The following is a 72,089-nucleotide window of genomic DNA, read 5'->3' as shown; positions in this document are numbered from 1 at the left end:
CCAAGGCGGCCTATGATGCAGAGGTGAAGGAGGCCGAAGAGGAGGCTGAAAAGCTGAAGGCATGTGGAGATGACAAGCTTTCCTCTGGGCCGGCCACCGAAGTTGACGCTGCTGCTGCCGATGGTGGGCAAAGCATCAGCGTAGGGAGACGGGCGGTCGTCACCGGACTCACCGGCGTCTCGGATAGCTTTAGCTGTTCGGGGCCAACTCGAGCCTTTCCTCCCTGCCATCTTTTGGCGCCTCAAATGTCATGTCTGTAACCTTTTGCTTTTCTTTTCCTTGTTTTTGTAAAACTTTGGTAGGTTGCGTTTTGGCTCATCCCTATGGGGACGGCCGTCGTCTGTATCCTTCTCGTTTGTAAACATCATTTTTAGTAAGAGTTTGCTTGTTTTTCCTCTGGCTTGGCCGAGGTCTTTTCTTGTCTTCTTGCGTTATTAATTGAGCGCTTTTTCATTTTTACCTTCGGCTTAGCCGAGGCAGCTAGAATGCGTATCTCAACTGCGTTTAACGTCTTTTTCTTGAACATGTTAGCGTGTTGGTCGCTTCCTCTTTCACTCTCGGTCCGGCCGAGGCGTCGTATTTGCGCTTCCCAACCGCCGTTGTGAACATGTTAGCGTATCGACCGTTGTGTCCCCTGCCAGGCCTTCGGCTGGCCGAGGCGACTAGGGGTTACGACGCGACAGCGTATGTTAGCGTATCGATCGTTGTGTCCCCTGCCAGGCCTTCGGTTGGCCGAGGCGACTAGGGGTTACGACGCGACAGCGTATGTTAGCGTATCGATCGTTGTGTCCCCTGCCAGGCCTTCGGTTGGCCGAGGCGACTAGGGGTTACGACGCGACAGCGTATGTTAGCGTATCGATCGTTGTGTCCCCTGCCAGGCCTTCGGTTGGCCGAGGCGACTAGGGGTTACGACGCGACAGCGTAAGTTGGCGTATCGACCGTTGTGTCCCCTGCCAGGCCTTCGGCGGGCCGAGGCGACTAGGGGTTACGACGCGACGGCATTCTTGGGGTGACTGCCGGGCTTGGGCCGTGGCGTCTACCTCGATATGACCGCGGAGGGGATAAACACTTTGATGGAAAAATTGGGTGATTCTTCATTAGATGTAAACATGCGTTGGGGTGCCAACAATTGTTTTGGACACCTCCGCCGCTACACAAAGTATTTTCTGAGATTGTCAGTGTTCCAATGGCTCATCAGAGGCACACCCTCCATGTCGGTCAGCCGGTATGTACCCGGCCTCATTTCTTCAACCACTTTGTAGGGACCCTTCCAGTTGGCCGTTAGTTTACCATGAATGTTTCCCTTGTTGGTGGCGGCCGACTTTCTTAGGACTAGATCCCCTACTTTCAAGTCCCTTTTGTGGACTCTTCGGTTGTAAGCTCTTCTCATTCGGTTTTGGTATACCGCCAAGTTGAGGCGTGTTGCATCTCGGCTTTCTTCAACCAGGTCTAGGGAGGTTCTTAAGCCTTCCTCATTTTCAACCGGGTTAAAGGTGGCCGTTCTGAATGTCGGCACCGTTGCTTCAATTGGCGGGATCGCTTCGGACCCGTAGACTAAGTGGAACGGATCGTACCCATTGCTTCTTTCTCCGTGGTTCGTAGGGACCACAGACGCCGGTAGTTCATCGGCCCATCTTCCCTTTAGGTCTTCAATGTCTTCTTCAAACCGTTGAGGATTGTTTTATTGGCTGCCTCCGCCTGTCCATTGCTCTGTGGGTGACAGACGGAGGAGTATGCAAATTTGATACCGAGTTCCTCCAGCCAGCTCATTATTGTGTCACTCCAAAACTCTCGGTCGTGGTCGAATACCATGACTTGGGGTAACCCAAAACGAGTTATGACATTTTCCAGCATTACCTTTCTTACGGCTGCCGTCGTCTTTGCATCAATCGCTACGCCTTCAACCCATTTGGTGAAGTAGTCAACGGCGACAATCAAGAACTTTCTTCCACCGGATGCCGTTGGAAATGGCCCTAGTAGATCCATCCCCAGCACGAAAGGAAGGGGATTAAGTACCGGCTGCGCAGGTCTCGGGACGGCGCATGTATCACCGGAGCATGCATTTGACAGTTGTTGCATTTTTTGGTCTTGGCTCGGGAATCCGCAAGCATGGTGGGCCAGTAGTAGCCGGCTCGGAGAGCTTTGTGGGCTAGTGTTCTTGCCCCATGTGATGGCCGCAGATGCCTTCGTGGATCTCTGTCGATATAGCTCGCGTCGGGCTGGACCGACGCACTTTAAGAGTGGCCTCGTCACGGACCTCTTGTACAATTCCCCTTCAAACACCAAGTACCTTGCTGCGATCCTCTTTATTTTCTCGCGAGAGATCTGCGGTCCTCCGTGTAGTTCATTTGTCAATTTGTATTTCATTATCGGAGTCATCCACGTTGTCTCGGTCTCTATGTTACCCACCATGCCGACGGCCTCGGTAATGCTCTTGGCATTCCCGATGTCCACCAAAGACGGTTGGTGACATTCTTGATGGTTGAGTGGCGAGTTTTGAGAGAGCGTCGGCTCGGTTGTTCTCGACACTGGGAATGCATTGTATCCGAAAAGATTTCAACTTTGAGGTGTCGCTTTTACCCTTTCCGGGTATCTTACCATTCCGTCGTCTCGAGTCTCGTACTCTCCTCTGATTTGATTAGCCACAAAAGTGAATCTGTTTTCAAAATGATGTGCTCCGCCCCTCGCGCCCTAGCTAGCTCGACTCAGGTTATCACCGCCTCGTATTCGGATTCGTTGTTTGAGGCCGAGAAGGTAAATTTCAAGGCGTACTCGAACTCGTCCCGTTTGGGCCGATGATAAGTATGCCGGCTCCGAGCGTTCGTCGTGGAGGACCCGTCGGTGTATACCTCCCGGACTCAGGGGTTTTGCTCTTCTTGGTATGTGCACTCGGGCAGAAAATCGCAAGTGCCTGTCCCTTTATCGAGGGCCTCGGCTTACATCGAATGCCGGCGGATAGCTCTCTTCGCCCATTTGATGAGCTCGCCGGATTGCTCAAATTTTTCCAATGCTTTCTCCAACGGCTGGTCGGTTAGGACCGCCACGGACGGATGTGCGTCAAGTAGGGTTTCGATTTCCTTGCGGCGACGACAAAGAAAGGCCGCTTTTTCAATCGCGGGTAATTTCTCTCGGCGGGCAACAATGTATGGTGACAAAGTAGATTGGGTGTTGTTGCTTGTCCTCTTCTCGACGATCGCAGACCGACCGTGGCCGAGGTAACTGCTATGTCTGGATATAGTGTTTCCCCAAAGATCGGCCGGACGGGGGTTGGGAGAGTCGAAGATGAGCTTTCGGTTGTTTGAAAGTTGTGCTCTGCTCCTCCCCCCAGCCGAAGTCTTTATTCCCCTTCAACACCTTGAAGAATGGGGTGCTCTTGTCGGCTGACCGAGAGATGAAACGGGCTAGAGCCGCCATCCTCCCGATCAAAGCATCATGACCTCCTTTCGATTCCTCGGCTCCGGCAGTCAGGATCGCGTGGACTTTGTCCGGATTGGCGTCAATTCCCCGGCACCGACAAGTACGCCGAGGAACTTACCTGCCCGGACACCGAAGTTGCATTTCATTGGGTTGAGCTTCATCTTGTACTTCCTTAGTGAACAAAATGTCTCGTGTAAATCGGCCAAGTGCTCGCTGTCGGACTTGCTTTTTACAATAGCATCGTCGACGTAAGCCTCAATGTTTCGCCCTTTTTGATTTTGGAACACTTTGTCCACCAGTCTTGTGTAAGTTGCACCGGCGTTCTTTAAACCAAACGGCATCATTTTGTACATGTATGTGCCGTTAGCAGTGATGAATGCGCATTAAGGCATGTCTTCCTCGGCCATGAACACCTGATGATACCCTGAGAAGGCGTCTAGCAGGCTCAGCATAGTGTAACCTGCCGTCGCGTCGATTAAACTATCTATTCAAGGCAGGGGATAGCAATCTTTGGGGCATGCTTTATTAAGATTGGTAAAATCCACGCACATCCTCCACGCCCCCGATGATTTCCTCACCATTACAACATTAGCTAACCACTCAGGATAGGTACAAGGCATGATAAAGCCCGCCGCCAGTAATTTATCTACCTCGGCTTTAATGGCCTCATCCTTCTCGGCTGAGGAGTTCCTCATCCTTTGCTTGACAGAGCGAGCGGTGGGGAGTACGTTCAGCTTGTGAACAATTACCTCCCGGCTCACGCCTGGCATCTCGGCCGCTGAGTAGGCGAAGACGTCCTTGTTCTTTCTCAACAGATCTAGGAGTGCGGCTCTGAATTTTGGCTCCAGGTTAACACCGATAGTTACGGTGCGGCCTGGGTCAATCTCTACCTCTTCGGTCTCCGCTCCCTCGACCATGCCGACGATGGTATCCATGCGCTCGCCCTCCTGTTGCAAGGATGGGCTCTTCCCCTTTTCTGACTTCTTCGCCACTTTGAAGGATTGCATATTGCACCCTCTGGCGGACACTTGGACATTGACCACTTCGTCCTTTTCGTTCTTTGAGATGAGCTTATGCGCTTCCCCCCGGTCCGAGACATACATCAATGTCAGAGCCCGGATGGACATTACTGCATCGGCCTCGCTCAGGGTGACTCGGCCTATGAGAACGTTGTAGGCGGACGAGCCGTCGATGACCACGAACTCAGACATAACGTTCTTGGCCGCACTTCCCTCGCCGAACCTCGGCAGCACTGATTGACCCGGGGTACAGCCGGCTCAGAAAAAGTCTGTACAACGGGTTGGTGCGGGGGCTCAAGTTTTCAACCTTCGGACCGAGGTTGAGAAAGCATTCATTTGTACATAATGTTTGTGTAGGCGCCGTGTCAATCGGGCACCTCTTCACCAGGTGGTTGGCTATGTCCAAGTGGACTACGAGTGGGTGTTTGTGAGGGGCGATGACTCCTCGTAGTCCTTCTTCCCAATAGTTATATCGGGGATGTTGGAAGCGGGAGTCGCTGTGTTGGGCACAAAGTTGATGGCCTGATACAGCTCGTTCAGGTGCCGTTTGTGCCCATGAGCAGACCCACCGTTCTCGTTGCCCCGGATGACAACATGGATTACTCCTATTCGTTCAAGACGGATTTCTTATCTGAACGAACCGCGGCATCGTCTTTTGGCCTTTGGCAACATACTTGCCGAGGCTCCCCTTCCGGATCAGTTCTTCAATGGCATTCTTCAGATGCCGACAGTTGTCAGTAAAGTGACCGGTGTGGCCGTGGTACTCACAAGATCTTGGCTCGTGTCATCGTCACTCCTCGGCTACGGGAGGCCTCTCCCACTTCGACCCTCGTTCTTGCTCGGGCGAAAACCTCGGCGGAGACACGGCCGGGGTGTGATCATTGTACCGCTTCGGCGGTTCGTTCCGAACTCCCCGGCGTCCGCCGAGTTCTCATTTCTGGTGGACTGTCGGCCGTGACCTATTATCGTCACGGCGTCTTTCATCCGGTTGTCCTCCCGACGGCTTTTTCTTTACGAGTGCTCGGCCTCTGGGCCTACCAAGGTTCGTGGTAGTCCTCCACCTTAATGGCTTGATCGGCCATTTTCTGGCGAGTCTAGTCTCGGCCGCCGCACTTGATGAGCTCATTCTTTAGATCTCCTCTCGGGAGGCTGTCATCGCCGCAAGGTCGCCGGTTCATTGCTCGACTCACGAATCTCTGAACCTTGGCGTCGAACCTCTTCACGTAACCCGGAGAGATTCGCCTCCTTCCTATTCGATAGTCGGGAGGTCCGAGGTCTCCACGGCCCTCCTCTTGTTGCGGGGAATATTGGGCTAGGAACGTGTCCTTTAGGTCGGCGTAATAAAGACACCGACCCGTCGGGTAGCCCCTTGTACCAACTCTGCGCCATCCCATGCAGTGTCGTTGGGAAGACTCGGCACCAAACCTCATCGGGTTGCTCCCATACTGACATGTGAGATTCGTAAGCCTCGACGTGGTCGGTTGGGTCGCCTTCTCCTTTGTATGCTATAGGTGGCAACTTCAGCTTAGTCGGCACCGGGGTATCTAGGACGTAGGCGCTGAGGGGCTGTCTGACCACGTGTCGAACGACACGCGGCGATCGGCTCCTCACATCCCTAGTCCGGCTCCTCTCCCCGTGGCGGGAAGGGCTTCTTCTCCGACTCTGGTGAGTCGGGCTTCTTCTCCGACTCTGGTGAGTCGGACTTCTTCACTCCTGCGGGGGTGCCTCGTCGCGCGGCGACGCCGTCCTCCCGCGAGTGCGGGAAGGACTAAGGTCTACCACTAGCGCTCTGGGCTCCCCGGCGTCTTGTCGGGCCAGCTTCTTCCGTGCTCCATTCAAGTCTCTTGAGTCACCTTCAGGCCCCGGTCTCCGGACGGGTTCCGCCGCTCTTGTCGGTGTGACGGTGAGCCGACGTATTACCAATGAGGTCCAGGAGTAGCTTCAGTTTTGCCACATCAACCACATGTCCCATGATGGTGACCTGGTTGGCGGGCAGCGGCATATCTTGTTCCTTCGGCGTCTCGTTCGTCGTATCAGTGATACGGCCGGTGGGAGACTGCCCGATTTCTGAGTTGCGGAATGTGTCGTCTTGGTAGAATTTGTTTTCCACCAACACCTTCTCTGGTTGTTTTGACATCTTCTTAGCTCTTTGGGTGGGTTTTTGTTTTGGTTTTTGTTTTTGTTTGGGAATGAATGTGACTAGCTTCTAGTATCTCTTCCCCACAGACGGCGCCAATTGTTCCGGGTGTAATTCCAGAGCAGTTATATGTTACCACCCGTGCTTGTAGAATGACGTTTTTAGTTGAATCCTCCTTGCGGTCTCCTGAAACGATGAACAAACTGAGGGCTCGGCTTTGGACCGAGCGAACTCACTCCGACGCTCAAGTCAGTAACTTAGAGAGGTAAGTTGTTGTTACTTGGCAAAGTACGTATTGTAGAGAGATAAGGAAGATATTACCAGATGAATAGTGATTCTTAGGTTAAATTGTGGATCTCCTCCTCAATGAGAGTTGAGGAGTATTTATAGACTTTCACCTTTTGTCACGTAGTGGCCAAGTGGCCAAGTGGCTAGCAGGTGGAAAGACCGATCTACCCCTCGGCCGAGGGACCCGGCGGCCGGCGGGCCTGTTGACTCGCCGCCGAGGGGTCTTGGATATAAGTTCGCGGATGTGTGCCTCGGCTGGCTCATTGTTCCCGTCGAGGCACAAGAGACAGCCGGCGGTGGCGTCGGTTATTTTGTCCAAGCCGTTGACTTCTTTGTGGATATCTTTGACCTTGCTCAATATCTTTCGTCGTCGTCGTGGTGCGAAATATGCCCCATCGTTTTATTTTTAATTTAATTAACTCGTATGAATTTGGATGGTTAGGCAGTTCATTCCTATATTAGTACAATACACTATCAATCGCAGAAACAAACTCGCTCGGTTGCGAGAGATTGACACTCAGTTGGCCGATCTAATAGACCGAGCGGAGGTGATAAGGCAGCGGGCAATAAGTAGAGGGATGAAGGACGTGCAGGAAAATATGGAAGCTCTTATACATGAAGTGAAAGCTAATCGTGAACAAGGGGTGATTGAAATCCGGAAAATTGAGTTGGAGCTTGATCAACTTGAACTTCTTGGTTTTTAGTTAGGTTAAATATGGTTTATAAGGTTGGTTTATATTTTCCAATGGATCTATGATTATCAACTACCCATTTTCCTTTTCAAATTCCTGTTATTTTTTTTAATTACTATCTTACGTTCTTCGTTAAAAAAATACCCGTAATTCTACCAATGTGTGATGACTAATTTTAATCCAAAAAAAATCCGGCACATGAGGAGAACACGACCAAGCGAGTAACAAACGCCACAACGAGATCTTATGCTGCTACAAATTATTATGCAATTTAACTTGGTAGGACTGACCATTATTCACTTGGGCCATTAATATTCATTTTTCAATGTTTCTATGTTAAAAACCAGACCATTAGGAATGTGGCCCCAATAGAGGAAAAGCCCAATCAAAATATAGGTCTTATATAACAATTTGGGGTCATTCTATTTATCAACTAACTTACTTGGGCCTTCGGTAACTAGACTCATTATTACTTCCTCAATTGGGCCATTTTCATCGATTACTTTTCGTCGACCCATTTACTTCCTCAATTGGGCCATTTTCATCCATTCTTTCTCGTCGACCCATTTACTTCCTCAATTGGGCCATTTTCATCCATTCATTTACTTGGGTCGTCAGTAAGTAGATGTCATTTGCAATTTGCAAAGTTAACACATTACAAATTAAATTTTTTTCTTTTTGCAATTGATTCGTTTTAAGTTTTTAACACCTAAATAATCAAGCATAACAAACCGAGACCGAAATTATTTTTGATCGACAACGAATATTGGACAACTATCGTCAAAATACAAATTTAGATCAACAATCAATAAGAAATTAAAGCTTCTTCTCTTATTTATGTAGTATTATCACAATACAAATTGATAATAATAATACAAATACAACCCATGAATAATACAATAACCGACGAGCTAACTTTTCTGATTTAGTAGCACGTAACTTCTGAGATTTCAATTTAATATTTTCCGATGTCAATTGCCGTAATCTATCCTCCAGAGAGTTGTTTAGATCAATCAACCTGTTCATGTTCCGATCAACCTCCACGCATTCATCCCATACGAAGTAACCACAATCTTCAGTCTAAAGATGCATTAAAAATTAATTAGAGCAATAAACATAGATATTATACTAATTATATTATTTTGAGCTATAAACATAAATATACCTTCCATAAGGGACAACGATAGAAAAAACTTCCTTTGTTAGGTCCATTTTTCTTCACGAGTTGACGGATTGGAACCAAGTTATGATAACAATGTGAATCGCAAGAACAAGATTGATTAAAACTCATATTTGAAAGATGATGGTGTCGATACAATTGAAATATAGTATGAGATTTTAATAATTAAATATGATTATTAGATTTGGAAACAAAATATACTTATTTTTTTAAGGAATTATTAGATTTGGGAAAAAAAAATATACTGATTTTTTTTTATGGATTATTAGATTTGGGAAAAAAATATCCGATTTTTTTAAGTGAGAGAAACGATTTTTTTTAGTTAGAGAAAGGAGGTTAAAATAAATAAGAACATAAAATAAATATAAGAAACAAAAAATAATTAGTATAGAGATTAGTATAAAAAAATTAGATTAATATTGCTAATGATCTTTGGAAAGTGTAGCAATTAATAGGTTGTCTCTTTTTGAATTTGAAATTCAAAATTTTCAAATTTATCCCTCTAAAAACTTATTTGAAAAAGATTTCATATGGTCCCTACCAAACTCCACTTGGCGTGCTCTCACTGGCCTGTGTACCAAGGCCCTTGTACACCCCGTGTACTTGTAGCCTTTTCGGACTTTTTAGGCCGAAAACTAGTGCATACCACTTAGGCACCATGAATTAATGCTAGCTCTACCATTTTTTCGATTTAAAAATTGATAAAAATAATGGCATAAGTTATTATTTTTATTCCATACTCGGATTCTAATAATCCTATCTGTTTGTCGAATCTACGATTTATCACAAATTCTCATTTTAGATAGCCTTTTCTGTCTGAATGCTTTAGACACGCCTTAAACGTGACCACTTTTATTATTAAACTTCAAATGATATAGACCGCCTGAAGTAAGAGACCATTGAAGATATATATACTTTCTCAATTCCAATGAATTATATATGTTTGCTTTTATACACGCATATAAATGCTTGTTTTCTTTTGTTCATATTTTTAAGGCAAATTTAACAAAAATAACCCAACGTTTGTTAAGTATTCCGAAAATAACTCAACCTTTTGATTTTAACAAAAATAATCTAACGTTTACTTTTATGTTACAGAAATGTCCCGACATCTAACTTATATTTCATAAAATGATAAATCAATCAATCCATTAACTGGACCATATTTTCCAAAAGTAATTATATAAAGTAATGAAAAAATAATTTAAGAATAACTTTAAAACATGGAAAAAAAATTGAAAAGAATTTATAGCACTGTTCAAAATCCTCAAAGGCGTAAATTATATGGTTTAAAAAATTAAAAGTATATCTCTTATAAGTATTTCCACTAATTTAAACTCTTATCTTATTTCTTTTCAAAAAATTAAATAATTGTTTTATTATTTAATTTTTCTTTACAAATTAAGGAAAATATAACAAAATAGAATTTTTCCAATTTTTTGGTTATGAAATTTTTTTATATATGATATCACAAAATAGATTAATGATTTATGAAACTATTTTACCAAATATCATTTATCAATATTTGCTAGAAATTTGTTTAGGTGAGATTTCGGGATATTTTTGTAACAAAAATACAAATGGATTATTATTGCTTAAGTTAAAAGGTTGGGTTAGTTTGGGAAGACTTATTAAAGGTTGGATTATTTTTGTTATATTCGCCTATTTTTAATTACATATTACTAAAAAATATAAAAATTTGATATTCATAATATATTCGACAAGACAATTTAAACAAGATCTCACATGACTATCTTTTATGTTATATATTAATTATTAAGACCTCGTTTGGTGTTGCCCCTTGTAAATCATGGGTGTTGGAAAATCCCATGAATTACAAAATTGAGACTTGTTTGGTTGCCTTTTTTTGCCACATTTCATTTTCCAAGGAGTTTCCAACTCCTCCATAATGTAGGAGTTGGATTACCTAGGTCCCCCTAGGTAATTGCAAACTCCGGTGTAATTGAATTCCTACATCGGCAACCAAACGAATTTTGTTAATTCACATGAATTTCATGTGTGAGTTTAATTCCCATGAATTCGATATTCCGGTGGAGTTGAATTCCAACGGGCAACCAAACGAGATCTAAAAGTTGTATTGAAAATTCTTTTCGGCCTAAAAACTATACAAAACAAACAAACGCTTTATGGTTATTTACACGTTTTGACTACGTAGATAGTTTCCAATTTCCATGTGTTGTTGACCTAAATTAAGACGAAAAATATCATATTGCCTTAGTTTCCCATTTTCCTTGGAATAATACTGGATTAACATACAATTCTTGTAGCAGCGTTACGTAGAAATAGTCTCGCAATTTCCACCCATCTACATCAGTCCATATTTTCAATTACAGCAATTCTTCTTTGTGACGGTCACAATTTGCGACGGGCAAATGTGGACCACTTTTTGATAAAATGTAACCACTCAAGTACTGTTCATAAAATGTCACCTATAAAAAATGGTCACATTTTCTCATATAATGGTGACAATTGACCCGTCACAAATGTGAACAGTGTTTGTGACGGAATAATACCCGTCACAAGGGAGAATTTGCGTTTCAATTATTAGTCATTCCCAAAGCCCTTAAGCAAGAGCCAGGGTCCACTTTCCAATTTTAATATTCCCATTTTCCAAAAAACACTCCATGCTGACACGCATTACGTACGTCGACTAACACGCTTCATCCGTTGTACTTTAAACGGAAAATAACCCTCGTTTTTCCAAGAAACATCCATGAAATTTGTACGCGCCTAAGTAATATTTTCTCATGCGGCGTATCGAAATCGCTCACAATTTACTCCCTACTATATATTATATACATGCATTGTATCTCCGATCCATAATCTTCATCAAAAACTCACAAAACATCTTATTACTTGCACTTGCAATCGTCATTAATTTTTCGAGACTGGTGTTACTAACGGGTGAAATTATAACAAATCGTACCATCGACCAACAAAAACTCACAAAACATCTTATTATTTGCTATTTTAGTCGAGTCTAAACGTATTTTGTATACGGGTGGGTGTCATCAAGCATGTTACATACAAACTTAGCTTGCATTGAGTTTTTACTAAGTGTTTCTGAAAACATGAGTACACCAAACAAAAGATGGCAAAAAGCTTTTACAAGCATCTATTGTTCTAGGGCTCTTCTTTCCCTTGCACCAAAAAATAAAACCCTTCTCAAAACTGTTTCTTATTCAATTCTTAACCTTGATCCACAAAAACCCTTCTCGAATGTCGATCAAACCACCGTCATCAAGATAATTAAGCAGAAAGACTTACAACAACTTCGCGACTATGGAGGACTAGACTCCATAGCTTCGTCTCTGGAGACGAATCTTGAGGATGGTATTCATGGGGATGAGGACGATATAGAAAACCGACATGAAGTCTTTGGTAAGAATACGTATAAGAAACCGCCTTCTCAAGGTATACTCCATTTTATATGGGAAGCTTTTAAGGATTTCACTATTCTTATCTTACTGCTATGTGCTGCATTGTCTCTTGGTTTCGGAATTAAGCAAAAGGGTCCGAAAGAAGGATGGTATGACGGAGGAAGTATATTTTTAGCTGTTTTTCTAGTCATTGTTGTTTCGTCTTTAAGTAATTATAGACAAAGTAGACAATTTGAGAAACTCTCAAAACAAGGCAATGACATTAATGTGGATGTTATAAGGAATGGAAGAAGGCAACAAGTTTCGATATACGGGATCGTTGTTGGCGACATTGTTTGTTTGAAGATTGGTGATCAGGTTCCAGCTGATGGGTTGTTCATTGATGGACATTCTTTGGAAATTGATGAATCTAGCATGACTGGTGAAAGTGATCATGTGGGTATTAATAAGGTTCAAAACCCGTTTTTGATATCGGGTACAAAGGTCGCTGATGGGTATGGACGGATGGTTGTTACCTCTGTAGGGATGAACACTACTTGGGGTGAGATGATGAGCACTGTGAGTGGCACCACCGATGAACAAACTCCGCTTCAATTGCGCCTCAATAAGCTTACTTCAGCTATAGGTAATGTTTGTTTAACATTTTCTTTTGGGAAATTCTACGTGGTAAACTCGTGTTTTTTTATTTTCTACATGGTAACCGCGTTTTTAACAAAAACGTATTTGACTGGCCATAATTCATGATCAAAACATCTGAAAGCGGCGATTTTTTTTGCGATTTTTTTTAAATAGACCGGCTTTACAAGATCTTTGATTTAGCAAAAAAAAGAGATTTCAGTTTCTGAACTCGTACCTCTTTGTAGCGAGTTTCGAATGCAGCATTTTTTTCTTCAAACTAACCGCGTTTTGTAATGTTAGTCTTGCATCTAGGCCTGTCAAATGGGTTATTCGGATTGGGTTATGTTCGGGTTATTATGTATTGGTAATTTTGGCGTGTTATTTTCATTACGTAGAAAGAATGCAAAAAAAAAAAAAAAATATATACAATGAAAATTCGTTAATTTGTAACTTGAATTTCGAAAAAATAAAATATCGATAAGTTGAATTATACAATGAAAATTCGTTGAGCGTTAGGATAAGAAAATATATAAGTCATTACGTAGAAAGAATGAAAAAGAAAAACTATTTTCGAAAAAAAAAATCCATAAGTTGAATTATACAATGAAAATTTCAAGTCATTACATAGCGTCCATTTGATTGTTGGTTGTGAATTTGTAACTTGAATTTTTGTATGCATTTTTTTTTTCAATTTTCAAATAAGTATAGTCTTAGGATCTTCGCTACCCCAAACAAAAAATTCTGGCTTGGCCCCTGGTTATAACATGGGTTAAGAAGTCTAGCTAGTTTTCGATCATATTTTATCAGGTCTTCTGGTTTCGGTTCAGGTCAGTTTTTGATAAACCTAATTCATTTGCAGGTAAAGTCGGGTTAGTAGTGGCATTCCTGGTGCTAGTGGTGTTACTAGTACGATATTTCACCGGAAACACATATGATGAAAATGGCAGAAGAGAATTCAATGGAAGCAAAACAAGTGTTAATGACATACTCAATGTGATTATCAGGATATTTGCAGCTGCGGTAACAATAGTTGTGGTAGCAATCCCGGAGGGTTTACCATTAGCCGTGACTCTCACGCTTGCTTACTCCATGAAGAGAATGATGGCTGACCAGGCCATGGTTCGGAAATTGTCAGCCTGTGAGACGATGGGGTCTGCAACCACCATTTGTACTGATAAAACAGGAACCCTTACATTGAACCAGATGAAGGTGACTAAGTTCTGGTTAGGCCTGAATCCTGTGGGAGCGACCCCGGTCTCGGAAATTGGGCATGATCTGCTCACCTTGTTTCAGGAAGGAGTTGGGCTTAACACTACAGGTAGTGTGTACAGGCCTTCTGACAGCTTGGATTATGAGTTTTCCGGTAGTCCAACAGAAAAGGCGCTTCTTTCCTGGGCCGTGCTGGAAATGAACATGGATGTGCAGGAACTGACCAAGAGGTGTACCATACTTCAAGTGGAAACCTTCAATTCCGAGAAGAAAAGAAGCGGGGTTTTGATTAAGAGCAAGGAAGACGATCAAGCGAATGTTCATTGGAAGGGTGCGGCTGAAATGATTCTAGAATCATGCTCACATTACTACGATATATCAGGAAACCAAAAAGCGATCACCTCTGATGAAAAGATGGTTTTTGAGCAGATAATTCAAAGCATGGCGGCCAGCAGTCTTCGTTGCATTGCATTCGCTCACAAACAAGTCGTTTTAGAGGAGGAAATTTTGGGAACTATCGGTGACACGGCTTGACCTTACTAGGAATGGTGGGTATCAAGGACCCTGTAGGCCTGGGGTAATGAAAGCCGTCCAAGAATGCCAAAATCTTTGGTGTAAACATCAAGATGATCACGGGTGACAACGTGTTCACAGCACGAGCAATAGCGTTTGAATGTGGAATCCTGAAGGAGGGTCAGGATACCAAATATGCTGTCATTGAAGGCCCCGAGTTCCGAAACTACACCCATGAAGAACGAATGGAGAGAGTAGAAAAGATATGTGTCATGGCAAGATCATCCCCTTTTGACAAGCTCCTCATGGTTCAATGCCTCAAACAGAAAGGCCATGTGGTGGCGGTCACAGGAGATGGCACGAATGATGCACCAGCTCTCAAGGAGGCTGATATAGGGCTTTCTATGGGAATCCAAGGGACTGAAGTCGCAAAAGAAAGCTCAGACATTGTCATCTTAGACGACAACTTTGCTTCAGTAGCAACGGTTTTAGGATGGGGTAGATGCGTCTATAACAACATCCAGAAATTCATTCGATTCGGTGTTGATCAATGTAGCCGCTTTAACCATCAACTTCGTAGCAGCCGTATCAGCTGGTGATGTCCCACTGACAGCTGTCCAGCTGTTGTGGGTGAATCTCATCATGGACACCCTTGGCGCCTTGGCTCTAGCTACGGAAAAACCCACCAAGGAACTAATGCAGAAAAATCCAGTTGGAAGGTTCGAGCCACTTATCACCAACATCATGTGGAGAAACCTTATGGCTCAAGCCGCGTACCAAATAGCCATCCTCCTGACCTTACAGTTCAAGGGTGAAGCGATATTTGATGTATCGGCTAAAGTGAAGGACACCTTGCTGTTCAACACCTTTGTGTTATGCCAGGTGTTCAACGAGTTCAATGCCCGGAAACTAGAGAAGAAGAACATCTTTGAGGGAATCACCAAGAATAAGCTGTTTATAGCTATCATTAGCGCGACTATAATACTCCAGGTGATTATGGTTGAATTTCTGAAGAAATTTGCAAACACTGAGAGGTTGAACTGGGGACAATGGGGTGCTTGTGTCGGGATTGCGGCCGTGTCCTGGCCGATTGGTTGGGTTGTCAAGTGTATACCAGTCCCGGAGAAATCATTTTTCGGGTACATCAAGTGGGAGTATATATGCTTCTGGAATAAAAATTAGGATGACTGAGGATTTAGTAAGCATTCTTTCATTATTGTTCTAACCCAAATTCTTTATTGTTGACAGTTCTTTACTTCTTTTATTTGTAAATATGATTTTATTATACTAATAATACAAGTTGATTTCATTCATTCATTCAAATCCAATTCATTTTCATAGAAGAATAGTTAGATAAGCTGATACACAAATTTATCTTAAGACGGATAAAGTCGCCCTAAGTTAGACTTATTGTGGTACAAGTAGGTCTTGTGATCCACATTATTATACGTACCTCCGCCACGAGGGTAGAAGTTAAAGGCGTCACCGGATGGGTACTAAACCCGAATAACGCAATAAATTCTCGGCTACCCCCTGGTTATTGCAACAATTTCATGCATACTAAATTTCAACCAAAATGCATGAGGGGCAAAACCGCAAAAGTTCAAATCATATGCAAGTAACATATGCAAACTCTAATAGGAATAATTATAATAGTTGGGCCTCAATTATCACCTTAAGGTTTTGGTTAAGATGGTTCATCTATCATCGTATGAGAGCCAGTGTGACCGTAGGTCACGGGTTCAAATCCTGGCAACCTCAAAACCCCCCTCAAAAACTCGAAGTGGAACCCCAGCACACGGTACGGAGGAGCCGGTGCACAACTAACCACTCTTCAAGCCCAATGGACATTTGAGTGAGGGAGCGTAATAGGAATAATTATAATAATTGGGCCTCAATCATCATCTTAAGGTTTTGGTTAAGATGGTTCATCTATCTCAAAAGTCAAAACAAGGAAAGCTCGAACCTTTTGTATTCTATGCGAGTGACATACTAGGAATGTCGTTATCAGAAATCAATATGCTCCAACTTTGATCGCTGCCGCATTTTCGTGGACCTCACTCCTAAGCCCTGGCTTTTAGGTGCTAGTGTGCTACAGAGTAAGTAGTAACGGAGACTGCAGCAAGTTGGTTATTTGGATTGGAAACGAATTGACTCGGTTCAGCTTATGTTATTTTGGATATACGATAGGTTGGGTCATTTCGAGTTAGTTTTTACTTGTATGAATTCGACTCTGCTATACATTTTGTTCCTAGCGTCGGGCTCCTGGTCGTCAATTAAGTACTCCTATTAGTCCTATAGTCCTACGACTTTTACCATTAGTCGTATCTGGATTAATTTGAAGGTTTCCAGTTTTTTGAAGAGGGTTAGAAGAAGGATCTGGATAAGGGGGGAATGAATTTGGGATTAAATTGGGAGAGTTCCTAAAAGTTGTATGGGCTGTGGTGTTGTGGTTCATCCACGTTTAATTTTTTTTGTTTTTTGTTTTTGTTTTTTTTTTTGGTTTTGGAGTTTTCTAGACGGAATCTCATTAGATTAAAATTAAGACGGAATTTTCTACACGAAATATAGCCGTTGTACAAAAATATACTCGTAGTAAATAAAAATCTATAATTTGTTGATAAATAATAATAATAATAATAATAATAAAAAGTAAGAGAAAAGTTTTGATGGGGTAGTGAATGTGGTAAATGATTGAAAATGTTGGAAAGTATAAATGATTGGGTTGGTGACCTAGGTTGCGACCTTCTGTTTGGGAGGGTGAAAGTGGATCAAGATTAATAAGGTGTGATTAAGAGGAAAATTTTTGGTGACTCGATTAGGTCGACCTTCTGCTTGGGGATGGTCTTAGGTACAACAAAATTGTGAAAACATACCCTACAAAAACGCTAAATAATGACTCGAATGTCGACTTTTTGGGCCGAAAACTAGGGCATAGCACTTAGGCACCATGAATTAATGCTAGCTCTACCATTTTTTCGATTTAAAAATTGATGAAAATAATGGCATATATTATTATTTTTATTCCATACTCGGATTCTAATAATCCTATCCGTTTGTCGAATTTACGATTTATCACAAATTCTCATTTTAGATAGCCTTTTTTGTCTGAAAGCTTTAGACAGGCCTTAAATGTGACCACTTTTATGATCAGACTTCAAATGATATAGACCGTTTGAAGTAAGACCACTAAAGATATATATACTTTTTTCATTCCAATGAATTCTATACGTTTGCTTTTATACACGTATATAAATGCTTGTTTTCTATTGTTCATATTTTTAATTAAATATTACTAAAAATTATAAAAATTTGATATATTCATAATATACTCGACAAGACAATTTAAACAAGATCTCACATGACTATCTTTTATATTATATATTAGAAGTTGTATCGAAAATTCTTTTCAAATGAATAGTGCCTAAAAACTATACAAAACATTCTACCAAAAAAAAAAAAACTATACAAAACAAACAAACGCTTTTGGTTATTTACACGTTTTGACGTAGATAGTTTCAAACTTTCAATGTGTTGTTGAGCTATATTAAGACGAAAAATATCATATTGCCGTAGTTTCCCATTGGAATAAATACTAGATATACCAAAGCGTCTTGCTTGTGACGTAGTATATTCGTCATAAGCTGAAGACGGATATTCCTCCTCTCACAATAAAGTAAGTGGGAGGGCAAGTGGCTAGGAAATGGAGCATCCATTAATAATGCCACTTGCTTTTTGTGAGAGGGGCACTATCCGTCTTTAGTTTATGACGGATAGTGCCTGTCTTCAATGAGAATTTGTGTAGATATACATACAATTCTTGTAGCAGCATTACGCAGAAATAAGATCGCAATTTCCACCCATCTACATCAGTCAATGTCTTCAATTAGTCAATCCCAAAGCCCTTAAGCAAGAGCCAAGCCGGTCCACTTTCCAATTTTAATATTCCCATTTTCCAAAAAAACAACCCCGTAACACGCATTATCTGTATTCTGTTGTACTTGAAACGTAAAATAATCCTCGTTTCCAAGAAACATCCATGAAATTTGTACGCGCCTACGTAATATTTTTTCATGCGGCGTATCGAAATCACTCACAATTTACTCCGTACTATATAAGTATATATACACATGCTGACATGCATTGTATCTCCATAATCTTCATCAAAAACTCACAAAACATCTTATTACTTACACTTGCAATACATAATTGTTAATTATCACAATAATCGTCGTTAATTTTTCGAGACTGGTTACTAACGGGTGAAATTATAACAAATCGTACCATCGACCAACAAAACTTTTCAAACGTTATTTCAAAAAACATTTCTTATACACGAGTACGTGTTGATTTGCTATTTTAGTCGAGTCTGAACATTATTTCTTGTTTACGGGTGTTGATCGATTTGCTATATCAAGCATGTTACATACAAACTTGGCTTGCATTGAGTTTTTACTAAGTGTTTCTGAAAACCTTAGTAAACCTAACAAAAGATGGCAAAAAGCTTTTACAAGCATCTATTGTTCTAGGGCTCTTCTTTCCCTTGCACCAAAAAATAAAACCCTTCTCAAAACTGTTTCTTATTCAATTCTTAACCTTGATCCACAAAAACCCTTCTCGAATGTCGATCAAACCACCGTCATCAAGATAATTAAGCAGAAAGACTTACAACAACTTCGCGACTATGGAGGAGTAGACTCCATAGCTTCGTCTCTGGAGACGAATCTTGAGAATGGTATTCATGGGGATGAGGACGATATAGAAAACCGACGTGAAGTCTTTGGTAAGAATACGTATAAGAAACCGCCTTCTCAAGGTATACTCCATTTCATATGGGAGGCATTTAAGGATTTCACTATTCTTATACTTTTACTTTGTGCTGCACTTTCTCTTGGTTTCGGGATTAAGCAAAAGGGACCGAAAGAAGGATGGTATGACGGAGGAAGTATATTTTTAGCCGTTTTTCTAGTCATTGTTGTTTCGTCTTTAAGTAATTATAGACAAAGCAGACAATTTGAGAAACTCTCAAAACAAGGTAATGACATAAATGTGGATGTTATAAGGAATGGAAGAAGGCAACAAGTTTCGATATATGGGATCGTTGTTGGTGACATTGTTTGTTTGAAGATTGGTGATCAAGTTCCAGCTGATGGGTTGTTCATTGATGGACATTCTTTGGAAATTGATGAATCTAGCATGACTGGTGAAAGTGATCATGTGGGTATTAATAAGGTTCAAAACCCGTTTTTGATATCGGGTACAAAGGTCGCCGATGGGTATGGACGGATGGTTGTTACCTCTGTAGGGATGAACACTACTTGGGGTGAGATGATGAGCACTGTGAGTAGCACCACCGATGAACAAACTCCGCTTCAATTGCGCCTCAATAAGCTTACTTCAGCTATAGGTAATGTTTGTTTAACATTTTCTTTTTGTGTCAAATGGGTTATTCGGATTGGGTTATGTTCGGGTTATTATGTATTGGTAATTTTGATGTGTCATTTTCATTACGTAGAAAGAATGCAAAAAAAAAAAAAAAAAAAAATTATACAATGAAAATTCGTTAATTTGTAACTTGAATTTCGAAAAAATAAAATATCGATAATAAGTTGAATTATACAATGAAAATTCGTTGATTTAGGTAAAAAAATTAAAGAAATTTCGTTACGATAAGAAAATATGTAAGTCATGGACTCTTTGGACTCGTAAATTCCTAACGTAGAAAGAATGCAAAAAAAAAAAAAAAACTATTTTCGAAAAAATAAAATATCGATAAGTTGAATTATACAACGTAAATTTCAAGTCATTACATAGCGTCCATTTGATTGTTGGTTGTGAATTTGTAACTTGAATTTTTGTATGCATTTTTTTTTTTTCAATTTTCAAATAAGTATAGTCTTAGGATCTTCGCTACCCCAAACAAAAAATTCTGGCTTCGCCCCTGGTCATAAGATGGGTTAAGAAGTCTAGCTAGTTTTCGATCATATTTTATCAGGTCTTCTGGTTTCGGTTCAGGTCAGTTTTTGATAAACTTAATTCTTTTGCAGGTAAAGTCGGGTTAGCAGTGGCATTCCTGGTGCTAGTGGTGTTACTAGTACGATATTTCACCGGAAACACATATGACGAAAATGGCAGAAGAGAATTCAATGGAAGCAAAACAAGTGTTAATGACATACTCAATGTGATTATCAGGATATTTGCTGCCGCGGTAACAATAGTTGTGGTCGCAATCCCGGAGGGTTTACCATTAGCCGTGACTCTCACGCTAGCTTACTCTATGAAGAGAATGATGGCTGACCAAGCCATGGTTCGGAAACTGTCAGCCTGTGAGACGATGGGGTCTGCAACTACCATTTGTACTGATAAAACAGGAACCCTTACATTGAACCAGATGAAGGTGACTAAGTTCTGGTTAGGCCTGAATCCTGTGGGACCGACCCCAGTCTCGGAAATTGGGCATGATCTGCTCACCTTGTTTCAGGAAGGAGTTGGGCTTAACACTACAGGTAGTGTGTACAAGCCTTCTGACAGCTTGGATTATGAGTTTTCCGGTAGTCCAACAGAAAAGGCGCTTCTTTCCTGGGCCGTGCTGGAAATGAACATGGATGTGCAGGAATTGACCAAGAGATGTACCATACTTCAAGTGGAAACCTTCAATTCCGAGAAGAAAAGAAGCGGGGTTTTGATTAAGAGCAAGGAAGACGATCAAGCGAATGTTCATTGGAAGGGTGCGGCTGAAATGATACTAGAATCATGCTCACATTACTACGATATATCAGGAAACCAAAAAGCGATCACTTCTGATCAAAAGATGGTTTTTGAGCAGATAATTCAAAGCATGGCGGCCAGCAGTCTTCGTTGCATTGCGTTCGCTCATAAACAAGTCGTCTTAGAGGAGGAAATTTCGGGAACTATCAGTGACACTGGCTTGACCTTACTAGGAATGGTGGGTATCAAGGATCCCTGTAGGCCCGGGGTAATGAAAGCCGTCCAAGAATGCCAAAATGCTGGTGTAAACATCAAGATGATCACGGGTGACAACGTGTTCACAGCACGAGCAATAGCGTTTGAATGTGGAATCCTGAAGGAGGGTCAGGATACCAAATATGCTGTCATTGAAGGTCCTGAGTTCCGAAACTACACCCATGAAGAACGAATGGAGAGAGTGGAAAAGATATGTGTCATGGCTAGATCATCCCCTTTTGACAAGCTCCTCATGGTTCAATGCCTCAAACAGAAAGGCCATGTGGTGGCGGTCACAGGAGATGGCACGAATGATGCACCAGCTCTCAAGGAGGCCGATATAGGGCTTTCAATGGGAATCCAAGGGACTGAAGTCGCAAAAGAAAGTTCAGACATTGTCATCTTAGACGATAACTTTGCTTCAGTAGCAACGGTTTTAGGATGGGGTAGATGCGTCTATAACAACATCCAGAAATTCATTCGATTCGGTGATCGTCGTCAATGTAGCCGCTTTAACCATCAACCGTAGCTAGCCGATCACGTATCATTTGGCGATGTCCCACGACGGTTATCCGGTGTTGTGGGTGAATCTCATCATGGACACTCTAGGCGCCCTGGCTCTAGCCACGGAAAAACCCACCAAGGAACTAATGCAGAAAAACCCAGTTGGAAGGTTCGAGCCACTAATCACCAACATCATGTGGAGAAACCTTATGGCTCAAGCCGCGTACCAAATAGCCATCCTCCTAACTTTACAGTTCAAGGGTGAAGCGATATTTGGTGTATCGGCTAAAGTGAAGGACACCTTGCTGTTCAACACCTTTGTGTTATGCCAGGTGTTCAACGAGTTTAATGCCCGGAAACTAGAGAAGAAGAACATCTTTGAGGGAATTACGAAGAATAAGCTGTTTATAGCTATCATTAGCGCGACTATAATACTCCAGGTGATTATGGTTGAATTTCTGAAGAAATTTGCAAACACTGAGAGGTTGAACTGGGGACAATGGGGTGCTTGTGTCGGGATTGCAGCCGTGTCCTGGCCGATTGGTTGGGTTGTCAAGAGTATACTAGTCCCGGAGAAATCGTTTTTCGGGTACATCAAGTGGGAGTATATATGCTTCTGGAAGAAAAATTAGGATGACTGAGGATTTAGTAGCATGCTTAAGATTCTTTGATTGTTGTTCTAACCCAAATTATTTATTGTTGACAGTTCATTATTTCTTTTATTTGTAAATATGGTTTTATTATATTAATAAGGGTGGTGCTCATTCATGTACGGGTTTTACTATTTTATGGACGTAAATGACTATATTACCCCTTTTATTTTTAATGATTTCATTTTTTACCCTTTTTTTAGTCTATCTCTTCTTCCCTTTTCTCACTCTAACTACCACCATCCAACCACCATCCGTCAGCCACCATCTACCACCCTCACCGCCGTCTCCCTTGCGCCACCGGTCGATTTTGACGACCTCCTCAGACCGACACAAATCCGCCTTCTAACAATGATCTTAATTCGGTATATTTCTTGTCAGAAAACATATGGTGTAATAGTGTTCAACGATGATCTTAATCCTTACGAATTAGGGTTTGTAATTGTAAGATTTACCTCCTCAGTCTCCTATGATTTTTCAATTGCACGGTTCTGACAATTGAGCAACGTGTGTGGTGTCCCCACCAAATTATAGGCAACAGCAAAACAAACTACACTCGAAGGCCGAAGAATAAAATTGTAGTGCTCGAAGTAAATCTTACAATTACAAACCCTAATTTAATTAGTATAAATCTATTTCTTAATTTGATACTCCGTATAATACAATCAATAAAATTAAGAGTTGGAATTATTACTTGATCGATACGAGAATTAGCATTCATAATTGTGAAATTTGACGGATTCGATAATTTTGTAGATTTGATTAACCTTGTAAGGAAGAGAATTAGAGAGATTTGAAGAGAATTAGATTAAGGGCATACTATGGAAAAGTAATGAAAAAAAGTACATGAACATGTAAAACTCGTACATGAATGAGCAACTACGATTAATAATACAAGTTGATTTCATTCATTCAAATCCAATCCATTTTCATCCCCCTACTACTAAAAGAATAAAAATTCTCTTAGTTTTCCCTCCAAAAAGCATATACCTAAATTAGGAAATAAGGAAATAAGTATCATAAAATTATCTCCCCCTACTACTAAGAGAATAAAAATGCTCTTAGTTTTTCCTCCAAAAAGCATCTACCTAAATTAGGAAATAAGTATCATAAAATTATCTTTTCAATAAACATGTTTTAATAATTATAACTCTAATCTTTTTATTAAATTTATAATTATTATTTTTTCATTAAAATTAAATAAAGTTAGTATTAAATTATAAATTAAAAGTTGTTAAATTTTTCAATAATACAATAATTATTATTTTAGAGAATCACTTGACCACCCCTTTTTATTTAAAAAAAATAACAAATCTCAAACTTTTTCCGCTTAAGTTTACCGCCTACGTAGCTAACTACTACTTACAATACTTAGTATATTTCTCTAATTATCTACTCCCCTAATTCATTTTAATAATATTCTGATTTTGTACATAAAAGTAGCCATAAATATATGTTGTATAATTGAAAATAGAAAATTGCCAATAGTTTAATTGTTAATTTTTCTTACATTGTCATCTAGAAAAACCGTGCTATAGCACGTGAGCTACACTAGTAGAAGAACAGTTAGATAAGCTGATACACAAATTTATCTTAAGACGGATACAGTCGCCCTAAGAGAGACTTACACTTACTGTGCTACAAGTAGGTCTTGTGATCCACATTATTATACGTACCTCCGCCACGAGGGTAGAAGTTAAAGGCGTCACCGGGTGGGTACTAAACCCGAATAATGCAATAAATTCTCGGCTACCCCTTGGTATTGCAACAATTTCATGCATACTAAATTTCAACCAAAATGCACGAGGGGCAAAAGTTGCAAATCATATGCAAGTAACATATGCAAACTGAAAAGTCAAAACAAAGAAGGCTCCAACCTTTTGTATTCTATGCGAGTGACATACAAGGAACGTCGTTCTCAGAAATCAATATGCTCCCAGCTCCAACTTTGATGGCTGCCGCATTTTCGTGGACCTCACTCCTAAGCCCTGGCTTTTAGGTGCTAGTGTGCTACAGAGTAAGTAGTAACGGAGACTGCAAGCTGGTTATTTGGATTGGAAACGAATTGACTCGGTTCGGCTTATGTTATTTTGGATATACGATACATATCAGCCTATCAGGTCAGGTTGGATCATTTCGAGTTTAAGTTAGTTTTAGGACTAATTAGTGGTATACAAATAAACTAGACAAATGGGTCATTCAAGTTAGATTTTACTTGTATGAATTCGACTCTGCTATGCATTTTGTTTCTAGCGTCGGGCTCCTGGTCGTCAATTAAGTACTCCTATAGTCCTACGACTTACCATTAGTCGTATCAGGCGATTCAAAAAAGAAAGAAAACAAAAATTCACTTTTAGTCATTCCAATTAAGGGTCGAGTGATTTTAGGTCAGATCAGTTCGGATCGGTTTAACTTTGAATCCAACGAAGTTCGAGGGTCGAATTTGGGTCAAGTTGAGTCAAATGTTTGGGGGGTTGTCAATTTCAAGTCTCAATTGAGCTTTATCGGCTAATTCTATTTTTAATCGAGTCGAGACATTTTAAGTCATGCTTATATCAGCTTTGTAAAATTCAAGGTGGATACAATTATACAAACGAGATAAAATCGATTCAATTATCACATAATTCTATCGGATTCTAATCTAATATCGGACCAAACTTTTCGGGTTGGGTTAATTTTGCCGGTGAAGCAACCCAGGTATTATTAAGGTAAAGTATGTGCTTTATTTGAAGGAAGTAATATATACCCCATTCTCCTTTTCCAGATTCCCTTTCGCCAACCTCCCTTTTTGCGCGAACTCAACACAAAACACAACAACAACAACAATAACTTGAGTGTTCATCAATGGCGGAAAAGCTTGAACCTGTCAAAGTTCTATACTGTGGGGTTTGTGGATTACCTGCAGAATACTGTGAATTTGGACCTGATTTTGAGAAATGCAAACCTTGGTTGATCCAAAATGCTCCTCATGTCTACCCTCATCTAATCCAAGGTCGAATCTTTCTTCCTCTCTTTTTAATACCCTCTTCTTTTTTTTTGCATAAATTTTCCATCTTTGTTATTTTGGGTTGATTTATTCTATTCTTATGTGTAGTTTTCATCTTGGGTCATTCCGAAACAGACTCTTTTGTGTTGCTAGAACTAGGTTAAGGCCGTATACATCCGACCCCTTATCTCGCGGATTGTTGTATGTGTTGTAATTGTAATTTTCTTATATGGATAGTTTGCCCCCCTTTTTATTTGGGCGGTTAGTGATTTGGGTGATTATTGATTTTGTCAGATGCTAGTGGTAAAGAAGCTGATAAGGTTGCAGACCAGCTACAGTCCACTTCAATTTCTGCTGGTAACAACCACTTGTTAATTGTTATGCATTTTACATTGATATATAAGCATGTGTTTTCCGGACGATGTTATTATGATCTTTCTTGATTCATGGAGAAACATGTAGTTTAATGTTGTTCTGATAAAATATGACCTTTATTTGTGTTTGATTTTACCCAATTTGAAAGTTTTCAAATCATTTAGCCGATTTGTTGATGCCGTGATTGCAATTATGTTGATATACTGATGGGATGCTGATAGAGTATATGTGAAAGGTATTTCCTTTCAGTGTTCAGGCAATTGTATACATAAATATTGCTTCTTTCATCTATATATCACACACTTTGAAAAGAGCATATCGTGAATTATATGTTATGAATTCATAGCCAATTAGGCAACTTTGGTTTTACCCTTTTCCCTTCATGCAAGTGTTGCTAAAGAATTTAAATCAATCCCTGAACAAGATGCTAGAAGGACATAAATTCTAGGTGACCGAAGAGCTTGGGTATGAGAGTGATTTTGTTTTAGCATGTCACTTATTCATTTCCATCCTAACAATTGATCTCTTGTGGCTTTTAATTTAAAAGCTTGTTATGAGTCTCATGGACTTTGGAAGAGTTGTCTTGTGTGATAAAGAAAATTTAACAGGTTCCTCATTGGTATATATATATATAACTCCAGTCTCAGATTCTCGCAAATATGGACTTATCTCCAAAATACGAAATCTTTTCAAGGGCGAGGCAGAATCTACAAGCTGAGTTCTTTTTGTTTGATGGTACAGTTGTCTCTGTCTTCAACCTGATGTACCTTGCTCAGGATTGACCTTACCTCTCAAAGGTAGAGGCTTCCGGCAGTTAGTTGTACTGTGGATATGCGTAAGATCACTGTGAAATGTGAACCCTTGTTTGATAGGTTGCTTAGTGCCATGTGAGAAATAATTTACATTTTGCAATAATTGCCTTACGATGAGGACTCAGTTTTTGACATGACATTGATTGCCTACTATCTCATGGATAATGATGTTGAGACAAGCTATAGAGTTAGACAAGTTCATATCTACACTTCTACAGATGTCCAAACTTTGATCTTAGCCCAATGGTCTGATATTTCCATTAAGTTTGCTGATTGATGGTTTTCTGAGCAAATTTCTTGAGTTGTATAAATGACATTTGCACAAGTATGCCGGATGTTTTTTGCTGGTAGTCTCCTGCTTGTTCATGTCTGTTCTTTCTGGCATATAGTTGGGACTATGGTGTTAAGCTCTTAGGATATTTGACTCTTCAAGGTCTTGAAAAGATAAATATTTGTCAAATACGAGCTACAAGTAGTTTTGTGGCGGTTGACTTCAGTGTACAAATAGTATTACTTAGAAGGAACCGGCTCACTCAGGCTTATCAATTCTAATTCTATCATGTGGTGTAGTTGCAAATAAAGGAGATTATCGTCAATAGCAATATGAGGAAGTTTTAAAGTTGGGTAGATGTAGAAATTATGTTTTTGGAAAGAAGGATCATATATTTTCCTGAATTGAGGAGAGTCGGAATACTCAAGATTATATAATAATGATTTGGCAGGATTGTGGGAGCCTTAACCTCAGCAGATTGTTTTTCTTAGTTTGATATGTGGCATTCAGGCATTATGGTTGCCTGATGATGAAAATGAACTGGCTGATTTAAGTGAAAATTGGTAGATTTGGTACTTTCAAATGTGTTTTTTCCCCTTTGAGTAGGGGTAGGAAGGGTGATTAATCTCTCTTGCTAAGTTGAGGCAATCTTTCCAAGGGCCAGTCAGAGTCTACAATCTGAGTTTTGTTTGATGGTACAATTGTCAATGTCTTCAACATGATGTACACTTGATTAGGATTGACCTTACTCCTCAAAGATGGAAGCTTCTGGCAGTTAGTTGTACTGTGGATACTGGATATGCGTCTCTATGAATCGTGAACCCTCACTTGATAGGTTGTGTGGTGACATGTGAGATAATTTACATTTTGGTATTTGTTGCCTTCCAGTGAGGACTGAGTTTCCGAAAAGAGTAGTTTTTATCGAATGCAATTTCCGAATAGTTTTGTGACTGTGGACTCCAGCTTATCATGGTCAATTATTTTCCTGGTTAGTTCTTGTTTTCTTCCACAAGATAGCTACCTCGCAGTTTAATGTGCAATGGGCTTTACTTCTTTGGGCTACGTTACATTGGGATTTTCTGAGACCTTGTTGCTTGAGGCTAAAACTTTGGGAGAGTTTTGGTTGTCTTAAGGGACTTACCGACTTACTTCTTTAAGGGAAGGGGGAGGCTGGTTGTATATTGTCCACTGATGTGCTTATTTAGGCTCACCGAATTCTCTCTCTTTTTGAGGCATATATTAATTCTTGGTTTTGGTCAAGATCACAGTTTCGGTTGTGGTGGCCAATATCGGCTTAAAATGCAGTAAAATGCTATCAATTGTAATCTCGAAAACCTTGGAATTCCGTTGCAAGTCAGTATCATGTCCGATTTTTAAACCATGCTTTTAGATATATCGTCTGAGAGTTGGGGAACAGTTTAGTCATCTCTTAAGAGTGGTGTATGGCTCAACAATTTGGGATTTGCAAATGAATACCAAAAACTGAAAGAGGCTGTGGGACTGAAAAGAAAGATTTGGGATTTAACCTTACTGCTATGGAATTGGTTGTGGCCTGTGAAGGTTTCTTATACACCATAAAAAAAAGGATGCTCCTAATTGATTTTATTTTTCTTAGATCTTTGCTTCCCATTAAGAATGCAATCTTTTTTCAGGAGGATTTTTTGTGAAGCGATTGGTCAATCAACTAGCTTTTCCCTGCTTCTATATTTTTGCGTTCCACATAATGCTTTCAAGTTTTCAACAATGTGTCTGGCGTGAATGGTATTGATGTATCTTGAAATATGATTGATGAGTTTTATTCATGTGCAAAGTTTCTATATCCAAATTTGCGAAGTTCCTTTTGTCATGAAGGGTACTGAGACAGTCTTTAGTTTATTTTCTATTTTTGTGAGGATGTAGTGTCATTTATTTTTACTTTGGAGTGTGCGAATCCGAAATCAGAACTAGAGTGGAGATACATAGGTGATTAAATATTCTCCTCCTTATTCTTTCTTCATTGGCTGATAAAAGCTGGAGATTTGAAATAGAATGGATTAGTAGCGTTTGAATGTGCATTTGACGCATCATCCTTGGTTCCTTGCTTTTAAAATGATTGAACAGTTTTCTGCCTTTTCCCCTCTTCCTTGGCATATATCCCTCTTCCCTGCACTATGCTGCACAATCATCCATTACCCACTAGAATAGGCATCTATCATCATGTTCCAGCCATTTTTGGAAACTTGTACATGCAGGAATGGTTAGGAATAATAGTAAGGACAAAAAGGTGTACAAAGAGGGCAAGCGGGGAGAGGAGATATTGTCCGCAAGTGTCAACAATAGCTTTCCGTCGCATAGTGGTGCTACAGTGGAAGAGGTCCAGGGGCAATAGATGCTCTTAGGTTATACTCTTTATGTCAAATTCTGCATTACAAAATGACTTTCCTTTAGGGTGTGTTTGGATAGCAAAAGTGGAAGGAAAGGGAGGGGAGGGGGAAGGAGGGAAGAGAAATGGAGGTAAGGGAAGGGGAGGGCAAATGGGGAGTGGGTGTTTGGATACAATTTCCTTCCAAATCTTACCTATTGTGGAGAGATTTTGATTTGCCTTGGAGGAGGGAAAATGGATCCCTCCAAATCTCTCCCCCTCCATTTACCTCCACCCTTATTTGCTATCCAAACAAGGGATTTTAAATTCCCTACTCTCCCTCCCTTTCTTTTCCCTCCAAATCACTCAATCCAAACACACCCTTAGAAGTCCCATGTTTTGATTATCCCCGTCATGAACTGAAAAGGAAAAGAAATGAATTGGTTATTAGTTTAGTGGACACTGATCTTAAGATTCATAATAAGAACTACGTGGAATTTATGTATGCTTATCAACCTCCTTTGCGAGTTATCTTTTCTTTGTTTTTTTAGTTATCTTGATCCGTTCTAGTCTCTTGCTCTCTTTTAAGTTGTTCTTTTTTTTAGCAGCAATACTTGATAACCTTAGCCAGTTTCTTATTCGGTTGGGTTTTGCAGATGGCGCTTCAACATCTAAGCCAGAAGAAGTAAAGCGACTTCCTGGAGGGAAGGTTAAAAAAAAGGTAAGACGTGTGAAGTTAATTCAATTTCTTTTTCTGATGCGCGCTTGGTCTTACATAAGCTGTAACTCTACATTCTTGAGCTTCAACATTTTTTAAGATTAAATACTGAAAAAACAATAGGTCGATGTAGTTTTTAAGCTTCGAACTGCATTAGTTTGGTATCAATTTAAGAATCTCTACATACTTTATCGCCTAAATGAAGAGGTTCCTTACTGCCTTCATGTTAATATTATGGACTTGCGGGTATGTTGGACAGAACAAAGGCAGCCAGAATTTGTGTATTCAGTTTCATGTATTTTGACCGGCTACGTACACTTCCATCTCAAATAGCTTTGAAGTGCCTGTTCTTTTTGGGCAAATTCAGAGAAATGTCAAGTTGTTTAAGGATTAGAAATGTCAAATAGCTTTGAAGTGACATATTCTTGATGTTTGGACTTTAATGAGATTGATGTATAGACATAAGATTCACATCTCAATCACTTGGATGTATTGGCATATTCTCTGAGCTGCTTCCGTTGTTATTTGGAAGGTATAGATCTTGGTCTGTGATCTCAGTCATTGAGCCATATGCCCGTAAATCTGGTCGATGGCGCCTTAAAATGGGGTCAAAGTAACCTTCAAAACTCTCGTAAATAGATTGAGTGGCGTTTCAATTTAATACCATGGTTTCTTGTGCTAATGGGATTCTTATAAATTTTATTTGGGAAGGGTGCAATTATACGGAAGAAAATAACCATCATGTTGTTTTTGTTCCTTAAGTTTTATTTCCAACTCTCTACTTCCTTTGAGGCCCTTTCCGTGAAATGGAAAAAGAAAACAGCCTTTGTTTTCGCTTAGGTCACTTTAATGCTTTAATAAGGAGTAAGAAACGAGTGCTATTTAGGTACTAGATGATGAGCGTTAAGATTATTTTGCCGTAGTTGTTTCTGATTCCAAAACTTTCCCCTGGTTAAAACACTGTCAATTTTTGGATGTTAAGCTCCTTGTTCCAACGAGAGGAAGATGTGGAATCTGTCTTTGCTATGCCTTTAACTCGATGGCTGAAGCTATTTTAGATTTACAATGATCATGTCTTTCATATAAGCTTGCTCCAAGATTCATGTTTTCACGCCATTGTCAATTTGGCATTTAAGTGAGCTCATCCATGGTATTAAATCTTGTTTTGAGATGTGACCTCAAAATAGGTTTTTAAGGCCTTGTCGCAATTCACTACGCAGCCCTTGTGTAATACCATGTCTTTATCGCTATAGTGTCCATCCTTAATCTGTATAATAAGTTAATAACTACTCTTCTTGTGGCATGGTTTTGAGTTTTTTGTCAACCTTATTTTTCTGATGGTGCTCTGAGAAGCGTTTGAATTTTTTTTTTTCTGTTCATAGGATAAGAAAGAAGTCATAATTGAGAAGGTTGTACGCAACAAAAGGAAATGCATAACCACTGTGAAAGGATTGGAGAATTTCGGTGAGCTGTTCTGCTCTTGTTCCTTGTTTCTTGCTCTTGCATGGCTATTCAACATTTCAACCTGCTTGACGGTTTAACCTGCATTTATCATGCAGTAGGGTATCTTCTTGCTAATAGTTGTTTATTTTTTTCTTTTTTCAGGTGTTAAACTAGCTGATGCTTCAAAGAAGCTTGGGAAAAAGTTTGCAACCGGGGCCTCTGTTGTCAAGGTAGAAGATATGATTTTAGTTGCACATTAACAGTTGGTCAATGTTTCATTTTCAGTAAAAACTTTTTTATTTTGGTTGAGGATTGGAATAGAACAAAACCGAGTAACTCATTAAATTGGTTGCGCTTTTAAAGTTGTGTAACAACTGTCATTTTATGCAATTCTCTATGCAATTTCGTTAAGAGTCATACAGAAACATGTAAGCGATTGTTAACGCACAAGTAAAGTTGCATAGAAACATGTAAGCGATTTCAACGCATAAAGTAAAGTTGCATACATCAGACCCCCTTACCTCTTCATGTGAGTAGTGTTGTATAAAGATTTCAGCAAGTTCCCAATGTTCATAAAAAGCCTGTGTTGATTGGTTTCAGGGACCGACTGAGAAGGAGCAGATTGATGTTCAAGGGGATATAGCATATGACGTTGTGGAGTTTCTTACAGATACCTGGCCTGATGTAAATATTCTTTTCATGATTCTGCTTTTCTATATTACTTTCTCCATCTCATTTATGTCATCCCTAATCCCCATTTGACGATACTAGTGAACTAGTCACAACCAATATCAACTTTGACTTAAGACATTTCCTCGAATATCGCTGCTACTGTTGAAAAATACTAGTAATATGAAAAAGCATGTTTTGATAAACAAATGTAAATGGGTAACATGAACAGAATGGAAGGTGGTTCGTCTTTCCATTCGTACTTTCATTTAACAGTGTCTCTTGCTGGCCTTGTTCATCCATTGGCTTCATCGGATTTATATACAATGACAAAACATATATTGCATCAGGTCCCAGAAAGCGCGATATTCTTCATTGAGGATGGAAGGAAGGTCCCGGCTGCTTGATTCCAAAGTCGGGATATAAGAAACTGAGAAGTTCAGAGGGCTATTACTGCAAATGGGCATTTAAAGACCCATCTGTGCAAATATGATTGCACAAAAGGTTTTATTTCTTCTGTTCTGATATAACAGTTTCTGCCATCCCTGGTTGGTTGAAGTTTAAGCCTTTTCTGGGTTCAACTATATTTAGCAGGATATTGTCATACTCGAAGATGAATTCTTGTAGATGGAATATTTAAATATTTCGATGATACATATTTTGCTATGAAAATGAGATCTTTGTTTTGCATTTTCCGGGAGAAGTATACTTGATGGTTTGTCAAAAGCTTGGCAAAAAAAATTCCTGCTGTGATTCATGCGAAGGTGTTCAGTTATTTTCAGATGCGGAGAGAAGTGCTAAAGATCGCAGATATTTGATCGATATGGCTGATACATATTACTACGAGTATGATATTTCCAGCCTTCCATTGCCGGCAGAATGATTCTTAAACTCATATGTCCTCGAGAAGCTCCCAAGTAATAAGGATGTATTGATTCAATCCTTGCCTTGCAATAAGGTTCATCGTCTCGACCATATACCCTCGTATAAGGGTAATTGGAGCCTTAATTCGTCAACATGAACTCAACATGATCCAATACAACAAAGTCTTAGGCTCAACATAGTTGGAGGTCGGGTAATATGAATCACAATCCGAATCCGTCTAGACATGATCTAGTAAAATGACAGCAAAATAACATAAAAGGAAAAGGATTTTTTGTCAAAAACTACCTAAGATTTGTCTCGCTTGCAAATATACTACCTATCATTTTATTTTTTGCAAGACAGTACCTTTAATTTTTTAAGTTTTGTTGAAAACTACCAAAACCTATTTTCCGACCAAATTTTGGACAAACTCTGGCATTGAAAATTGGAAACAACATTGAAAACACCAATCCTATGAATATCTTAGCTTTCTTCTTCTACGACCTCAACATCTTCAACGCAAATTTTCGTCTCATCATATTTCACTTCAAGCTCCTTCAAATGCATATTGTCCTTAACTTCTTATTTAAGTTGATTAAATTTTCTCATTATACGACACTTCAAGACGTTTTAAGTGCAACATGGATTCCACATTTGCATACCTTTCTTCTAGTTCAGGTTTTCGTGGATCTTATTGAGGTACTTGACATTGGGAAAAACTAGAAATAGAGATAAAGGAGATAAGAAGAAAGATGGGGTGGGGGGGGGGGGGGGGGTAGGAGAATAAGATGGTTGTGAACGAGAAGAGCGAGAGAGAAAGGGAAGGGGTTAAATCAAGGACAAGAAAGAGGAGGGAAGATAGGCTGTTGAATTTTTTCAAGGGAAAACAGAATGGAAGGGTAAAAAAAAAAAAGACAGTTCCCACGTGAAAAAAAGAGTAAACAAAGCCAATACCAGAGTTCGACCAAAATTTGGCCGGAAAAAATGCTTCGATTGTTGGGAATGTTGTCGACGCAAGGGAGAAAATATTCATCTTCCGTTTCGAAAACGAACGCGACAAAGCTAGGGTTTGGGAGGGGCAACCGTGGCATTTCGACAAATTCCTTTGGTGCTTCAATGAACCTAATCATGCTGGTAAGATTACAGATGTTCCTTTATTCAATTTCCCTATCTGGGCTAGGGTTTACGACCTTCCGATTGCTGGGCGCACAAGTCTTGTCAATGCTAAACGTTTAGGAGACACCCTGGGCTCGTTCATTAGCGTAGAATTTGGCCCTAATGCGGAGCTTGATAGAGCTATCAGGCTTCGTGTTTTGCTCGATGTTCGAAAATCCCTAAAATCGAAAGTTCTTGTTCGAATGAAAAATGGTAATGCTATTAATTTCGATGTTAAATACGGGAGGCTTCCCACTTTCTGTTACGGCAGTGGTTTGATTGGCCATGGGGAGAAGGACTGTGATGACGGTCCGTATGAGGAAGACGAACTGAAACTAGGCGGTTGGCTTAGGGCATCACCATGGAAGGTCGTTAAAACTGTGAAGGAGAATGTTAGTAAAGTGGTTAGGGACATGCGTCCTAGTTTTGAAGCTTCGAGAACCCATGATGAGGAGGAAGCCGTGGCTGCCATGATTGAGAAACTGCGGCTGGTTGCGATTGGGCTGAAGAAGAAGAAGGATCGTGAAGTGACAGCGGTCGGTGGAGGTGGTAGGGAGGAGAACGAGGTAGGTTGGTCTTGCTGTAAGGAAAGCGGTGGGGGGAAAGGAGGGGATAAGTGCTGTGGTGGTGGGGGGAGATGCTTCGATGCTAAGGAGTAGTGGGGGGGAGGAAGAGCTGGGAGGTTGGATCGAGGGCAATGGCGGTGTGGGCAGTGAGAATGGAGTAAGTATGGGAGTGAGGAGGGAAGATGATAGGGAGCTGATTGTGGGGACGGTGAATGGCAGAGAGGCAGGAGACCATGATTCATTGATGGGTGGTAATGTTCAGGTGAAGTTGAGCAAAGAGAAAAAAGGGGTAGTAAGGGTAGGAGCTGGAAAAGATGGGAGAGGAACGAGGGGGGAGGAGCTGCTGGCTCGTCTGTCGATGATGGGGGATTGAATGCTTCTGGGAAACGGGGTAGGGAGGAGGGTGCTGGAGTTACTATGATAAACGACCGAGGCTTGATACAGACGGGGGCGTCTTAATACCTCAGGCGGTGGTTGACGTGGATCAACCCCGCCGGGCCCAATGAATTATTTGAGCATTAACTGTCGGGGCTTGGGCAATCCCGACAGTGTGAGTGCTCTCCGTGAGCTGGTATGGAGAGAAGCCCCGACCATTCTTTTTTTGTCCGAAACGAAATTGAGTGGTCGTGAGATGAGGAGGGTGAAGGAACGGTTGGATGGCTATTTTGGGGTCGAAGTGGATAGTATGGGTCGTGCAGGCGGGTTAGCTTTTCTCTGGAAAAAGGAGATTGACTGTACATTTTTGTCTGCTTCTGTCCATCATATGGACTTTGTCGTGAAGGGTACGGAAGGGGAATGGAGAGTGACCAGGTTTTATGGTTGGCCAGCTGTTAATGATCGTCACTTGTCTTGGGAGTTGTTGTGGGTCTTAAATAACCAATCTTCGCTCCCTTGGCTTTGCTTGGGTGACTATAATGAAGTGTTGTTTGCTACTGAGATGAAGGGTGGAAGCCGACCACAATGGCAAATGAATAATTTTCAAGCGGCAGTGGATGACTGTGGACTTCGAGATCTTCCTTGGGTGGGTTATAATTTCTCTTATGATAAGGGGCAAGCCGGTGAAGCGAATAGACAGAGCATGAGTGATAGAGCAATGGGTAATGGGAGTTAGTTCGAGTTATTCCCGTATGCAAAATTACATTATCTGAATCGGGAATGGTCGGACCACGCTCCGATTAAGGTCAATTTGAATGGGAAAACTCCTGTGGAGGAACGGGCTCGCGCATTTAGATTCGAGCAAATTTGGGTGGGTAGTGAGGGATGTGAGGAAGCTGTAGAAATGGGGGTGATAAAGGGGTGTGGAAATTTGGCAAAAATCATTCATGAGTGTACATCAGAACTCAAGGCTTGGAAAAAAACAAATATCTCACAAATTGGCCGTGATATTTCCAAAAAACGAGCTCAATTGACCCGTTTGAATGAAGGCGACTGAGAGGAGGGCAACGTGGCTAGAAGGAGAAAATTAGTTGCAGAAATTTCTGACCTTCGAAGGCAAGAGGAGCAATATTGGCGCCAACGATCCCGGGCTTTGTGGCTGAAAGATGGGGACCGAAATACGAAATTCTTTCATAATAGGGCAGGGGAGCGGAAGCGTAAAAATTATATTGCGTGTCTGACTGATGACGCGGGTACTGTTCAAGTGGGAGATGAAGAGGTAGCGAATGTGGCTATAGGTTATTTTCAAGAGCTGTTTACTTCCTCGCGGCCGACTGACATGGACGAGGTCTTTGATGGGTTTGAGCGAAGGGTTACTGGTCCCATGAATGCTATTCTCCGACAAGAATATAGTGAAGATGAGGTGATAGAGGCTCTTAACCAGATGCACCCTTTGAAAGCACCGGGTCCAGATGGTATGAATGTCCTTTTCTATCAAACTTATTGGAAGACTATTGGCCCTTTTGTTACTGAGACGGTTCTTGCAATTCTTCGTGGGGAGCGTTCACCAGCGGAGTTTAATATAACTAATATTGTCCTTATTCCTAAAAATAAAGCGCCAGATAAAATCCGGGATTTTCGGCTAATCAGTCTCTGTAATGTGGTGTATAAATTGGTGTCGAAGGTTTTAGCAAATCGGCTGAAGCAATTTCTGAATGAGATAGTTTCCGTTAATCAAAGTGCATTTACTCCAGGGCGAGCAATTTCTGATAATGTCATGATAGCTTTCGAAATTTTTCATCATATGAAGCAGTCGAGGAGCGCCGAGGGCTTTATGGCTTTGAAGCTTGACATGGCTAAGGCATATGACCGCGTGGAATGAGTGTTTTTGAGGCGTGTTTTGGCTTCGCTAGGGTTCGATAGGGCGTGGGCAGCAAGGGTCATGGAGTGTGTGACGACTATCTCGTTTGCGGTTATGATTTATGGTAATCCTTCGGAGGAATTTCAACCGGCCCGAGGACTTTGACAAGGCGACCCAATTTCCCCGTATCTCTTTATTTTGTGTGCGGAAGTCTTATCTCACCAAATGAGGCGAGCTGCGGAAGTAGGGCCTCTCCATGGAGTCCGAATTGCGAGTGGAGCCCCTGCGGTCTCTCATCTTTTATTTGCAGACGATAGTCTCTTTTTCACTAAGGCAAGCTGTGAAGAGGCCGATGTAGTTACTGATATTTTACGAAAATATGAGAGGCCGTCTGGGCAGCTCGTTAATTTGGATAAGATTACGGTCTCATTTAGTCGCGGGGTAACGGCCAAGAGACAAAGTATGATTGCGAGCAGACTAGGAGTGACGGTGGTGGAGGAACAGCATCGATACCTTGGGCTCCCTACGGTGATTGATCGATCAAAGAAAGTCTTAACGGATATTTTGCGAGATAAATTAAGCAAACGTCTTCAAGGATGGCGTGGGAAAATTTTGTCGAGGGCTGGTAAGGAGGTTCTTTTAAAGGCAGTTGCCAATTCACTCCCTACCTATGTGATGAGTATTTTTAAAATTCCTGCTAATTTCTGTGACGAGCTTAGAACTATGATGTCTCGCTTCTGGTGGAACCATGATGAAGGGAAGAATGGTATTAGTTGGGTGGCGTGGAAGAAGCTGTGTCGACCAAAAGGCATGGGGGACATGGGGTTTCGGGATTTCAGGTTATTTAATTTAGCTTTACTCGGGAAACAAGCTTGGCGTCTCACTATGGTGAGAGGAAGTTTATGGGAGAAAGTAATGCGAGCTCGTTATTACCCTCATGGGTGCTTTCTCACGGCGGGTATGGGCTCGAACCCGAGCTACATGTGGTGAGGAATTGTCGAGGCCAAGGCTGGTTTGGGCAAGGGGCTTAGGAAAATAATTGGGGACGGGTTGTCAACTAAGGTGTGGCAGGACGCTTGGCTGCCGCACACACCTTCTGGGAGAATTCTGTCGCCATGCTCTCCGGGTAACGAGGAAATGTTGGTTGGCGAGCTGTTAGACGCGAATGGTGGCTGGAACGAGGGAAAGCTCACGGAGTTGCTGTTACCTTTCGAATTTAACCAGGTGTTGAACGTAAGAATTAACCCGAATAGGCCAAATGATATTTGGTATTGGAAACCGGAGAAGGATGGGTGTTATACTGTGAAATCGGCCTATCATTTGCTCGCAGGAGAGGAGTGTATTGATGTGGGAGGGGCGTCGGATAGGGAAAGGGAACGATGGCTCTGGAATCGGCTTTGGAATACTCCGGTGTGGCCCCGAGTCAAGCTATTCTTTTGGCAGCTGTGCAGTGAGGCTCTAGCGACAAGAGTGAATATTGCATCACGAGTAAGAGGTGATAATTCTTTTTGTTCCTTTTGCAATTCGTTTTTTGGAACTAGTATTCATCTTTTTAAAGATTGCCATGTAGCTAAGCAGGTATGGGAAGGGTTGGATGTCGATATTGGGGAGGATAGGGCCGGGAATGGAGTTAGGGACTAGGTGGAGGATCGGTGGAAGGCTCTTGGAGTTCGGGAGCATAATGTTCTTATGGTCGGGTGTTGAGCTTTGTGGGAACATCGAAACAAAGTGGTGTTCGAGAGGAGGGAGGTTGACCCTTGGTGCATCATAAGACGAACCAAGGATATACTAGAGGAGAGTGATGGGGATGGGTACGTGATTGACAGGAATAAGACATCTATGCCGCGGAGGAAGGATGGAGATGAGGGTGGATGGAGACCGGCGCCAAGTGGGTTTGTCAAGATTAATGTAGATGCGGGAGTGAAGGAAGGAGAAGGGGGGAGTTGCGGGGTGGTGTGTCGGGACACGGGTGGACATGTCGTATGGGGGTTGTCACTTGTGGACGAACGGGTTTGGGAGGCTCATGTAGCGGAGGCGGTGGCGGTGTTTGAAGGAATGAAGGAAGCGCTGCGAATGGGTTGCCCCAACATTGTCATGGAAAGTGATTGCCTTCAAGTGATTGAAGCTATTAGGAAACAAAATCCGGGAAGGAGTATTTTTTCGCTTGTCATCCAAGACATTATTTTACTTTCGTCTTCTTTTAATTCTGTTTTGTCGTCTTTTACGAGTCGTGTAAACAATACTGTCGCGCATGCTTTAGCTCATATTGTTCCTAGGTCTTTGGGTCGATTTGAGTGGTCTAACGTTTTACCACCGATCGCGAACTCTGCTGTTTTGTTTGATTTATCGTCTATATAAAAGGCCTTCGGGTTTTTTCCTCAAAAAAAAAAAATTGGCCGGAAAATAGATTTTGGTAGTTTTAAACAAAATTTTAAAAATTAAAGGTAGTGTCTTGCAAAAAATAAAATGATAGGTAGTGTATTTGCAAGTGAGACAAAACTTGGGTAGCTTTTGACAAAAAAACCAAAGGAAAATTAAATAGATTTAAGGGTTTTTTCTATCTGTGCCCCTTGGATTTTCACTTTTCCCAAATGTACCCATGTGTATAACATAATACTATTTGTACCCCTAAGTTCAATTTGTTATTCCATCTGTGACTTAACTAGCCTAAACCGTCAATTGGCGTTAAGTACCAACATGGCAGCATGAAATTGTCAACATGACTTTTTTTTTCTTTTTTCTCCTCTAAACTTTTCCCCTAACTTTCCATCCGGGTATGATTCCTGATTCCAACCCCATACCCGTGCACGAAACAAACGTCCTCTTAGTGGATTAATAAACATGTGATAAGTTGAATTAGTGGGTAAAATAGTGGATTGGGCTAGTCGTATGAAATGAATGATGTTGAATTGAATTATACAATAGGAAGCTTCCATGCGAAATAGAATGGCATGAGCGATGTAAGAATATGTACATGAAATAACCTTGAAAGTTGGTATTGTAGAATTAATGCTTACTTCAACTATTGATTGTTTTGGTTAGTTTGTGCAGCGCTTGTTATACATTGATATTGATGTTCACCATAGAGATGGTGTTGAAGAGACTTCTACACAACTGACATAGTAATGATTGTTTCCTTCCATCAATTTGGCTTTGACGAATATTTATTTTCAGAAACTGGTGACATCGAAGAAGTTGGAGTGGATGGTGGCAAGAATTATTCCCTCAACGTCCCATTAAAAAGGGCATGGATGACGTCAGCTACCGTGAACTTTTCAGGCCCATTATTAGGAAAGTCATGGAAGATTACCAGTCAAATTCAGTTGTTCTTCAATGTGGGGCTGATTCACTCTCTGCTGACAAGCTTGGTGATTTCAACATGTCTGTTAAAGGTCATGCTGATTGCTTGCAATTTCTTAGGTCATATAATTTTCCGTTAATTGTTTTGGATGGAGGAGAATACACAATTGGAAATGTAGCCCGTTGTTGGTGTTATGATATTGTAGTTTCAGTCGGGATTGAGCCTGATAATAACCTGCCGGAAAATGAGTTTATTGAGTTTTTTTGGCCCAGATTACCCGCTTCATATTGTGCCCACTAAAGTGGAAAATCAAAACTCATCTAAAGAACCGGAGGAAGCCAGGTGATAACACTTGACACTTTTTAATGCACGGAGGTGACACTTTATAATAACCTGCCGAAAAATGAGTTTATTGAGTTTTTTTGGCCCATATTTATATTTGAATGATGAAGGAGGGGACTTAGTTTGTCTGCTATTTTGGTTACCTTTTTTATATTTTATCTTCCTTGTTTTTGTTTTTTTCTGTTTCTTTTTTTACTCTAAACATGTCCATCAATTTTCATGCCCCCACTCTCCTTCTTTTCTTGCCTTTTACTTTCTTTGTATTATTTGGTTTGCACAAAATATCAGTGAAGATTGGTTTGATGTAAACCAGGATTGTGTAACACAAGTTAGAGATACAATACTAATAATAATTCATCTTTTTAATTAATTTTAACTTGCATTGAAGGTAATGATAAACTTTTTAGGGTTTTTCCCATCTGTGCCTCTTGGATTTTCACTTTTCTCAACTGTACCCATGCGTATGACATAATACTATTTGTACCCCTAAGTTCAATTTGTTATTCCATCTGTGACTTAACTAGCTTAAACCGTCAATTGGCGTTAAGTACCAACATGGCAACATGGAATTGTCAACATGACTTTTTTTTTTCTTTTTTTTCCTCTAAACTTTCCCCCCAATTTTTTTTCAATGTTTCCCTCCATAACTTCCTCCATTATTTCCCCTATATAATCCACTCATCCCTCAATCTAATTATTTCTTTAATCCTCCAATATTCTTCACCCTCATTTATTTTTCTCTTATTTTCCTTTAATTATCCATCTCATGTCTTTTACATCTAGCAATTGGAGAAGGAGTGACCCAATTGAAGAGCTTGAATTTCGAAACCAAAGGTTTCATTATGTAATGTCTTCTTTTCCTTTAATTATTCATCTCATGTCTTCTTCATCTAGCAATTGGAGAAGGAATGACCAAATTGAAAAACTTGAATTTTGCAACCAAATAAGGGAGGATGAAGAATATTTTAGGATTAAAGAAATAAAATTAAGGGATGAGTGGATTGACTATATAAGGGAAGTAATGGAGGGAAGTTATGGAGGGAAACATTGAAATTTAAGGGGAAGTTTAAAGGAAATAAAAGAAAAAAAAGTCATGTTGACACTTTCATGCTGCCATGTTAGCACTTAACGTCAAGAACTGACGGTTTAGGCTAGGGGTGGGCATAACCCGGTCCGGAACGGAAAAATGGACCGGTTCGAACCAGAATCTAGTGGACCGGAATCGGAATTAAAAATTCCGGTCCGGTCTCCGGTCCGCCATTTCAAAGATTCCGGTTTGGACCGAAATGCTCGGAGTTATTGTTATTTGCTTTTTTTTCCTTAAAATTGTATTTTTATTCCGGTCTGATCCGGTCTGGTCCAATGGACCGGAATTTTGGACCGGAATTTTGGACCGAAAATTGAAAAAGTGGATAATTCCGGCCAACCGGTCCGGTCCGGTCCCAGAACCTTCTCTGTATTCATCAATGGTATCCCTACCATCCCCCTCTTGCCCGGATGCAGGAAACCGTCGGGTGATGTATTTTTACGAACCCGACATTGACAATTATGATTACGGGCTTAATCACGTAATGAAGCCAAAGCGTTTATACACATGGCACATGAATTAATGATGAGATATGGATTGTTAGATTCAGTGGACTCGAGGAAACCTGTCAAGCTAGACGAGACTTTGATGAGGAATTTCCACACGGACAAATACGTCGACTTTTTGTCGAAGGTCTCCCCTAACCTTGTCAAAATGTTCAATCTTGGAGGCGATCGTCCGGTTTTCCCCGTTTTGTCGAGTTTTGTCAAGCGTCCGCCGGAGGATCCATCGGAGCTACGACCATGCTCAACAATGAAAAAACTGATATTGCCATTAATTGGGCCGGCGGGTTGCATCATGCTAAGAAATGTGAGACGTCTGGGTTTTGTTATGTTAATGATATCGTTCTCGCAATTCTCCAGCTCCTCAAAACTTACAGGGCATTCTCCTCTTTTCCACCTTTTCTTGTTATTACTCCAAAATTAGTTATAATGCATGTTTCCTTGTGAGTAGGATTAGTTAATGATAAAGTTAGGGAGTATTTGGTTCACACAAAAAGGTATGAGGTATGAGTTTGTAATGAGTCAAACCCATACCAAGTGTTTGTTTGACAAATACAAAATTTCATGGGTTTCTCATACCTAAGGAGGGAGGTGGGTATGAGATTGATATCCAGAGGTATCAAACTAATATGAACAAAAATATGAAACAACAAATTATAGCATATTGTATATCCAAATTTTTATATACTTATTTGATTATATAATCATTTTCATGACTTTATAATATTGAAAATTAGTATTTACAATATTTTAATTTACGCATTTTAAACTTAATTGAGGTCAAACTCATACCACTCAAAAATAAAACAAACACAAGGTAAATCATGTTTCAAACCCATACAACCCGGGTATGATTCATGATTCCAATTCCATACCCGTCCACGAAACAAACGTCCCCTTAGTGGATTAATAAACATGTGATAAGTTGAATTAGTGGGTAAAATAGTGGGTTGGGCTATTAGAATGAAATGAATGTTGTTGAATTGAATTATACAATAGGAAGCTTCCATACGAAATAGAATGGCATGAGCAATGTAAAAATATGTACATGAAATAACCTTGAAAGGTGGAATTGTAGAATTAATGCTTACTTCAACTGTTGTTGTTTTGGTTGGTTTGTGCATCACGTGTTATACATAGATATTGATATTCACCATAGAGATGGTGTTGAAGAGACTTTCTACACAATTAACAGAGTAATGATTATTTCCTTCCATCAATTTGGCTTTGACGAATATTTATTTTCAGGAACTAGTGACATTGAAGAAGTTGGAGTGGATGGTGGCAAGAATTATTCCCTTAATGTCCCATTAAAAAGGGCATAGATGATATCAGCTACCGTGAACTTTTTAGGCCCATTATTAGAAAGGTCATGGAAATTTACCAGTCTTAGTTGTTCTTCAATGTGGGGTTGATTCACTCTCTGGTGATAAACTTGGTGATTTTAACATGTCTGTTAAAGGCCGTGCTGATTGGTTGCGACTTGTTAGGTCATATAATGTTCCGTTAATTGTTTTGGGTGGAGGAGGATACACAATTGGAAATGTAGCCCGTTGTTGGTGTTATGAGACTGCAGTTTCAGTCGGGATTGAGTTTGAAAATAACCTGCCGGAAAATGAGTTTATTGAGTTTTTTTTGGCTCAGATTACTCACTTCATATTGTGCCCACTAAAGTGGAAAATCAAAACTCATCTAAAGAACCGGAGGAAGTCAGGTGATAACACTTGACACTTTTTAATGTACGGAGGTGACACTTGATAATAACCTACCTTAAAATGAGTTTATTGAGTTTTTTTGGCCCAGATTTATATTTGAATGATGAAGGAGGGGACTTAGTTTGTCTGCTATTTTGGCTACCTTTTTTTATATTTTGTCTTCCTTGTTTTTGTTTTTTCTGTTTCTTTTTTTACACTAAACATGTCCATCAATTTTCATGCCCCCATTCTCCTTCTTTTCTTGCCTTTTGCTTTCTTTGTATTATTTGGGCTGCACAAAATATCAGTGAAGATTGGTTTGATGTAAGCCAGGATTGTCTAACACAAGGTAGAGATACATTACTAATAATAATTAATCTTTTTAATTAATTTTAACTTGCATTGAAGGTAATGATAAACTTTTTAGGGTTTTTCCCATCTATGACTCTTGGATTTTCACTTTTCTCAACTGTACCTATGCGTATGACATAATACTATTTGTACTCCTAAGTTCAATTTGCTATTCCATCTGTGACTTAACTAGCCTAAACCGTCAATTGGCGTTAAGTACCAACGTGGCAGCATGGAATTGTCAACATGGCTTTTTTTTTTTCTTTTTTTTCCTCTAAACTTTCCCCCCAATTTGTTTTTCTATGTTTCCCTCCATAACTTCCTCCATTATTTCCCCTATATAATCCACTCATCCCTCAATCTAATTATTTCTTTAATCCTCCAATATTCTTCACCCTCATTTATTTTTCTCTTATTTTCCTTAAATTATCCATCTCATTTCTTTTTCATCTAGCAATTGGAGAAGGAATGACCCAATTGAAGAGCTTGAATTTCGAAACCAAAGATTTCATTATGTAATGTGTTCTTTTCCTTTAATTATTCATCTCATGTCTTCTTCATCTAGCAATTGGAGAAGGAATGACCCAATTGGAGAGCTTGAATTTTGCAACCAAATAAGGGAGGATGAAGAATAATGTAGGATTAAAGAAGTAAGATTGAGGAATGAGTGGATTAATTATATAAGGGAAGTAATGAAGGGAAGTTATAGGGAGAAACATCGAAAAAAATAAGGGGAAGTTGAAAGGAAATAAAAGGAAAAAAAAAGTCATGTTGTCACTTCCATGCTGCCATGTTAGCACTTAACATCAAGAACTGACGGTTTAGGCTAGGGGTGGGCATAATCCGGTCCGGAACGGAAAAATGGACCGGTCCGGACCAGAATCTAGTGGACTGGAATCGGAATTAAAAATTCCGGTCCGGTCTCCGGTCAGCCATTTTCCAAGAATCCGGTTCCGGTCCGGACAGATATGGACCAGAATGCCCGGAATTATTGTTATTTGCTTTTTTTTTTTCTTAAAATGGTATTTTTATTCAGGTCCAACCGGTCCGGTCCAGTGGACCGGAATTTGGGACCTGAATTTGAAAAAGTGGAAATTCCGGTCCAACCGGTCTAGTCCGGTCCCGAAACCTTCTTCTGTATTCATCAATCGTATCCCTACCATCCCCCTCTTGTCCGGATGTAGGAAACCGCCGGGTGATGTATTTTTATGAACCCGACATTGGCAATTATGATTACGGGCTTAATCACGTAATGAAGCCAAAGCGTGTATACACATGACACATGAATTGATGATGAGATATGGATTGTTAGATTCAGTGGACGCTAGGAAACCTGTCTAACGAGACTTTGATGAGGAACTTTCACATGGACAAATACGTCGACTATTTGTCGAAGGTCTCCCCTAACCTTGTGAAAATGTTCAATCTTGGAGGTGATAGTCCGATTTTCCCCGTTTTGTCAAGTTTTGTCAAGCGCCCGTCAGGGGATCCATCGGAGCTACGACCATGCTAAACAATGAAAAAACATATATTGCCATTAATTGGGCCGGCGGGTTGCATCATGCTAAGAAATGTGAGACGTCTGGGTTTTGTTATGTTAATGATATCGTTCTCGCAATTCTCGAGCTGCTCAAAACTTGCAGGGTATTCTCCTCTTTTCCCCCTTTTTTCATTATTACTCCAAAATTAGTTATAATGCAGGCTTCCTTGTGATTAAGATTAGTTAATGATAAAGTTAGGGGGTGTTTGTGTAATACCCCAGTTTTCTAAGTCTGTTACTCGGCCGAATATGGCTTACTCGGCCGAGTAAGGGTGTCGTGTGTTTCTGGACAATTTACTGCCCAGGAATACTCGACCGAGTTTGGGAATAATCGACCGAGTAGAGGATAATCGGCCGAGTATACTCTATACTCGACCGAGTATCCGGTATGCCGGGTATTATTTCCACGGTTTGATTTAGAGATGATTAGTGTAATATAAGACGCGTTTAACAGTTTCTAATCACTTAATTATACAAAACCTAAACATTTCAACATAACTGATGTGGGTGATGTCGTCGGGTCACATCCAATCAAACACATTTATAATACTCAACAAACAACTAGTTAGTGGTAAGTCGAGGTCGATCCATGGGAGGGTGTGCTTTGGGTTCTAAGTCTATCTATCTCAATTTATGCTAGTGTCACGATTTGGTTGGGTTTGTAGTTGTGTCCTAGACTAATGCAAACAATAAAGTAAAACAAGTAATAAAAGGAAGGATGTAAATAATTGATTAAAAGTGCTAGGATATCATGGGTTCATAAGGAAATCATGGGAGTTGATCATACAAACATGTTTACAAAGTTGCAAGCAATTAATGTTATGGAGGAACCAAGTTGGTTTATGTCTTACGATTCATAGGTAGAGTTGGGTCCCGGAGCCGAATCGATTAGATTGTACAACACCTACAAGTCGACTTACTTTCCTCCTATTCAACTTCTATGCATGGTCTAACAAGACTCGAGTTGGTTTATATCTTACAAGTCAAGTTGAGTAGATAAGAGATGGTTGTAAATGCAAGGATTCATAGGCTTAGCATTTCATCAAACATAACATGTGCATAAAGTTGACATCACAAGCAAGCAAGGAAACTAATTATGAAAACATATTGGATTAAGCATGAATCATTCCCCATGTTTGTTTTCCCTAATTACCCACTAATCCTAGCTGTTCCGGGTGTAATTCCAGAGCAAGTATTGTTACCACCCGTGGCTTGTAGAATGATGTCTTGAGTTGAATCCCTCTTGTCTTTATCGTTCCACTCGGCCTCTCCCCGCAACAATGAACGGCGAGGGCTTGGCTTTGTGCCAAGCGTACTCACTCCGACGCTCAAGTCAGTAAACTTAGAGGGATAAGTTGTTGTTACTTGGCTAAGGATGTATTGTAGAGAGATAAGGAAGATATTACCAGATGAATAGTGATTCTTAGGTTCATTTATGGATCCTTTCCTCAATGAAGGTTGAGGAGTATTTATAGACTTTCACCTTTTGTCACGTAGTGGCCAAGTGGCCAAGTGGCTAGCAGGTGGAAAGACCGTTCTACCCTCGGCCGATGGACCCATGGCAGGCCGGCCGAGGGTCTTGGATATGAGTACGCGGATATGTATCCCGGCTGGCTAGTTGCCTAGCCGAGACCAGTGACAGCCGATAGGTTGCATCGGCTAGATGTCTAAGTCGTTGACTTTCTTTGTGGATATCCTTGACCTTGCTCAATGTGTTGACTTGGTCAGCGGTGCGGAATATGCCCCATCAATTTGCCCCAGCGTAGTCTATGCCGTGGTATGGGCTCCGATGTATGTTGAGCGTATATTCTGCGCAAGTAATTTCTGAAACTTTTTCCGTATCGGCTTCTTCTACCTCGGCCTGGAAGGACTTAGGCCGTACCATATCCCCCCTCCACATGGATGTGTAAAGGGCATCCGATGTGGAAAAGAAAGTGACGCTGGCTGAGATCAGGGTTGGGAGTGCTGGTTGTTTTTGATTGCCCCCAGGCCGGTGCTTATTGTTTCGGGTGTAATTCCAGAGCAAGTATTGTTACCATCCGTGGCTTGTAGAATGATGTCTTGATATCGTTCCACTCGGCCTCTCCTGCAACAATGAACGAACTGAGGGCTTGGCTTTGTGCCAAGCGTACTCACTCCGACGCTCAAGTCAGTAAACTTAGAGGGATAACTTGTTGTTACTTGGCTAAGGATGTATTGTAGAGAGATAAGGAAGATATTACCAGATGAATAGTGATTCTTAGGTTCATTTATGGATCCTTTCCTCAATGAAGGTTGAGGAGTATTTATAGACTTTCACCTTTTGTCACGTAGTGGCCAAGTGGCCAAGTGGCTAGCAGGTGGAAAGACCGTTCTACCCTCGGCCGATGGACCCATGGCAGGCCGGCCGAGGGTCTTGGATATGAGTACGCGGATATGTATCCCCCTGGCTAGTTGCCTAGCCGAGACCCAGGTGACAGGCCGATGGGTTGCATCGGCTAGACTGTCTAAGTCGTTGACTTTGCTGTGGATATCCTTGACCTTGCTCAATGTGTTGACTTGGTCAGCGGTGCAGAATATGCCCCATCACTAGCTAAAGAGACTACTCACTCATTATCAAGTTTAACATGCTAACAAGGTTGTCAATCATATTAACATGGTAAAACATGATGAACAAGTAAGAAAGATTAACAATAATTAAAACAAGGATTAAGAGAATTATACCTATGGAGATTCCAAAATAATAATGCAAAGAATAATAGAAGAAACTTGATTGATTGATGAAGGGTTGTCAATCTTCCAATAATAACCCAATAATCTTCAATTACCCAAAAGTAACAAACTTGAACAATAATTAAGGAGAGGTTAATGTGAAATTTGTGGAAAGATTAAAGAGTAATCTATTCTAATCTATTCCTAATCTAATCTAAGAGGAATTTCTAATGTGGAGGCTCTCTAGTCTAAAAACTTCATGCTTTGATTATCTACAAGTGGGGTATATATAGTAGAGCTTCATTAGGTTAACTAAGGCTAAATTAGTAATTAACATTTGTGAGTTCTAAACAGGGAATTGCTAGTCTTTCCGGAGAGATGAGCATCTCAGCTGAGGACGCCACGATCCGTTCGTCCAGGAGGGGAATCCGCTCGGATTGTTGCAGGGGTGGACGAGCGTCTTTAGGCAAATCCGCTCGGATTATAGCAAGGGTATCCGAGCGTCTTTGAGGCTTGGACGCTCGGATTATGCTTCTTGGACGGGCGTCTTGTCTCTTTGGCCGCTTGGATTCTGCTTCAGAATCCTTCTCTTTACTTATTTCTCATTCTTCGAGGAATTAGTCTTTAGTTCTTGCCTTCTCTTCATACTAGTCCATCAAATATCGTCAACAAGCTTCCAAATATGCACGAAAGACGAGAATTTCCGCCTTATTATCTCCTTTCCTATAAAACATACGAAATGCACTAGGAAAGCAAAATAGGAAGCATTTGACGGATAAAATGGCCATGAAATGTTATAATAGTATGCAAAATAGACTCAATTAGGGGACTAAATATGCGCAAATAATGTTCACATCAATAACTCTATTCCTCTCCTAATCTCTCTCAAGTGCGTGGATCGTTAGCGAGTCTTGTTCATCATTCATTGCATTGTTGGTGTCGGTAGGCCTTTGATTTCATTAATTCTAGTATTTTACCTTTTAAAGGCTTGCCCTAATTTGAGATTTGGGGAAAAAGGGTTTTGCATATGGTAATTGGAATTATGTGATTGTTGTTAGGTGAGAACTTCGTAGAGGAGCCGTTCTAGATTTATTTGCTTGTGTATCTCATGGAAGTTGTGCTCAGGTAGGGTTTCCCTACTCGTTTTACTCTTTAATTGTTATAAGATTGTGTGGTAATTGTTGTACGATTGATTAGCTTCTGATTGTTGTTGGTGTATTGGAGTTGGTGTTGTGACGGTTGATGATGATTTTCGCGAGATGCGTCCTTGGCTGAGTGGAGTCACTTATGGGAGTGGCTTCACGCCCTAGTTTCGCCCTCTGTGGAATCCGCCACAGAAGGGGATGTGCACATTAATGAACACGGTTATCGCTCGTTGATGAGCGGGGCTTAGGTGGGCAAGGTTGCGTTCCCCCACTGACGGTGAGGAATATCTGTTGCGATGGGTAATCTGGCAGGGCTACACACATTAGTGTGTAGTAAGTTACGATATGTGATTGGGAGTTGAAGGTGGATGATGATCAGGAGTTTGTCTTTTGTACTTGTCTTATTTTGATTATACAGTAACTGACCCCGTTGTTGTTTTATAAAGTCAGTGGTGATCCATTTGGGGATGGTGAGCAGATTGTGACAGGTGATGATATTTGTAGATACCTCATTTCTGCACCTCCCGCAAACCACCCGGTGATGATTGGGCCGCATGTTTGGTATGCGGAATGATTTGTGACAGTTCGTAAGTTTATCGTCGAGTGATCGCTCAAACACTTGTATCTACCTCTTAATTGTCATCTACGCGCCGATACGGTCGTTTTGGTAGTAATTAGAGTACACTTGGAGTCCGGACCAAAAACCATCTTCATTTTCTTATAACCGTTAAAATGCCGAGTCAGAATATTCTGGAATGTTCCGGATATTTCTATTCCATATTTTCCAATCTTTTAATCTTTGGTAAAGTATTTCCCGTAATATTCACACAAAATATTAAGGAAAACAAGATTAATCCGTTATTCCATAAACAAAACACGGAAATCTTTCTTTCGCAGGAGGAAACCACTTGGAAAAGGACGCAGCAAGTGCTGCGCCTCTTCCAAGAGACGCAGTGCCTGGTGCGCCTCTTCCCAAGTCCTTTTCTGCGTATTTTTCGTATCTTTTCATATCTTTTCGAGATTCACTTCCAAAGTTTCTCCGAAAACCCTACTTCCTTCGTGTGATTAGTATAAATAGAGACCTTCGGTCTCACATATTTCTCACGCGAGTGTCCGCCCTTCTCTTCTCCCTTTGCATTCTAGACCACGTTCTTACTTTTTGGCGTCTACGTGCTTGAACATTCGACCACGTAAGCTCGGATCTTTCTGAGTACCAGCCTCGTTTTGCATGACCGACCAATTTGACCAACTCCACAACTAATCAACATTAATCAATCTGTTTAATTCCTCTTAGAGGGCACTTTCGTTGTACATTCGAGTCGAGCATCACTAAACGTTAACTTAGTTCATCTCGTTTCGTCAAACATGTAAGTCTGAGAGTGTAAATCTTTCTTTTATTATTGTTCTTTATTTTTCGTAATCATAATGTAAGATTTATGTCGAAAGTATTCTTAAAACCGATTTGTAAAACCATGTTTTAAACGCTTTTTACGGATTATCAGGAGACAGACGTCGAGAAAGGACGCAGCAACTACTGCGCCTCTTCGTGAGGCTGCCGCAGTTCCTGCTTCCTTTCTTCTTCCTTCGTCTTTTGTTAATTTGTTTGTTCTTCGTTTGTTTTCATTCGTTCTTTGATTCTTTAAAGTTAAACATAGTAATTTGACATATCATTCATCATTAGTATTTAATTCATTATTAATATCTCGACTTAAATCCCAAGTAACTAATATTTGCGGGTTTTCGTCATTAAAATCAAATTCGGGTTTTAGAGGTTCGATTCATTCATATTGAGTCTCTGGAATTCGTCGTTGATATATTCTCATCTGTTTATTATCGTCACCATTATTAGTAATTTGTTTAACCTAATTAATTTTGTTTAATTTGTATTATTAATCCCGTAATTAATCTTGTAATTAATTAGTTCTATTTAGTTTTGTTCTTGTTTTATCACCCCAATCACATGTAAATAATCTGTTAATCACTTCTATCCGAGTCAAATATCAATAATCAAGCATTAAAATCACCAATGAACATTAACAGTTTGCAATTCCGGCTTCACAGCCAGAACTGAGCCAAGGAATAGACGCAGCGACTGCTGCGCCTCTTCCAAAGGACACAGCTCTGCTGCGCCTGTTCCTGGTTGAGTTCTGTGTCTGAACTCCCGTTTTGCCTTGACTTAGTTTATTAATTACGTATTAATTAACTATTATTCGTATTATCACCCCAATCACATGTAAATAATTTGTTCGTTCATATGTTTATTCTTTCTTTTCTAAAACCATCCGTTTTAAATGTACTTTCGACATAAATTAATTAACCCATTGTAATTATTGTAATTTTTTTTATTGTATTTATTATTGTATTTCTTGTATTGCTTGTATGCCTTCACATGTAATCAAATTAAATTTCTACCTTGACATTAATTGTATGTTAAATTACGTGTCAACCGACTTAGTCTAATTCTCAATGCTAGGATTAAAACGTTGGATGTTGCATTGCATGAATATAATCGACAATATATCGAGTATAGATGATTTCCCTAATCATTAGTAGAGGTCTGGTCTAGACCAGTAAGCCTAAAAGACGTGACAAAAACTCCGCTATGAATGATCATTGTTGATGAAGAAGGAAGACCATTTTGGTGAAACTGGCGTCGTCAGCGGCAACAACAAGAAAGAAAAATTATGGGTGCGATTACCGTTCCTATGATTGGAAAGATCAGACCGACGGGCTGACTGTAGTTTAATAAGACAGAGGTTTATGCCTTGAAATAGCTGAAGATGGAGGTGTATATAAGACTGAGCTTGAGCCACTTTAGCGACATATAGACGAGGTGACACGAGGATGTACCGAATTTCGTGCACCAAGATGAACCGTTGATTGGGAGTGGAAAAAAAAAGGCAGGGGAATCATTCCGCCGGACATGAGAAAAGAAACCGCCTCATCTCCGCCGGACGGCCGTTCGGTAGAGGAGCGAGAGTGACAGGTGGTGATGGTTGAATGTGGTGGATAAAATTAGGTTATATTTGGGGGTTTTTGATTTGGGGAAATTGGCTTCTCTCTCTTCGTAGCTTTTTTTTTGTGTCTTCAAAAGAATAGTCACTTTAACTATTTCTTATTTGACAACCTAGGTAATAATTCAGTATTTTTTCATAGAGAACCATCCTTGATAAAACTTGTAACTCGATCATTCATTTCAATTTTCATGTTTAAAAGGTTTTCTAAAAGAAGTTAATAGTTCATAAGTTGTACAAACAAATTATTTTATGAAAATTGAAGTGAAATATTGAGGGATACTCTTGTTGCCTTTACAAACTCTAAATAATAAAACTGTATATATCATCGTCATACGAACAAGACAAATTACATAAAATTATTTGCAAATAAGGTCCTTAATCATGATTTTTCTAGTGTTAATCAGGATTATAAGTTACCGACAGTTGGGGCAATTTCATTGGGGATATTAAACGCAATTTAATGAGTAAATCTCATAAGTTTGGTATTTTCACTTGCAAGAGTTGATGATCGAATCCCTGGCCACTTATTTTGGATATGAGAGCTCTGACTAACTTTAGTCTTAATCATGGTTTCTTACAACAATTGTGTCATACTTGTGTAACGTACAAGACACATGGTTTGTATTTATTGCACACAAGAAAACAATGACCATGAAGGTAACTTTTGGTTTATTTAGTTATATCTACCCGATATCTAAAGTAAATGATTGTATTTTTTTTCATAATTTTTCATATATATATGATTAAACTAACTTAATACATTATCATAAAATATAGAAATGCAATCGGATTTAAGAAAATTATGACTCAAAACACATTTGAACTAATATTGACCCAACTTAAGAAAATTGTGACTCAAAATTCATCTGAACTCATGTTGACCCGACTCGAATTGAACCGTACCCAACTAGAAATAACACAAACCGGTTAAAAAAGCTAACAGAAATAGACTTGATGGAAATCGAACTAAAATAGCAACCAATGTCGTCTGAATTAAAATCAAACCGACTTTACCCGATATAAAACTGAATCGATTGGCCATTTACCAGGTTTAATTATATAACCAAAAATGGTCATAGGAATACTATATAAACTTTTCCTAATTTGAAAATTTCCTTCAACCTAACCCGATATCTTTCTAAAATCATGATTTCGAAACCACTACTCCCTTATAAATTGAAATGCACATATACCCATCACCCTACTACCCATCCTTTCTCATATCTCTTCATTTCTAACACACTCTTAGCTACTCAAATGAGGACGCAAAAGAGAAACAAATTTCCTATAACAAAATTACCCCCAGAAATATGCGTAGAAATTCTTGCTAAATTACCAGCCAAATTCATATTAAGATTTCGATGTGTCTCTAAGTTTTGGTGCTCCCTCATTGATGATCCACATTTCACTTCAACTCACCTTAAAACCCGTCACAAACTTCAAGATGAATCTCGCTTGCTAGTGTTAGAGACCAATGACATGTGTTTCCTAAATCAGTTGTGTGCTATTCGTCGTGGTGACACATTTAGAAGAATGTCTAAGCATGAATTAGGTTTTTATTTGCCCATCAATTACCAAGTAGTCGGTTATATTAACGGCGTGCTTTGCGTCAAGAAATATATAGCAGCAAAAACACAACCAATTCAAATTTATCTTTGGAATCCTTCGATTAGGAAAGCTTTAGAAATTCCTCTTCCGCGAATCGCACAACTAGGATTTGATACTGAATGCGCCTTTGGTTTTAACCCGATCACAAATGATTTCAAGATTGTAGCAAGCTTATGTGGGGTAATATCCGTATAAGACCCTCTAAATTTAGGACTATAACGTAAATTTAGCATGTGAATTATTGTCATAAAACGTAAATACAGTAATGAAACGATAAGTATAAAGAATCAACCTCGGGTCCTTTGATGCACGGCGTAAAGAACAGAAATCAAACGAGATTCCCTCCTAATTGTTGCACCCAAGACTTGTCCGAGATATGCCCTTGTGCTAGATGGTGTTCTCCGATTGCCTTGCAATATTGGGAGAACTGATGTGAGTTTTTCGAGATGAGAGATCTCGGTTTTTCAGAGGAGAATGCTCTTCAAAACCCTAATAATTTTTGGCAAAAAAAAAAAATTAGGTTAGACAAGAGGAGAAACTCTCCTTTTGTCTATGTGAGGCTCGGCCAAACCGAGTGAGAGGAGAGCTCGCGGGCTTTTTAATTTCCTCTTCACTTAAGCTCGCGGTCCGGTCCAAAACTCGCTAAGTGTATATGACGCGGTTTTTACTTATCGTCATCGGTTATCGGCTATTAGAACATCAACTAATAACACGGGTTAGTTGAAGTATTAATACATGTCCGACAAAGACGATATTGTATAATTTATTCAATATACATTAATTAAATATAAATCGCTTATATTTAATTTTACGAATTAACTGGTTAATTCGCCTTAGCCCATGATATTTAATCCGTATTAAATATAATATCTCAACATCACATTTTGACTAATTACTAGTCAAATAACTCGGACTAATGGTTAGTCGATTTGGCATTTACATGATCGTATTTTCATACCGTGACGTCTCTCAAACGTATCCTATAGGTGTGACTTTTAGGGACCAGTTGATCACCGCCATCTGTATGACAATAACGTCAAACTTATCTAGCAAGCCAACCGTTATTGATAAACGTGGATCAACTGATAATAATACCAAAAGTATGCCCTTTGATCCTTTTAGAGGTTTATAAGTCCTTGCACTAACTGTTAAGGACACCAACCCCAACAAGCTCCCACTTGTCCGTACAAGTGCATGTGCAATGACGTTATCCGCACTAACTGGAGGACACAAGCTCCAACAAACTCCCACTTGTCCGTACAAGTGTATGTGCGATAACCGATTCTCATATTCATTTAAAATTTCTCCCACTCAATGTAAAACAATTTGCAGATCCGGATCCACAAAGGTCGTATTTTACAATCGATCTGTATCTAGAGTGGTTTCCAAGACTAGAGAGTAACTTAACTGATAAAACGAATCCGTATTCGAGCATGGCCATGCATTTCGATTCTGACTCCTCGAGTGGCCCTGAGAAATATCGAGTACCTGATAAAGGCTGAATATTTCCTTCAACTCGACTCCTTCCGATCTAAGCACATCATGAAATGACCCAGAAAGAATCTACTTGGCCCCCTGTTACGGATGACCGTGAGAAAGAAACCAAAGTCACCCAAAATCTGCCTTAGTCTCAAGAGACAGTCGATAGTCAAAAGAATCGACTCTTTGGATCACCATGGAGGTCCTATCCACGACCGGGCACCGAATGTTACAAAACATTTAGGACTCCACGTCGTTGTCACAATTGTGTCCTACGAAATATCCGTATAAATCGCCTCTGTGATTGGTCAGTCAACCGGTTGACTTATGGCTCGTTGAACCCACCATCAACCAACGTCACAAAATAATTGCCAGAGTTATCAGCTCATGTGGGCAATTAAGGACTGAAAAGATATAATGTTCGTTCAGTTCACTTTGTGGTGTTCAAAATTTGTCGTACAAATCCACATGAAAAACAAAATATATATAAAATATCAAAACGATGATGTCGTATAGAGTACAAGAGAGAATGAATCTGATCCATAAAAGAGTACTACAACTTAGGAACACGTTTAATTCCCATGGAATTAACATGCCCTTCATGCTTATCTTGTCGTAATGCTTTAGTGAGAGGATCTGCTATGTTATCATCTCTAGCAATCTTTTCTATCACTACTTCCTTTTGCTCCACGTAATCCCGGATTAGATGAGCTTTCCGTTGTACATGTCTAGACTTGTTGCTAGACTTTGGCTCCTTAGCTTGGAAGATGGCACCACTATTGTCGCAATAGATGGTGATCGGGTCATTCGAACTAGGCACTACAGAGAGCCCATGTAAGAATTGACGCATCCATATCGCTTCCTTTGTAGCTTCAGACGCGGCATAGTACTCGGACTCGTCGTAGAATCTCTTTGTAACAGTTTGTTTCGAACTCTTCCGGTGATCTGCAGCGCCATTAAGAGTGAAAACGAATCAGACCGAGATTTCGAGTCATCTCGATCCGTTTGGAAGCTAGCATCTGCGTAACCGATTCGCATAGCTTTTGATCGCCTCCATAAGTCAATGCCCAATCTTTAGTCCTCCGTAGGTACTTAAGAATGTTCTTGACAGCCAGCCAATGTGGTTCACCGGATCTTTGTTGGAATCGACTTGTCATACTCAATGCATATGCCACGTCCGGACGTGTGCATATCATGGCATACATGATTGATCCTATAGCCGAAGCATAAGGAATCCGTGTCATGCGCTCTTTCTCTTCCGGTGTCTCGGTGCCCGAGATCGGCTCAAATGCACCCCGGAGCCATAGGAAGGAACCCCTTCTTGGAGTTAGTCATGCTGAATCTCTCTAGGACTTTGTCTATGTAAGACTCCTGACTGAGAGATAGCAAGGGCGTGACTCCACTCAGCCAGGGATGCGCCCCGAAGATCACAGACGGCTATACAATAATCACAATCACGTCAACCGAGACAACACAACACCAACCGATTATCACAATCTATCAATCACACCTATACGATATTAACCAACTCATATCAAATACACACAAGACATCCAACAATACTGAGTAGGCAAACCTACCTCTATCCAACCGCAATGATTCTGAGTCTGATCACGCGATATCAATCAACTAATCAACACACCTATACAAGCAGTACAAACACCTATTACAATCACTACAACCCTAACTGAAACAACAACGACAACGATGATGATGGTGACATACCTACGCATAACATACCGGCGTCAAGACTGCTACCTGACTAAAGCAACTCATCCCTACGGCACAAGCACCCTCAAAGGCCTCCATGGAAGGAACCAGGGTGAAGGGGAGAAGGATATGCAATTTAGCTCCATTTTGCCATGAAAATGCAAGGTTTGCACTCCTCTCCTACCAAGGAAACAAAACCTCAAAGAATATGCAAAACGAAAGACTAAAGATAGTAAATGACCAAATTAAACACTAAAAAGCATAGAAACGAGACTAATTCACGGACTAAATATGCTCTAAAATAAGTCACATCAGTAACGCTCTTATTTACTTGGGAGGCCTAGCTAAAAGCTCTTAAATAAATAGGGGTGTTACATGTAATATCAAATGTTATAATAGAGGAGTAGAAAATGGATAGAACATGTCATGAGTTAAAAAGAATAGCTGATATGTAGTTGTTCCTTCAATATATATGTTTCGAGTATGGTTTTTTAATAATAAGCATACATTTTCCCAAATAAAAAAAAATTACGTATCTTCCCCTATAACTTTGGTGCAACATCGAAATTTAATCTTTCAATTTCTAATTTTTTAACTTTCTTAGTAAAAGTGATACAAAAATCAATATCACCGGGTGACGTTCTATCACTCCTCTTTTTTTCTTTCTTTAAGCGGAACATTAAATTAAGAAAGCAAATATAATTGTAGAAAGTCTTGATATATGTACAATGTAAACATGCGAAAGTTGAAAATAAACATCAAAGGCTAAAACAAAAGCTGATTTCAGAGTTAACATAAAGTGTTATTCTATAAACATGAAAATTTGAACATAATTCTAAAACAAAAACTGGCTGTTTATATACATCTCATACAAAATTTAAGGGTTTAGACCTAATTAATGCTAATGCAAAATAGTGTCAGTCAGCCTACATCGCATATAAACAAGAAGGTCTTAAACTTAATCTTACCATCTACGAATTACTGGTTGGTAAACGTAGTGGAGGACCTTGGTAATGCAGAGCTGACCTCTTTCGTTGACACCAAAGTTAATTCCTTTCGATTTTAGATACTCAAAGTATTCTATTGGACAACCCTCATCATCCTCGAATTCAGAATAACCCTCATCATCCTCGACTTCTGGATCGTCGACTCTCCAACCCATAATGACAATGGCATGACCTAAAAGTAACTCATTACTCTTTAGGTCTACAATTTCTTCTGATTTGACACTATATGTCTTTTTACTCTCCATGTCATAATCGTTACAAACGACAAATTCTGCAATTACACCGTCCAAACTTAGCACTCCATGTTTTACATCTCGGATAAAGTTGCTGTGTATCGGATCTATACCCGACTTGGAGATATTTGTCCAGTCTAGATAATACCACATACCCTACGACATACGAGAAACAAATCAAATACCGAATGCATTTATACACACACGGTTCACCAAGAAATCACTGTGAAAACGCTATAACCTATAAATCAATGTTTTTTATTTGTATATCAAGAGTTTACTGTGAAAATATTATTGTCCATAAATCAATGTTTTGTATTAACTAGTTTTATTACACGTAAAATTCACGGGGCTAGCTATGTTGTAACGTTGGTCGTGTTATGCAAGTTCGGAATTATGATCGCATTGTCCCTAAAGACAAAAGGGTCCAATAAGAAAAAAAAAGTTTTTATTAATCAATACGTATGTTGTCATAATATATTCTCAAAATATAATTATGTTATGTATATATGACCACAATTTACTAAATGTTTGCCACATATTATTAGTATTTAGCAACGAATTTTGCTACGTTTTATTAGTATTTTGCCACGATTATTGTTACTATTGTTGTCGTTGTCTTCTTTGTACCCATGAGAATCACGGGTGCGTTTGAGGTTAACTGTCCTCACTTATAAACGTAGTCTTATTAATCTGAGATATATTGATATTTTTGTTGTCTTTTGTTATATATGGTGGAATGTAAAAATATTGTACATGAACTGTATTTCATATATTTTGGTGAGAAACAAAATAATATTTTAATGTTCAATTTCACATTAATTAACATATTCGACAGAAAAATATGTAGAATAACATATATGTTCTGTAATACACCTCATATTCTAAGGTTATAAGTATACCTTGTAAAATCAACCCGCCCGAATGACCCGGCCTGAAAATGCTGACCTGAGACCCGAAATTAACCCGAGTTGTATAACTCGAATATGACCCGAAACCCGAATTAACCCGACCCGACCCAAACTTAACCTGAGTTTTCCTAGACCCATATCTAACCCGACCCGAAACCACTCGACCCAATACTCTCCGACCCGAAATCACCTGGCCCGAAAGTAACCCGAAGTGACCCGAATTAGTTAATCTAAAGTCACATTTAATATTATTATATTAGTTTGAAGTCACTACATTGCTTCATGAATTTTTCTAAACAATTTTTTTTTCTTGGTTTGAAGTTTTAAATAAATGAATAAATAATGAGACTTCCGAAAAATGAAAAATAAATGAAAAAGTAGAAAATTTTGTGTTCTCTCAACTATGTCCAAGTCAATAAGTCATGATATCACATCACATTCACATAGTAGCAAAATATGGATCCTCTCCAGTTTCACTGGGTGGTCCGGTTTTCTCAAATCAACGGTTCGTAAAGAGGTTGGGCAAAAATGGAAGGCTAATATGAAGCTTTGATGTGAACTATGCCTACTCGTGAATTTTTTTTGCAGAAAATATTAGTATAAAAATGGTACTGTAAGTGGATAAAGGTAGGTGAAATAGCAGTCTTTGATTTCCTTCAAAGCTCTTCTAGGCAGTTGTGGGCCGTTGATTTGGAATAATTGGACCATCCAATTCTTTTCAGAACTGGAGTGGATCCTTAGGTCAAAATATGGTGTGAATAAAAGAAAACAAAGTACTGTAGTAGCTGTGGAGCAGTAAGGTCACATTAGGGTGGTTAGCATAGCTGAAAATAAATATGTGTCCTTCATTACTTCAGTCTAGCTATATTAATGTATCAAAAATTCTTAACTAAATGATTAAATTGGCGCAAACTTATAGTTTTCTCAATATTTCGCCAAAAGAACTGACAAATTTGGCGCCTAAATATTTTTTCAGAAATTCTCATTTAAGACAGTCTTATTCGTCCTAAGCTTAAGACCAGTCAAGTATCATACCACTTGTGAATATATTGTTTTTCTCTATACATTCTTATATACACAAGTACTACGTATTTGACCCATCTAAACCTTAAGATGTATAATGTCGTCTTAAGGGAGTCTTATTTGACTACGTATAATTTTTTAATTTGTTACATAGTATTTGACAAATGTGTCGTATTATACTATTATAATAATTAAAAACTTGACTTAAATTATTTATGAAGTGTTGGTGGGTCGCAATCAAGTTGGACTTTTTTTTTTGGTCAAGCAAGTCATTTAAAAGACGCTATCAAATTACTTAAGGACAAGATATAATCGTATTATTATTAAGTTTTACAAGTAAAATGATAAATGTTAATTGTTTCCTTCATTTCCTTTTTATAGTCAATTCGATTAATTTGCAATGACAACTCCGATTTTATCCGCTTCCACAAGTGGAACTGCTCCACCACTCACTAATGATTCTTAGCTCCGATCCTTCATGCATCGATGTAAACTTGAAAAGAATAGGACTAACTTTGCCAATTGGGATGCGCAACTCCGCTTGGCCGCGGAAGGTGACGACAAGCTTTGTTACCATACCGAAGCCGCTCCCGCTACATCTACTACTAGGACATCCGCCGCAGTTAGGGAGGCCTATGAGGTTTACCTAAAAGAATCGGCCGCGATCAAGAATGTCTTGAGCTTCTCTATGGAAGCCGATCTCCAAAGAGTGATATTAAGATAGCACCGCTTATGAGATCTATACCAAGCTTGTGACCATGTTTTCACAAGATCCTAGAAACATTCAATATGAGACGGCCTCCGCATTCTTTGAGCTCAACATAAAAGAGGGTCAAAAGTTTAGCCCTCATGTGCTCAAATTGATTGAGCATGTTGAGACGCTCAAATTGCAAGGGGTTGAAATTCCCGAACAACTCGTTATTGACCGAGTTCTCCATTCCTTGAATCGCATCAAAGTATATGTTCAGTTTAGAGTAAACTACAATATACAAAACATGAAAACCTCTCTTAATGAATTGCACAACTTGCTTGTGCAAGCCGAGAGAGACAAGGGTCTCAATATGAGTACGACCAAGGATGTGCTCAATATTAATAATAAGAACAAAGGGAAATTCAAGAAAAGTGCTAGAAAGGGTAAGAAACCGACTCCCAAGCCCAAAAAAAGGTGCTTCTTCCGAGGATAAGTGCCACTATTGTTGTGGTACGGGCCATTGAAAACGTAATTGCCCGAAATATCTAGGAGATGTCAAAGCTGGACGTGTGACTCCAGTAGGTAATAAATTCTCTAATCTATTGTGTTATTGATATAAATACCAACTTTGGTATTTAGATAGAAGTTGTGATTCTCACCCTCTTTAATGAAATATAGGGCATGTGAGCAAAGACAAAGTCAAGGACAAGCAAGCTTAAGGAAGATCTTCAACAAAGGAATGCTAGGGTAGCCGCCCATAGTAGAAGGCCTATGGAAGCTTGGCTTTTATTTTGTATTGTCTTCTTAGTATTATTGTATTTTGACATATTATTTTAGAACTTCTTTAATTTCCGTGTTGGACATGGAAATTTGTTTTATTTCCATTTTTCAAACAATGGTTGTATGAATTTAATGACTTAGCTTTCAACCCAAGTCATTCGGTAGGCTAGTAGAATGAAATGAATGTTGTTTAATTGAATTATACAATAGGAAGCTTCCATGCGAAATAGAATGGCATGAGCGATGTAAGACTATGTTCATGAAATAACCTTGAAAGTTGGTATTGTCGAATTATTGCTTACTTCAACTGTTGATTCTTTTGGTTGGTTTGTGCAGCGTGTGTTATACATAGATATTGATGTTCACTATAGAGATGGTGATGAAGAGGTTTTTTACACAATTGACAGAGTAATGATTGTTTCCTTCCATCAATTTGGCTTTGACGGATATTTATTTTCAGAAACTGGTGACATTGAAAAAGTTGGAGTGGATGGTGGCAAGAATTATTCCCTTAATGTCCCATTAAAAAGGGCGTGGATGACATCAGCTACTGTGAACTTTTCAGGCCCATTATTAGAAAGGTCATGGAATTTTACCAGTCAAATTCAGTTGTTCTTCAATGTAGGGCTGATTCACTCTCTGGTTACAAGCTTGGCGATTTCAACATGTCTGTTAAAGGCCATGCTGATTGTTTGCGATTTCTTAGGTCATATAATGTTCCTTTAATTGATTTGGGTGGAGGAGGATACGCAATTGGAAATGTAGCTCGTTGTTGGTGTTATGAGACTGCAGTTTCAGTCGGGATTGAGCCTGATAATAACCAGTTGGAAAATGAGTTTCTTGAGTTTCTTTGCGCAGATTAAACGCTTCATATTGTGCCTATTAAAGTGGAAAATCAAAACTGATCTAAACAACCGTAGGAAGTCAGGTGATAATACTTGACACTTTTTAATGTACGGAGGTGACACTTGATAATAACCTGCCGGAAAATGAGTTTATTGAGTTTTTTTTGCCCAGATTTATATTTGAATGATGAACGAGGGGACTTAGTTTGTCTGCTATTTTGGCTACCTTTTCTATATTTTGTCTTTCTTGTTTTTGTTTTTTCTATTTCTTTTTTTACTCTAAACATGTCCATCAAATTTCATGCCCCCACTCTCCTTTTCTTGACTTTTGCTTTCTTTGTATTTTTTGGGCTGCACAAAATATCAGTGAAGATTGGTTTGATGTAAGCCAGGATTGTCTAACACAAGTTAGAGATACAGTACTAATAATAATTCATTTTTTTAATTAATTTTAATTTTCATTGAAGGTAATGATAAACTTTTTAGGGTTTTTTCCATCTGTGCATCTTGTATTTTCACTTTTCTCAATTATACCCATGCGCATGACATAATATTATTTGTCCCCCTAAGTTCAATTTGTTATTCCATCTGTGACTTAACTAGCCTAAACCGTCAATTGTCGTTAAGTACCAACATTGGCAGCATGTAATTGTCAACATGATTTTTTTTCTTTTATTTCCTCTAAACTTTCCCTCCAATTTTTTTTTCAATGTTTCCCTCCATAACTTTCTCCATTATTTCCCCTATATAATCCACTCATTCCTCAATCTAATTATTTCTTTAGTCCTCCAATATTCTTCACCCTCATTTATTTTTCTCTTATTTTCCTTTAATTATCGATCTCATGTCTTTTTCATCTAGTAATTGGAGAAGGAATGGCCCAATTGAAGAGTTTGAATTTCGAAACCAAAGATTTCATTATGTAATGTCTTCTTTTCCTTTTATTATTAATCTCATGTCTTCTTCATCTAGCAATTGGAGCAGGAATGACCCAATTGAAGAGCTTGAATTTTGCAACAAAATAAGGGAGGATGAAGAATATTGTTGGATTAAAGATGTCCGGGTAGACAGCGGATCCATGGCTCATGCCTTGCCTTTATATATCCCCATCGTTCTTTCAATTCTTCTACCTCTGGAACTGATATGCATTATCACCCGTATAAGGCTAGGGGTTGCACATACTTAAGCAAAGTCTGTTAGAGTCATCCTCATGTCGCGTCAGTCAAACCTAAGTCTACTTTTCACGTCCTACTGAGTCGATGTCATATCAGTCATATGTCTGAAGCCCATTTGAATATGCATAATGCATTGCAAACGACAAACTTCATTAAGCAAGTTTTAAATAACTTCTATAAAAGAAATAACTTTTGCAAAACCCATGTGTTTCCTCATTTGAGGTCCACGTGCTAATTGCATTTCCTCATGTGATGTGTGCTGTTTTCCTATTAGATTGCGTTCTTGTGCGGCTACTAACCATGCATGTAAGTATCAGAAGCAGTGCTCGCTCCAACTAGGGGCTTCCTCAAGTCTTCATTCTCTCAAGCGCAGCATTATTTTGCAGTATTGCTCACCCAACGAGAGTTTGCTTGAGAACAGAGATAGGCAGATTCCCCAGAATCATCGATTTATTCCCCAACGAGAGTTTGCTTGAGGACACAGACATGCAGATTCCCCAAAATCATCGCTTTATTCCCCAGTGAGAGTTTGCTTGAGGACAGAGACAGGCAGATACCCCCAAATTATCCTTCATCCCTTTAGGTAACCCTTTTCAGGATAAACCCTTCATATCTTTCAGATAACCCTTTTCAGGATAAATCCTTCAGATCTTTCAAAAACTTACCTTAATCTTTCAGACAACCCTTTAGATAACCTTTAGGATAATCCTTCCTTCCGCCTTTCATTTAGAGAGAGATAGCCTTCAGAAGTTTTAAGAAGTTTCTTCAGAATCCCTGTGATCCCTAATGCCTTCAGACACCAAGTTATCTTCAGACCAAAGAGTTTTGCCGAAGCGTCTTCAGTCCCATTTCACCCAGGGGCATCTCAGGTATGGTCTCTTCTTATGGCTGGCGAGCTTCCTTACGTAGTCTAATGGATTTTAAACGACCCTCCTCGATAGTCGACAGACTCTAAAATGTTCCCGACGACAGGTCCTTGGCTCAGACCCCTTGAGCCGCCTCGCGTTGCCATAGTCGGCAGGTTGTAATTTTCGATTGACCTGATGGCTATACTTTGACTTTCGCCTTGTCCAAGCCTCAGTGAAAGTGGGGGCTCTGTAGATACCTCATTTATGCACCTCCCGCCAAACACCCGGTGATGATTGGGTCGCATGTTTGGTACACAGAACGATTTATGACAGTTCGTAAGTTTATCGTCAAATGATAGCTCAGATACTTGTCTCTACCCCTTGGTTGTCATCTAGGTGTCATTACGGTCGTTTTGACAGTAATTAGAGTACATTTGGTGTCCAGGTCAAAAACCGTCTTCATTTCCCAAAAAAACCGTCAAATCCCGAGTCAAAGCAATGTGCTCGTCTACCTAAGGTTCAGATGTCATAAAATGTTATGGTTATATCTCATTTTTAGTCCCATGTCATTTCTTTGGGCTAAACTTAAAGTTTACATTACAAAATGTGCATTTCATTTAGTTAAAATGACAACTCGACATTTAGGCCCGTTTTACGAGGTGATAACGACTTTTTCGAGTCAGGCCTATTTCACATAAAGTTCTAGACCTTTCTCTTAGCTTTCCAACGCCACCAAAATAACCTTATTCTGAGTCTTGTAGAGAAAGTTATGCCTAAAATACAACAGGCTGTCAAACGCGCTTTCTTGCGCAGGAGGAAACCGCTGGGAAAGGACGCAGTAAGTCCTGCGCCTCTTCCAAGGAACGCAGCACCTGCTGCGCCTTTTATCCAGGCTTTATTTTTGTCCAAGTTTCCGTGTTTAACCTAAGTCGGTTGTTTTCGGATCTTTCTCTCCTTTCCTAAACCCTAATTCCCTGATTAGTATAAATAGGGACCTTCGTTCCTCATATTTCTCACGCGAGTGTCCGCCCTTCTCTTCTCCCTTTGCATTCTAAGACCACGCTCTTGCTTTTTGGCGTCTACGTGCTTGAACTTTCGACCACGTAAGCTCGGATCCTTCTGAGTACCAGCCTCGTTTTGCATGACCGACCAATTTGACCAACTCCACATCAATCAACTTAATCAACTTTGTTTAAATTCCTCTTAGAAGGCACTTTCGTCGTACATTCGAGTCGAGCATCACTAAACGTTAACTTAGTTAATCTCGTTTCGTCAAACATGTAAGTCTGAGGGTGTAAATCCCATCTTTTATTATTGTACTTTATTTTTGTAATCATTATTGTAAGGTTTACGTCGAAAATATACTCAAAACCGATTTACAAAACCTTTATTCAAACCCTTTTTACGGATTAACGGGAGACAAACGTCGAGAAGGAATGCAGCAACTGCCGCGCCTCTTCGAAAGGACGCAGCACCTGCTGCGCCTCTTTCTGAGGCTGCCGCAGTTCCTGCTTTCCTTTTTCTTCCTTCGTCTTCTGTTAATTTCATCCGTTTATTTTGCTTCGTCTTTGCTTGCTCTTTTTTCTTTAACATGATAATCTTAGCATATAATTCGTTAATAATTTATCATCATTAAATTTCTCGACTTAAATCCCTTATAATCCATATTTGCGGGTTAGGGATGTCAATGGATCGGGTTCGGGTCGGGTGAAGCCTCATCCGTCATCCATCCGTCTTTTTAAAATCTCATCCAACCCGTCCGTCATCCGTGAAACATATCATCCGTCATCCATCCATCCATCATCCATGGATGAAACGGGTGGATCGGGTGATAAACGGGTGTTGTGCATTTATAATTTCAAGTTTAAAAAAATGATGATTTTTTTTCGCTACAAAAATAAAGTTACATAATTAATTTAGTTTAACTTTCTAGTGGGTAGGCTTACAAAATATTTATATTGAGAGTAGAAAAATATGAAAATTTAAATATTTTATATCTTAATAATGTGTTATATGTAAAAAAAAATTAAATAAAAAATAATAAAATCGGGTGATGGATGGATGGCGGGTGGATGGCGGGTGGAATTTCTTCATCCAACCCATCCGTCATCCACATCCGTTTCATCCGTCATCCATCCACCATCCATTTAAATCGGGTTTTCATCCATCTTTTAGGATCGGGTGGATCGGGTTTTGATGGATGCGGGTGAAATTGACATCCCTATTGCGGGTTTTCGTCATTAAAATCAATCCGGGTTTTAGAGATTCGATTCATCAATATCAAGTCTCTGGAATTCGTCCTTGGTATATTCGCATCTGTTATTTATCGTCATTATCATTAGTTCGTCATTGTTAACCTGATTAACCTAATTAATTTGTTTTAGTTAATTTGATTCATATTTAACCTTGACATTAATCTTGTAATTAATTTGTTCTAATTAATTTTAGTCCATGTTTTATCGTTTTTATGACCTATTCACATGTAAATAATATGTTAAATCACTTCCATCAGAGTCAAATATTATTAATCAATCTTTAAATCACCAATGAATATTAACAATTTGCAATTCCAGCTTCACAGCCAGAATTCACCTCAGGAACAGACGCAGTAAGCACTGCGCCTCTTCCAATAGACGCAGCAGTGCTGCGCCTGTTCCGGGTCGAATTCTGTCCCTGAACTTCCTTTGTTGCTTTGACCTAATTATTAGTTTACGTATTTAACTGACTATTAATCGTATTATTACCATTAAATTGTTCGTTAATTCCTTCTTTTCTTAAATCATCCGTTTTAAATGTATTTTCGACGTAAATCAATTAATCCGTTGTAATTATTGTAATTTTCTTTATTGTATTTCTTTATCATGTTGTTTGTATGCTCTCACATGCAATTAACCTAAATTTCTACCTCGACATTAATGTATGCTAAATTATGTGTTAACCGACTTAGTTAATTCTGACATGCTAGGATTAATCTAATGGATGTTGCATTGCATGCATATAACCTTCAACATATCGAGTATAGATGACTTCCCTAATCATTAGTAGAGGCCGCTATCGAGGAGGGCGGGATTAGGTGTTCGATCAAAAGAGCTTCCTAATACGTACCCTCACCCCTTACTCCAGATCTCTGTGAACATCCGTGTTCATTGGCATCCACGAGAGTCATTCTAAACATAGAATGTTAAGGGTAACGAGTTCTTGGTGTCTATGTCATTACTTTGTGTCTTGACATGACGCGAAATATTCGAACGGTTTCCAATTTCCCACAATAAATTGGTGGCGACTCCATAAATGCAAAAACTTGCTCGTTTTCACCGAGCGAACCCCGTGGGCCCGCGTCCACACAAGGAAGACAAAATATAAAAAAGGCAGCCAAAATAACAAACAAACTAAGTCCCCTCCATCATTCAAATATAAAACTGGGCCAAAAAACTCAATAAACTCATTTTCCGGGAGGTTATTATCAAGTGTTAACTCCGTACATTAAAAAGTGTCATGTGTCATCACCTGTGTTTCTCCAGTTCTTTAAGTGAGTTTTGATTTTCCACTTTAATAGGCTCAATATGAATCGAGTAATCAAGGCCAAATAACTCAAGAAACTCATTTTTTGGGAAAATGTAAGCTCATAATTAATAAAACCATACTCCAAACATACAAATTGAAGGACCAACAACATATTAGCTATTCCTTTTGGCTCATGACATGTTCTATCCATTTTCCTACTCCTCTATTATGAAATTTGATATTACAACTCTTAATTATATTCCTTACATCAACCTTAATCCTCATAACTAAAATTTCTGGCCTGACCAGATAATTCTCCTTCCAACTGGTATTGCTTGCTGCCCAGATGTGGTAGTTCATTGCAACCATAATAATGCCTATGACTTTCTTCTTAGTCAGAGAACGAAATCTGCTTCTTGTCCAGCTTTGGCAGCAATCATGTTCAGGTATCTGCTCTTTGCACCAATATGTAACCAACTGTCTGCATCTGCAACTATAGATACACCTGAAAAACAAATGGGAATGTTCTTCAGGCCGGCATAGTCCACATAGGTAACAACTGTTAGATTGTAAATTATTCATCTTGATTAGCCTATCCTGCGTCAGCAATCTTTGATACCCAGCCATCCAGCTAATGAAGCCATGCTTGGGCACTGGTGTGGACAATGGGCCCACGGGGGCGCTTGGGAGGAGAACAAGCGTTTGCATTTGTGGAGTCTGAAGGAAATGTAGATTCATATACAAACTAACATACTCATATATGTCTAAATTAATTTGTCATAAAATTAAAACGGATTTTATGCATGCAAACAAATAATATAAAAGAAGAGAAATCATGTCCTTACATTGTGGATTTCGGATTTAAGGGCACAAAAGAGATCACCTTTCTCTTTTGATCTTGAGCTTTTCCTTATGGATGAATAAGATCTAAGTATAAGATCTCTCCCTAAGCTTTATACCCAAGGCTTAACACTTAATCTAATTAATATTATAAGTATTAGTATAATATTAATCTAGGAGAAAATTGAACCAAAAATATTATTTAACCCTTGAATATTTCGGTTTTTATGAGAGAAGAAGAGGAGGATTTTTCTTCTCACTAGAACTTATATTTTGGATGATTAGTTGAATGAATAATAATGCATAACCCTTAGTATATTATTAGGTAAAATTATAAGAAAAACAATGATGATTTTTCTTCTCTAAACCGTGTAAGTGGAGAGGTTTAGGGGAGCCAATGTATGCCCACATTTGTCTTCACAAGGAGTAGTAGGGTTGCATGGCTACTAAAGCAAAACAATCATTATGTTTAGCTACTAATTAAACAATTAATTAGCTTAAACCTCTTCTTTTATTTCTGTCCATTTGGTAATATGGAATCCATATTATTTTTGTCAATTGTCAATATGTCACATGTCATATGTGACATAAATTTGTTATGTAATTTTTAACATATTAAAAATCAACGTATTAATAAAAATACGTCACATACAAAATCGACTTAGTAATTTCATAATTACTTGTGCCAAAAATTTTACCATTTTATAAATCACAACAGATTGTATTTATAATAATTCATTCAATTTAATTGTTACATTAACCAATTATTTCATCCGAGTAATTATACAATTTGATTACTCAGACCGTATCTCATTTATTCACATTTCAATTTGATACGTAAATTATACTTCCAAAATCGTCCGTCAATTTTCAAGTAATTTAATTAACTCGTAACATTATACGATTAATTAAATAATCAATTAAGAGTATTGCCCTTTAGGTATGACCTAGGGGTCAATCGATCACCACCGTGACACGACAAAGTAATGTCAAACTCTAGTCAGCCAATCATTACCGATATATGTTGACCAGTTGACAGTAACAATATTACTTCCCAATTGCATTCATTTTAATGAGACTTAAACATGTGATCATCATGATCAACAGTCGTGATCGCATTATTGTCGGAGGACACATATTCCAACAATCTCCCACTTGTCCTCGACAAGTGTGCGTCACCAATTCTCTTGTCCTATTACTATCTCCCACTCAATGCAAGGTGTCTTTCAGGTCGTACTTGCAAGTGATCATATCGAGAGTGGTTTCCTCGATCTGGAGAATAACTGATTGACCGGATTTATCCACTCTGGATACCTTCCGAGCGTGGCCACGCATTTCCAGTTCATTACTCCTCGAGTGGCCCTGAGATATTGTTATAACCCTGACTGGGGGTGGACAATTCCTATCGCACTCATTCCCTTCGACCAGCCACAACCATCATAACCCAAAATATGCCCATTTGACCCCATTTACGAAGGTCGTAGTAACACAAATCAAAGTTAATCTGAAACTGTGCCATCTTAGGTGAATAGTCTTTAGTCAAAAGAATCGACTCATTTGAATACTATAGTAGCTCTCACCACGACCAGGCTATATAAATTTGCCAGAACTCTATAAGCGGTCATTAGGCCCGACAAAATGTTCCTAACAGTCTGCCTATGTGATCGACTAGTCATCTCTCATGACTCTATGGCACTTGAACTTGCCATCAATCGCATCACACTCTAGTCACTTCGAGACGTCACCTCATATAAGTAACTATGGGCAAAAACAATGTTAATCCATGTTCACTTTAACAGGGTTCAATTGTCTTCACAACCCGTTTGGATATAACAATGTACAAGGTGAGTTAATAATAACTCAAACGACAAATGTCGACATCACACTCGGGTAGTCAATATCATATTACAACCTTGTGATGTATATCGTCAGTGTAAACACTTCTTGATTGCAATAGAAGTTTAACATCCCATGTGTCCATGTGTTTAAACTTCTTACACTTGCAATTTCCTTCACTTTCATGTTCTCTCTCATAGCATGAATCTTACCAAGTACACATCAAGGTTCTCGACCTTGGTTTTGGTTCTTTAACTTGAAAGAACTTTCTTATCGATCATCTCATAACGAACGAATTTGCGATGAATAATGCAACTTGTACCGATCAAGTATTTCATCCACACACAATGCACTAGGTATATGTTTTGTAGAATCTTGTAACAATTGACAAGATTATTTAGTTTAGCACTTCTCACAAGTCCTAGCTTTACTAGGAAAGATTGTTTTTGAATAACCTCTTATTCAACCAAGCATCTTTCCAAAACTTCTCATTTTTCTTTCTGGGCTTGAAAGATTTGGGATTCTCATAAATCCTCATATGTGCTCGGATTTTCTACAATATGTGCAACCTCTTGACACACAATAGAACATTCCGTCAATCACTGAAATCGCTCATCGGATTCTACTCGAGAATTCATGACGTTTCTATTATGGCTTACCAATCAATCATCATGCTCTTATGCATATGATTCATAATTGGACATGTATATGATTATTCTAATGGCGGAAACATTAGTTACTAATAATCATGAGATCAACCGTTCATAGATTCAATGAACGACCATGACTGCTAATGGTAATTCCATTTTCATCTATATGAATAACCTATGTGAATGTTGATACGATGTGTATCCCTTAATACTAATCCAACATCCCTTGATGTAATTGGATTCATCATTGT

General features: G+C 39.6%; 2 protein-coding genes and 4 pseudogenes across 2 annotated transcripts; all 6 read left to right on the top strand.

Moving 5' to 3' along the window:
- Positions 1–11,697: 11,697 nt before the first annotated feature.
- On the top strand, positions 11,698–15,791 carry LOC141592565 (putative calcium-transporting ATPase 13, plasma membrane-type; annotated as a pseudogene).
- A 2,853-nt stretch (positions 15,792–18,644) lies between these two features.
- On the top strand, positions 18,645–22,671 carry LOC141592564 (putative calcium-transporting ATPase 13, plasma membrane-type; annotated as a pseudogene).
- A 2,548-nt stretch (positions 22,672–25,219) lies between these two features.
- Positions 25,220–32,896, top strand: LOC141592563 (translation machinery-associated protein 22). The gene is made up of 7 exons (XM_074413297.1): positions 25,220–25,583; positions 25,872–25,934; positions 30,033–30,097; positions 31,477–31,558; positions 31,700–31,767; positions 32,138–32,221; positions 32,557–32,896. Exons 1-7 carry the CDS (start codon positions 25,436–25,438, stop codon positions 32,611–32,613), a joined length of 567 nt encoding a protein of 188 aa, XP_074269398.1. The 5' UTR covers positions 25,220–25,435; the 3' UTR covers positions 32,614–32,896.
- Positions 32,897–40,274: 7,378 nt separating this feature from the next.
- LOC141590540 (histone deacetylase 6-like) lies at positions 40,275–40,628 on the top strand. The gene has a single exon (XM_074411122.1). It carries the CDS (start codon positions 40,275–40,277, stop codon positions 40,626–40,628), a length of 354 nt encoding a protein of 117 aa, XP_074267223.1.
- Positions 40,629–42,136: 1,508 nt separating this feature from the next.
- On the top strand, positions 42,137–43,978 carry LOC141590539 (histone deacetylase 6-like; annotated as a pseudogene).
- A 387-nt stretch (positions 43,979–44,365) lies between these two features.
- Positions 44,366–63,045, top strand: LOC141590538 (histone deacetylase 6-like; annotated as a pseudogene).
- Positions 63,046–72,089: the final 9,044 nt, after the last annotated feature.

This window comes from Silene latifolia, chromosome 7 (genome assembly GCF_048544455.1).
Source record: "Silene latifolia isolate original U9 population chromosome 7, ASM4854445v1, whole genome shotgun sequence".
NCBI lineage: Eukaryota > Viridiplantae > Streptophyta > Magnoliopsida > Caryophyllales > Caryophyllaceae > Silene > Silene latifolia.
This window is presented reverse-complemented; position numbering and strand designations above follow the sequence as displayed.

Excerpts from the sequence above, each read along its gene's own strand:
- LOC141590540 (XM_074411122.1), top strand. The coding sequence starts at position 40,275 with ATGGATGACGTCAGCTACCGTGAACTTTTCAGGCCCATTATTAGGAAA.
- LOC141592563 (XM_074413297.1), top strand. The coding sequence starts at position 25,436 with ATGGCGGAAAAGCTTGAACCTGTCAAAGTTCTATACTGTGGGGTTTGT. Across the intron at positions 25,584-25,871 it reads CTACCCTCATCTAATCCAAG|ATGCTAGTGGTAAAGAAGCT; the intron begins GTCGAATCTTTC and ends TGATTTTGTCAG. Across the intron at positions 32,222-32,556 it reads TTACAGATACCTGGCCTGAT|GTCCCAGAAAGCGCGATATT; the intron begins GTAAATATTCTT and ends ATATTGCATCAG.